The sequence below is a fragment of the Hippocampus bargibanti genome, linkage group LG17 (genome assembly GCF_051943395.1).
Source record: "Hippocampus bargibanti isolate YZ-2025 linkage group LG17, ASM5194339v1, whole genome shotgun sequence".
Taxonomy (NCBI): domain Eukaryota; kingdom Metazoa; phylum Chordata; class Actinopteri; order Syngnathiformes; family Syngnathidae; genus Hippocampus; species Hippocampus bargibanti.
In genome coordinates, this window is record NC_142750.1 from 15,731,530 (window position 1) to 15,803,618 (window position 72,089).

Here is a 72,089-nt window from a genome sequence, read left to right on the forward strand (position 1 = left end):
CGGCAAGTTACAAGTACCGTCACAATATCCCAGCTTCTCAAAGTATTACTCTCGGACTTATAACGGTACCTTTCACACATAATCGGAGCATTGTTCAGATTTCATGCTACAGTAATTCACTTTGGCCACACTCGCCATTGTTGCTTTTGCCTACCAGCGACAAATATCACGTGATTCGTGACGTCACCTCCGTAAACAACTGGCATCTCCATTTATATTCTTTTCCTTGTGGATTATCCCTTCAGGGGTCGCCGAAGCGAATCAGTGTCCTCCATATTCAGAGGTTTGATTCACATGTTTGTTTTGGCCAAGCTTTTCCGTCAGATGCCCTTCCTGTCACAACCCTCTGTATTTATCCGCCGGGCTTGGAACCGACACAATAAGACACAATTTGTCCCCTTGTGGCTACAGAACAAGCAACTCTGTGAGCCTAATAAAGATGAAAATGCTCGATAAAAAGGCAATGACAGCAAAGATAATAATCATCGGCAACATAAAGTAAAACTACTAGCCGTTGATGACCATGCTTTGGTGGCACAGGTGCGCACTGCGGCACAGGTGCGCACCGCAACTTTGATGTCTTTGAAGCCCTTTGATATCTTTGAAGTGCATCTCAGCCTAACGCATTCCCCACGCATGAAAATGAGAATAAAAGCAGCCGTCGCGGGACAGACATTCATTCTGACTCAGACCCAGACACACACGCAGACTCGCAGAGACCTGCACAGAGTCGACTCCACGCCACGATCTGGGATACATCTGCGTGTCACTTGCCTGGGAGATCTGACAACTACCATTCTACAAATAAAGATAAACATCCAACTCTTTATTGGCGAGTCAGCCAGGTGCATTGTTTTTCTTTTTCTCCTCCTCAGCCCAATCCACTCTCCAAATGGAAAGACCAGATTTCCGCCATCTCCCTCAAACTTCCTCCCCCCCCTGGCATGACGACATGGAGCTCTGGTTACAAGTGGTTCACTCCCAATTCGTCAACCGTGGCATCAGGCAGGAGACCACCAAATTCCAAAATGTAGTCGCTGCCCTCACTCCGCAGTTGGCTGATCGTGTGCACCGAGTCATCTTCGACCCTCCAGCTGAGAATCCTTATGCGGCCGTCAACCAGGAAATCCTGAGGCAGACCACCCTCACGGAACACCAGAGGTACACAGCCCTGAGGCATGACGTCGAGCTGGGTGACAGCCGGCCCTCCCAGCACATGCAACGCCTTGAGATGTGGCGGGCAACAGCATCAAGGACCAGGGTTTCCTTCGGCACGTCTTCGTAGAGAGGCTGCCCCCGATGGTCCAAGCAGTCCTGGCGACCACACCACGCGCCTCTACCTTGCAGGAATTGGCCGCCCTCACCGACAAAGTTGCGGAGGCATACGCGGTGCAGCACACCATTTCTGCCATGCAGCATCCTCCTACGCCAGGGGCCTCGACTCATGCTCTCCAAATGCTCATTGACGGGATGCGTGCCCTGCGAACCGAAATCCGGGAACGCAGCCGCAATCTGGAACACCGCCGTTATCACGGACGCAGCCCCATTCGAGAGCGCAGCCCAAGCCGCAACGGGAACCCATCTCCCGAGGACCCCTACCTGTGCTGGTACCACCAATATTGGGGCGACCGGGCCAAACGATGCTACGAGCCGTTCAAAAAGTCGGGAAACGGCCCAGCCACGGAGTGAACACGTCCTCTCTTCTCATTCGCCTGGCGATTCCACATCCGCCGGAACAGGTTGACTGATTAGACAATTGGCCTGTCCGTGCACGGTTGGACGGCCAACTCTGCCCTTCTTCATCTCTCGCACGTCCCATCTCCTTCATCTCCTTCATTTCTCACACTCCTTTGACGATTCCCCGACCTGACCAACCCCAGTCGGACGACCCTACCTGCGCCCGACATTGTTCACCACATTGTGACCATTGGTCCCGCGAAGTTTCAACGCTTTCGCAACAATGGATAGCCGAAGCTGAATTCAACCGCATGCTTCAGCTCGGTATCATCCGTCTATCGGATAGCAAATGGGCCTTCCCACTGCACATGGTCCCCAAGGCCAAGGCGGGCGACGAGAGTCTCTGCGGTGACTATCGAGTGCTGAATTTCGTCAATGTTGCCGACCGCTACCCTCTTCCCCATATCCACGACTGCGTGTCCTTCCTCCACGGAGAAGCAGTGTTCTCCACAACGATCTTGTAAGAGTCTCCCACCAGATCCCTGTCGCTAAAGAGGATGTTTCAAAGACGGCCATCACCACCTCATTTGGCTCGTTCGAGTTCCTCCTCTTTATATCTGCCGTCAGAATCAGAAAGCCTTTAATAGTCCCACAATGGGGACATTTGCAGTCCACAGTAGCCATTTGAGAGGGCAAAAACAAAAACTGTACATAGTGCAAGGGGGTGTCGGGGTGAAAAGATAATAATAAAAAAAAACTGTACATGGTGCAAGCGTAAGGAATGCACATTGATACATGTCGCTGTATTGAATCAACATAAGGTGGCTGTGCTATTTAGAGTACAAGATTCCAGTTTTTTTTCATTCACATGTGATATTAAACAAAAAAATACTGCAAATAAAAGTTTTATTTTATTTTTCCTGGTATAAAACCGAAGTGGTCCTCTTTGTTCCGGGCACAAGACCAGTGACGTGCAGTCAGGGGAGGCAGGTGAGGCAGTGCCTCACCTGTCATCATGGAAATATCAAATGAAAAAAATATGTTAAACAGTTATCGATGAGCAGGTTTCTTCAGCCGTCATCTGTTCAAATTTGAAGGTTTCGGACGTTTCGCCTCCTATCCAAGAGGCTTCGTCAGCGAACTAAAGTCTGACTGGTCGTATCGGCCCTATTTATATATCCCTAATGTCCAGGAATGGCGGCGCCGGACACAGCTATGATAGGTCCCTACTCTCAGGTTCGGGGGAGCAGAGGACTACTCCCTGTGGCCCCACTGATTGTTCCTACATTCCTGACTAACGACTGGCCTATTTGCCCCACTCCCACCGGTATCACCTCATCAGCATTATGAATGTTGCCTAACCTGTTTTGCCTAAGCAGGCTATTGTATGAACGATCCAAATTGAACCTCACCCCACCAGACCGGTTTAATGAAGGATTTTGTTGTTTTATAAGAATCACTTCTTTACCCCCCTTTCAAACCATCACTGTTCTTTCGCTAAGATTTTAACCTCATTGTCGTCAAATGAGTGGTTGCTAGCTTTTAGGTGCAAATGTACTGCAGATTGAGGCCCACTTGTATTATCCCTGCGATGTTGATAAAGTCTTTTTTTGAGAATTTGTTGAGTCTCCCCAATGTACTGCTCTTTACAATTTTCATTCTTACAATGTATTGAATAAACTACATTACTTTGTTTTTCATTTGGTAGCCTATCTTTTGGATGCACTAATTTTTGCCTTAACATGTTTATCGATTTGAAATAAGTAGGAATTTTGTGTTGCCAAAAGTCTGTAATTTTTCAGAAACTCCTGCAATGTAAGGTACTGCTACGCCTCTCCTTTTTGTATCTTGAGAATTTTTGGTTTCATTCCCTATTCTTTCTTTCTGACATTTGTTGAATGACTACTGAGGGTACCCACAGTTAGTGAGTGCTCTCCTGATATGTTTTGACTCCTTTTCCCTCCCTTCAATGCTAGTTGGTATTAGTTTTCAAATTTGTACAGATGACGGCTGAAGAAACCTGCTCATCGATGGACCACTCCTGTACGACTGACAGCTTACACAGACGTATTAAACAGTTATATTTATTTAGTGATTTGTACTTTAAAGTCCTTTTCCATTTAACTTCACCATGTTTGGATTTTGACCACTCCAAATTGTCCCTAGGTGTGAGTGTGAGAGTGACTGTTGTATGTCTTTGTGTGCCCTGCGATTGGCTGGTAACCAATTCAGGGTGTCCCCCGCCTCGTGCCCGAAGACAGCTGAGATAGGCTCCAGCAACCCCCGCGACCCTAATGAGGAATAAGCGGTACGGAAAATGAGAGAATGAGATGAGATGTTTGGATTTTTTTTCAAAATCTCTGAATTTTCACATTTACCGTTCAAATACTAAGTAGAAACGAGCAAGGAGGCAGCAGCCGGCTGAGCCTCACCACGGATTGCGCAATGACTATGCTAACTGTGCTGTGCTGGCTTGCTCTGCAGTGAGACCGCATTGCTGTCCCTCTGCATATCGCTGTTTAAGTGTTCAAACACTTTGAGTATATGAAATACATTTCTACAGTTTAGCTGGTGTATATAATGTAGAGTCACTTTACATTATAAACACAGCACCATAGTGTTTATTTTATTTTTTTTATCAAAACTGCATTGGTGAGGCACACAGTTCTCCTGCCTCATGACAGGGGGCGCTGGTGATTACAGATTCTTCTTTTATAAGTAAAGGTAACGATAATCACGTTTTTTATTTTTTTCTATGCTACAGTTTATATTAAGCATGCCAAATGACATTTTAAACAAACCACGTTAACTGTTGCCAATCAAATGGTGAATAAGGTACTCTGTAGAGTTCATGTTTTTAAATCTACTGATGACGTCAGTGCCTCACCAGCCATGAACCTGACCGCACGTCACTGCACAAGACGCAAAGTGGGCGTGACCCCGTCGGTGATGTAAACATAACATACGCATCATCCTCTTCCTGGATCCATCTGGCGAGATTAACACAAATCGTCCTTGTCTTGCCCGAGAAAACGCTCGTGGCTTTCAAACATATTATGTATTAATGCGGAAAGAGTGACACAATGGACTTCTGCATTAACGTGAAAGTAAATTTCAGAGGAAATTCCAGGAATTTCCTTCTGTCAGGATCCGAGACGAAGAGCTGGGACTCGATGGAGGCCATGGTAAGCTAACTGGACAATTGCCGGGCCGCATGTAGCAGTTATCAGCTCCTTCATTTATTTCTCCCATGCAAATGGTCGCAAACCCTACAAGACGACATTGTTACAACCCATCTTGGATTACGAGTTATTGTTTGAGGAAACAAAAACGGTGCACCTCCTGAACAATAATATGTATCAACCGACGAAAACGTTACGGCGAAGCTTTTGTTTTCGCGCTCCCAAAATAGTATTTAAACATGAAAGGCAAATGTTAAGCACAGTATTAGAATGTGACAAAAACATACTATTATCTACTTTGTAATTCTAAAAAGTACACGACCTGAACTAATGCCTACATTCATACAGACCTCAATTATATCAGATACAGTTGGCGTCACAATGCTGACACCGACATGGAAACAAGGACTCTGAACTGTCAATACATAATATCAAACAAGCTCTAAATATGAGTTTACTCAATGGCTCACAGAAATCTACTCCAGAGCGACACAAAGTATGCAGTATTCTCAATCTCTTACAGTGCAGTTCCCTACCATTTGTAAACCAGCATTTAACAGTGTCAGACTGTCATGGATGGCAAAGCCCTCTCTGCTCGCCTAAAAATATCAGAATTACAGACTTATGTTAATTATATTTTGTCCATGAATTCTTCAGCTCCTTCAGCTTCTTTCATAACTTTTCCCCTTTTGCGGTGCTTCCAGGCGTGTGTTTTCATACTAAGACAATCACGTTTCAGTCATCATTTGTTAGCAGGGTCAGAAATCTACCTGTACGCCTTCACAATCAGTTCTGCGGGCCCTGTCACATCAAATGTGACGATCAAACTGGTACTTTAACCTATCAGGTTTCAAGTTGGCAACCCAAAAGAGGTACCAGCGCTTACTTGCAGGTGATGCTCAACGTCAGAGTTTTTGGATTGGATTGGCTATGCCTTTATTAGTCTCACAGTGGAGAAATTTACATTTCACAGCAGCAAAGTGAAAGTTTTGCGAACTATGATTGGCTTGTCAATCAATACAGTAAAGTCTCGTTATATCGATATTCAAGGGAGTCCGAAAAAATATCGATATAACCGGGACTATCGATATATCCGACCCTGTTTTCATGTAATTTTCTCCGTATGCATCGAAATAGTATCGATATAACCGGGACTATCGATATATCCGATATCGATATAACGAGACTTTATGTATATATATATATATATATATATATCTGAAGAGGTCAGAGATTTTCATTGCCTGAAATAAAAAAAACATCTCACTGATGTACATGAAGGAACTTCATGGACCCAAAAAATGATTGTTGAGAAGGAAGGAATATATATATATATATATAAAAACGCGTATCAAACCTCTGAAGATGGAGGACACTGATTCGCTGTGGCGACCCCTTGAAGGTAAAGGCGAAAGCAAAAGAAGATGATGCACAGATTGAGAGAGAGAGAGAGAGAGAGATCATTTTCCCCGAAATTTTCAGCAATTTGTATCGTATTATTAAGCACTATTAAGAATGTCAAATATGGCTTCATACTGACTGAATTGTGTGTCTGCGTGTGTGTCTCTCACAGGTTAAGCGTTCCTTTAGCTTGTGCAGCCTTCAACTGACCTATTTCGATGAGGAGAACGAAGAGGTCAGAAATTTTCATTGACTGAAATAAAAAAAAAAACATCTCACTGATGTACATGAAGGAACTTCATGGACCCAAAAAACTGATTGTTGAGAAGGAAGGAAATGCAACCTGGCCTCTTCTTCTTTGTCGTAATGTTATCTAGTTAAAATATATTTATCTAATAGGAGGTTCCGTTGCCTCTCATTGAGCCTTTGTGAACTATTGTAATATATTGACTGTGAAACCCATTTCCATTTCTGGCAGGTTTCTATAAACAGCCAAGGTAAGAAATTATGCCACCCCTAATGGAAAAAAAAATACATATTTATACAGATGTGCACATCAGGTCATATCTCAAATGATCCTTTCTTATTCCTTTGCAGTTGAGTACGAAGAGGCACTCAAGGTATTTTTAACAGTTTCATCAAAGTAATTCAAAATGTGCAAAGCAAATGTAAACTGTACCCTTGATTACACTGCCTGTTTTTTTCGCGTGAGTCTGGCTGCAGCCTCCGTTCTCAGCCCCTCAATTCTCAAACAGACTTCAATTCTCCACCACTGTCAGCCCCAGAAATATCATCCTTTATTGAGATGCCCATTTGAACATGCCGGGAAGAACACCGTAAGTGACTACTCCTGCACTATCTATATTAATAGACTTAAATAAGTGACCGCCTAATTGGAGGTGACTTAATTTTCTGCAACGTGTTTACACATTTGTACATGTCTTCAAGACCAGACTCGTGTTACATGGACAGGATGAATTGAGCATCAAAAGCAAAACCTGCTAAAGCTATTTTTCACGCCTACATTTATTAAATATTACCGATGCTCCTTACAGAACATAATTGTTTGACTGAGAAGAAGTGGCTTTTTTGGAGGAAGGGGGCGGGGTAGATAGAAATCCTTGTTTTTGTCGGAGGAAAAGCATGTCTCTTTACTTCGGTCGGTGTAAGCTCTCAGTCGTACAGGAGTGGTCCATCGATGAGAAGGTTTCTTCAGCCGTCATCTGTACTTTTTGAAGGTGTCGGACGTTTCTTACAATGTATTGAATAAACTACATTACTTTGTTTTTCATTTGGTAGCCTATCTTTTGGATGCACTAATTTTTGCCTTAACGTGTTTATCGGTTTGAAATAAGTAGGAATTTTGTTTTGCCAAAGGACTCTTTGTAATTTTTCAGAAACTCCTGCAATGTAAGGTACTGCTACTCCTCTCCTTTTTGTATCTTGAGAATTTTTGGTTTCATTCCCTATTCTTCCTTTCTGACATTTGTTGAATGACCACTGAGGGTACCCACAGTTTGTGAGTGCTCTCCTGATATGTTTTGACTCCTTTTCTCTACCTTCAATGCTAGTTGGTATTAGTTTAGCCCTATGCTGGAGGGTTCTGATAACTCCTAGTTAAAGTCTTTACTTAGGGTATTCGTCGTAATTTCTCATGAGTACGAGATGCTGTAAAAGTCAGCACAGAGAAGTGTCAGAGCGGTTGTGATTATATTGTTGAACCTAAAATTCATTATTTGGACATGATCGTCACTTTTTTTTCCATTCATAGATGCATCGAAGAGGATGAGCTATGAGGAACAGTGTTTTGTCAAGGATCTGAAAAGAAACACTTCCTGAAGTTTCAAAATGTTCTTTCATGATTGGGAAGACGTGGAGTCTTCGTTCAATAAAATATACAAATAAAACTATACCAACATAAAAAATGTAAATGAAATGTCTGTTGCTGTACTGATTGTGCACTATTGCAGTTTGAAATAAAGGACTTTTTCATTCACTTTGACTGGACAGCATTGAATTTGAACACTACAGTTGTAGTTTGTTCGTCCGTATTTCACTGAGCGCCGAAGCTTCAAGTGCGTGCGCAGCCCGCCACTTTTTTTTTCATCAGGGTTCCTTAAAGGTCGTTGACGTTTACAAAGATGTTCCGTTTTGATAGTCTCTTAACAGTTTTTTCTTTTCTCAAACAACTTTATAACAAAATCAAGAAAAACAGTTTGCAACCATTTCACCTGGGAATACCTCGCAAACGTCTTTGCTGCTGTTTGCAACATTAAATGAACCTGAACAAAAAAAAAAACATTTACTATGAGTGCACATTCTGGCAAACCTTTGGTGCTCAGTGCGATCCAGGCTTTTGGTGATTGAAATATAAGACTGCACATTCAGAATTTTAACTTGCACATTTCAATCATATTTTTATATCCAAATCATTAACAAATTTAAATACAAAAGGGAGAGTCTATTTGGTTTTTGAAATAACTTAAAAATCTGTGTTATTATATTTAAAGTTAATTTTAGTTTTTCGGATTTGGGAGAAATGTGGAACACGTAAGAATTGACAGGCACGTTTGCTGCATGAGTGACTGAGAATGGGGTCCTGCTCGCCAGACATACCTTTTTTCCTGTTTTGAAGTATAGTGCCAACGGGACATACATTTATGTTTATGCTTCACAGAGTGCAGCAAGGCAGGGAAATCGCCTGCACATGAATGTTTATGAGACCCGTGGTCAACCAGCAAGGATCAGCACTGGCAAGGCTGGCACAGAGCCAAAGCGGGGCTTCAGACCCCCTCAACACTGTCCTGCTCTTGCCCAGGTGGTCAGTCGCAAGGTTCAGGTGGCAGTGCCAGAGCAGGGCATGGTAGGCACCCACTTCCAAATCATTTTTTTTACATTTTTACTCATTTTAAACATTTCTAATGTTTTGTACAGTTTAGGCCAGTCTTTATTTTGAAAACAGCCACTACCTTCACATCTCAGAAAAATTATGTTCTTATTCAACTTTGCAAGGGTCATGTAAATATTGTTTTCGTATCCTGGGCAATTGTATGATTTTGTTTTTGTAATTGGTTATTTTGAGTAGCGGTACATTATAATTTGCAATGTCATTAACAGATATTCACATCAGAAAAATGTGATGCTGAAATGTAATTAGTTCAAACAGAAGGTGGGTGTAGGGTGTTTCTAACACTGCTTGTGTTACGCATATGAACTGTTTTTTTATTTTTTAAACAAAAAGCAACATCACCTTCTCCATTGTCATTTGGCAAGACAAGTCCGAATTCATTCTGATTTAATTAATTAATTATTTTTGTGGGGTTCTCTGGTTCCATTTTGCTGGTCAGACTTGACTTGGGTGGCTCCCGCCTCCGTGTGTGGAGTTTGCATGTTCTCCCCAGGCCTGCGTGGATTTTCTCCTGATCCTCCATGGAAGGCTGATTGAACACTTCAAATTGTTCCTAGATGTGAGTGTAAGAGCGAGTGTTTGTTTTGTCTGTGTGTGCCATGCCATTGGCTAGCAACCAGTTCAGGGTGTCCCCCGCCGAGTGCCTCAAGACGGCTGGGATAGGCTCCAGGATCCCCCGCGACCCGAGTGAGGCTTCGATTGGATTAGATTAGCCTTTATAAATCTTCCAGTGGAGAAATGTACCTTTTACAGCAGCAGTTATGGAGGGAAGGAGAAAGGAAAGGAAGAAGTAGAAAAACAAAATACAGGAGCTGCTGGAAAGGCAGCCACTCTCGCTGGGCCATCTTGAAGTCAAAAGTACAGAAAAAAAGGATAAAGCGGTCTGCTTGTGTCAAGTGAAATTCCATTTATTTTTTATTCCCTTTTATGAATTAACAGGTGATTATGAAAGAAATGAAGATGACAAAAGAAGAAGATAAGACTCCCCCAGCTTGGTTCACCTCTTACATGGAGAAAGTAAGCATTACTCTCTTGTTTCTATTTATAATTGTATTTTATTTATTGCATTCTATTTGTGATTGTATTTTATTTATTTATTATTTATTTATTATACTACCTATGCTTGTCTGTAACTGTAAAATGTCCTTGAGAGCTTTGAAAGGCGCTTAAAATGTAATTTATTATAATTATTATTATTACTGGGAACAAACACAAGTTTAGCTCCCAATTTGAACTCTTTTTTTTGTGTGTGTTTTTATTCCATTTCCTTCTATACCACTAGTTCAAGGATCAGGTGGTCCGTGAGGCTGTGGAAAAAATTTGCCGGGAGTTCTCTGGACAGTGCTGCATCCACAAGCCGCTGAGTGGAGTAGGGGGAAGTAGAGGCGATACAATTGCCGGAGCTAATGTGGTTCCTGAGATTTCTTCTTCTACCCTGCCCGGAGCTCCGTCCTCTTCCACTCTTCCATGCTCTTCGTGCAGGGGACAGACCACAGGTGGAGGCTACCAATGCAGGTACTGCGGGTGTTGTCAGCTGAGATTACTTTACTTTTCTCCAAAGTAAGAGTCGATTTCCCACGCTATGCGTGTCGACTACACGTAGTGCTACCGTGCTGGTCTCCTTTTTTTGACGGTGTGGTTCACCGGAATGTTGAGAGTGAGCGGCACCTCGCCGATGTTCATTATATGATCGGGCTGACTATTGTCGGCAATATTTTTGAAGTAGCAGCAGTAGAAGGTGACCACCTTCTCCTTCTAGTCCGCCGGGAGTTAGTGCCCACAAGTAGTCATTCGTCGGATTGATAATTGCCGCTGTTTCGTAAAACTAAAGCACTAACCTCCTTGAAAAATTTCAATTCTATTGCCCCCAATCGGATGCTGACCGTAGAGAGACATGTCTTTGATCTGTTTTTTGACTGTGAATCCATTGCTCGAGTTCTGCCAACACGAGTTCACCATCCCTTATTTTTGCAGAAACTCAGCTTTGTCTTCTTGACTTCGTAATCCTGCTTTCTCCATTTGAGAACCATGGATGAATTCATTTTAAATTATCTCACGGCTACTTAACTGCCATGCTCCTCCATGTAATCGGATTCTTTGAATCTTGATATCAACTTCATAGGTGTGTCTTTTCATTTTCTGATAGGTGTGTCTTTTCATTTTCTGGTGGCCAAAATGTGTTTGCCTAATGCACGGACCAGCATTATATCCACCCACCTACCTTTAATGTAGTTTAGATGTAGCATAGATTAGGTGCGCTCGCGTGATTAGGCGCTCTGATCACTTTGGAGAAAATTAAAGACTTTTATGTGCGCCGTGTCTTTGTAAAGATTTGGTATTCATTGAAAATGAATTATTGCTAGTTTTGTAGTTCTTTTCGTCATATCAGGTCATCATTAAGAGCATCTTGATAGAGGCACTGGTGAATTTGACCGATTTTCAGAAGAAAACTTACTCTACTGTTTGAAACAACAATGCATAACATTTTTCCTGCTACCAAATATCCACTGCACCAGCACAGGTCCACTGCCAAGTCATTGAAGACCACAGGAAACATTTACAACCAAAATACCGGTACATCAACCAACCACACTGGAATACACATTTGGAATACAATAATAGAAAAATACCTTTTAGACGAAGATTAAATATTAAATGGCATTTTGACATCACAACTTCAATTAATTCACAAACAATAATCATAATGAACATACAGTATGGTATATTTTTTTAAAACCCCGTTCAAGATCCATTTAATTTATTCAGCCTAAATTATGCAGCATATATTTTTTTAAAATTGAACATCATTACATTAATGAATCCAGCGGCCCTAAATATTACCCTGATGTCTTTTTTCACACCAAAGTCAATTCCTTGCCACTCATAAAAAACTCAACATAAATTGGGAGGATAAGGCTTTCAATCAGAGTAGACCTGTGTTGCAAAGTTTTGCAGTGATGAAAAATAAAACTAATTCTCCAACTGAAAACAAGCTCTGAACTGATTATTTGTTTTAGTCCCACAAGTCAGTCCTTCATTCGGACACTCAGACAGACAGACCCAACTCAAACAAACTTTCAATTTTGTTTTTACTTTTACTAATTTGGGTTTTGCATCACGTGATCACGAGAACTGGTTCATCCTCATATGTTGTAATGTACTTTTTAAATATGATGTATATGATACATTTTTCCCCCAACAGTGTGTGTACATCCTGTACTCTGTGTGAGCCTTGCAGTTTCTCTCATGATCCTAGTCACAATTTGGTGAGGGCCAGAACTCCACTCTCAATACCCGAACATGGATCGCCTGCCCCTGACCACAGCAGGTACAAAAAAAGATCCCAGCATGATCAGTGTTATAGGAATATAGCTTAGCCATTCATACTTGGGAAATACTGTCCCACTTGAGTTGAAAGTTTAGTGCGTTATTCTTTTGCCCCATTATCAAGCTGTGGCAGGCACGTCTTTGATCTCAGCAAGATTAACGGAGTTTTGTGTAACATCTCAACTTTAGATGAATGGTCCACATCTGCTTACCATCACTGATGATGCTACTGCATTCAGGTTCTACAGGCGAGGGGATCGGAGCTTACGGAAGGCTGAGAAACAGCGTCTGAAAGCAGAAAAGCGCCTTTTGAAGGCTGAAGTGAAAGAGATCCGGAAACAGTTAAGGATGGAGAGGCGTGGCATACAATGGAGCTCCTCACAGAGAGTTGAAAGTTCTTCTCCTGTACTTCTTCAGCCTCGAGCCACTCAGCACAACAGCCCTGAGTAGGTTTCTGTACATATATACCAAATCACCATTTATTTGAAAAAGTTGCTGTTTATTCATGTGGAGAAAGTCTCTTACAATTCAATACCATTTCTTAAACGAATATTCCATTGTATGATAATATGATAATGAATGTAGCCACAAGGGGGCACAAGCCAGTGTCTTATTGTGCCGGTCCCAAGCCCGGATAAATACAGAGGGTTGTGTCAGGAATGGCATCCGACGTAAAAAAAATTGCCAAAACAAACCTCTGAATCCCATACCGGATCGGTCGAGGCCCGGGTTAACAATGGCCGCCATTGGTACTGTTGACCTTCAGGGTGCCAGTGGAAAATTGACTACTGTTGGTTGAAGAAGGAGAGGAGGGAGGTGTGCCCGGAGGAAAAGAGAGAAATGGAACACCAAGAGTATAACTCCTAGTTTGTGTTGTAAATGGTGGTTAGAGTCAAAAAGTAAGTATTGGTCAGTGTGCGTAGCCTTCCTAAAGACTTCTGTTTTTAGCGCTCTGTCCTCTTTTATAATTACTTTACAATCCAAGAAGGCTAGTTGGTTCTCTTTAATGTCCTCACGAGTAAATTTAATGTTGATGTCTACAGAGTTGAGGTGATCTGTGAAGGATTGAATTTCTTGTTTTTTAATTACAAAAGTAACAAAAGTATCGTCCATATAGCTAAACCAGTGTCTAGGTTTTGTCCCCGGGAAGGATGTGAGGGCCTGTTTCTCCATCTCTTCCATGTACAGATTAGCCACTATGGGTGAAACTGGTGAGCCCATAGCACAACCATGAATTGCCGGTGTGCAAACCACTCGACTACCGGGCCGCCCGGACTTCTTGCAACATGGGAAGAAATGGTTCCACTCATATTATTCTTTGTAGGAATTAACCTCACTTGTCACTTGTGGAAAAATAGTCCCAAGAGGTGTCAGAAAAAGTCACTTGCTGGCAACATTGACTGCTTTTGCGAACTTGTTCCTCTCGGTTCTCACGCATGCCTTTTGTGGAAAAAGATTACTTCATTGGGCAATTGATTTGAACTATGAAAGAAGCAAAAATCTTTTTTTTTTCTTCCAAAAATTGTTGTGCCAAATGAATTTGACTTAATGATTTAGCACTAACTATGAGTGGAATTACACATTTATACGTCCATATGTTTAATCAAGCATTAACAGGGTACTTTCTGCAACTTAATGCAAATTGTGGATGCCACTTACTCTATTTATTGATTGAGTAATGTAAATCTAAGAGAGGAGGATAAGAGAGAGAGAGAGATCCAGAGAGATGCAAACTGATTAAGATACCTGTTTGCCTGACAAGGAGACGTACAGATGCTAAGTATTTTTTTCCATATGTACTTAGGCGACCAAAGCGCCCCTGCCCTCTTATGGTTCCTACCATGACGGCAACATTTCTAGATGAGAACCTTCCTGATGGGACTCGTCTACGTCCTGGAACCAAGTTCATCAAGTACTGGAAGATGAGGAACACAGGAACAAGGAGTTGGAGCTCTGATACTAAGGTAACATTGATTTTTTTCTTTGGATTATCTGTAGAACTGGCAGTTATAGTACATCAAGTATATTCTCATGGGTACATTTTATTCTCCAATGCCCTGCCTAGCCATAAGAGCTGGTCCCGGTCCTTGATTAAAGAGAGGGTTGTGTCAAGAAAAGGCATCTGGTGTGAAAACTTGCCCAAATAGTTAAAGGACAACCGACGTCTCCGGACAAGTTGTGTCCATAATTTGTAAAATTGCTTCAAATGACTTCTACTGAGCGTATTTTACAAAGTTTCCACCGCATATAGCTATATTTTACGTTTCAAGACTTGCGCTGAATATTCCGGAAGTCTTGTTTTTGAGTTGGTGACGAGTCCTCACCCTAGGTCACTGAAGGAACGCCCCTGAGCGAGAAAGGACATACCTTGCATCACCTCAATGCATTTTGCGGTACTTTGTTTGGTCTGAAAACTTCGTGTTAATCTGTGTTGATGGGGAAATTAGAAGGAAAACACATAAATAACGCGATGGTGAATACTTGTGTGTTGCCCCGAGCATCTATTAGCTATTCGCTGACAAAAAATTGTCAAAAAGGAATTAATCAGCCCGTTTTCACCGACTTTGTCTTCTGCCTCTTTTTGGTGCTACACCCCCCCAGATACCTCAAAATGACGGAATAAATTCTTTAATCGATTGCAAACATGTATGCTTTCCTCTTCAGAACTATTTGAATCATATTCATAACTGGATGTGTAACAAGAAAGCATATTCTCAGAATCTGAAGCCATTGTTTTGATTCTCCAGCAATGCAAGACGTCTTGGCGTGACGTCACGAACTGTTCTTCATTTAATAATTGACAAGTTGGGGCGGGACTTTCTGAAAATGCCCAATTCGCAGCTTAATTTTTTGCAGATTTTGGACACTTTAAGTCATTTTTATTGGTGTTTTGCATTTGACTAAAAATATCATACTGTGTGTTTTGGGTATTTTAGATGCTATAAAACGTTTTTCTGATGTCAGTTAGGAAACAAAAAAGTGATGCCGGTTGTCTTTTAAATGTTATTTCGGTGTGCAACAGAAGTGCAACGTGCATCCACCGTGCAGCGGTGGGTGCACGTAATATTTGGTGAGTTTTCCGTCTTCTGAGACCACGAAAAATATCCAATATGCTAAGTTAAAACAAATAATATAATAAAGAAATGAATAAAGAAATAAAGAAAGTGTAGAACCGTGTGTGCGGCTGCTAAATAGAAGTCACGGTGCTAATAGAGCAACCACAGCAGTGTGACAGACATGTCAAATAAAATCATTGTGGGGACTTGGATTAACAAATCGGAGGTGTTTACATGCAGGCATTCCTGAATGGTGACATCAAATAACATATCCTGTGGTCAAATGATTTGAAAGTGGAAACGCTCTGCTAAGTTGGGATGTTTGTCTAGTTTCATGAATGAACATGAAGACAGATGAATGTTTATTGCTCATCATTTTTGAGATATCGTAATATTTTTTCCCTGAAATAATTATTGTGTACTTCAGAAAATGGAACATGATTTATATAGATCGGATATCATTTCTTCCATGTGAAAAATGATTCTTTTGAGAGATCAAGCACATGCAACATTGTTTCATTGAGTCGTATTTGCATATTTTTGCAGCTAAAGTTCATGTGGGGAAACCTGGCAGTGGGATCCGGGGATCGGTGGAGAGAAGTATCTGTTCCTTTTCTCCAGCCTGGACATGTAAGAACTTTCTTTCTTCCAGGTTTCTTTCTTCCATATATTCTTAAATTCTCATAATCAATAAGAAGTCAATCTGGAGAATTCTGAATGGGGCACCAAACCCGTATTAATGAATTATCCTTGAGGCAATGAACTCCCTTATTCTGTGCGTCTTTGAACACAATTTCCCCCCAACTTTGCTTTACATCTCTAAGTTTTAAAGTTATTCAATACAGACGCTCACCACCTGACGAACGAGATATGTTTCGAGTGGTCGTTTGTGCGGTCGTGAATTTTATCGTAAGTTGCTTCAATGCTATATTTTGTATGGAATGTATGTTTAAGTGAAACACTGTACGGGTAAGTATAAAACACAGATGCTCTAACGGTCGTAAAATAAATTCACACCTTCTGTAGCGTCAACAGGGAAGAGGGATTTCCTCCCTGCCCAGATACTCTACACAGCCAATCGTGAGCGAGCTCAGCAGATCAGTGCCTGATCTCGTTGGCAACGCTTCAGCGCTGATTGATTAGCCTTGATGTCCATTGTGTAACCATCCGAATGTGTCTGTGGGCTTGCGTGTGCGTGAAGCACCGTACGCAATCAATTGCAAGCGAGCTCGTCCGGAAAATGGCTCGCAATATAAAATCAAACTTGCAGCATCTCCGTCCGAACATTTTTCGACATAGTGTACCCGCAAAAATGTTCGTATGTACTGTTAGTCGTAACTCCACTATTCGTAAGTTGGGGAGCGTCTGTACTCTATTAATAATGCCAGGAGCTACTGTTCTCCTTGTAATATGTACAGCTAAACATCCATCCATTATCTGTACCTCTTATTCCTCACTAGGGTTGCGGGGGTGCTGGAGCCTATCCCAGCCGTCTTCAGGCTTTGGGCGGGGACACCCTGAATTGGTTGCCAGCCAATTCAAGGGCACATAGAAACAAACAACCATTCGCTCCCACTCACACTTGGGGACAATTTAGAGTGGTCAATCAGGGAGGAAACAAGAGGACCCGGAGAAAACCCATGCGGGTCCGGGGAGAATATGCAAACTCCACATAGGGGGAAGACAAAGCGGGAAATGAACTCACGATCTATGCACTGTGAAGCGAGCATGCTAACCACTCGACTACCGGGCTGCCATAAAATGGATATGATATGTGCTATTATCGAGCTGAAGCTAATTTTGCCCCTAATACCTTTGGTCCATTAGTCCTGAATGCCAACCAAAAACCAAAGATGATGAGTCTCATCATCTTTGGTCTTTTTTTTCTTTTCCCTCCCTCTTGGAACATAAAATAGGGTATAAAAACGAGTGGGGGAGCTGTACAAAGTAAGAAAAAGAAAAGTAAAAAAGTATCCCTTTCATAAGGAATGGGAGAAGTACTTTTTTTCACTATGATATTTTCAAAGTGGGTTTGTCTCGTCTGCCAGTTATCAGAGTGAACTCAAGTAAGGGCAAATAATTTACGTAATTATATTGTGTTGTGCGACATGCGGTTATACATCAACATTGGTTTGAAGGATCCTCAATATTTTTGTCAATAAATATAATGGGTAGATCATTTTGACTTGGTCATTTCAAAAGTAGCTCCCATGCTGAAAAAGTGCGAGCACCCCTGGCCTAAGGATTAGCTTTGAGCTAATGATAGAGCGGGCCGATTCAAAGTGCCGTTTACCTGTTTCCATAGCACCGGCCAACGTAGGCCAGAATCATCCAATCAAAATTGCTCCTGGAGCTAACTGCAGCCCAAACAGGAAATGAGCAGTGATTGTTGGATTAAACAAACGAGAATATTTTTTTTTGTCCGCAAGCCATATGTAATCATCAAAAGAGCGATATGCTCCCGACATCTGTACCCCTTGTTCTTTTTATGTCCAGGTTGGCATTGTGAGTGTAGCATTATGTGCTCCGTCTGTGGAGGGTTCTTACACTTCCCACTGGCGTCTTGCTCATGCTGGAGAGCAATTCGGACCGAGGGTTTGGTGCAGCATTGTGGTTGACAATCTGGCACCTGCCCCTATGATGGTTGACGGAATACTTGTTTCTCCGTGTGTCACGCCACAGGTACAAAATTGTAAATAATCAACTGGTGTCAATGATATAAATCCTTCATGATGTGTTCATATTAAAGTAATCCGACTCCAATGCCCAGCAGGGTAAAAACCCAGTGCCAAAGGATGGAAAAGCATGTGCAGCCTCTCAAAAGCAGCCTCCTCTTTTAGTAGACAGCGGGGAAGAATACTACATCCCCTCTGTGGACCTACTCACTGCGCAGGTAATCATCACCAGTGATTAAGAATAACATTCCACACAATAAGAAAGCCTTTACAAGTCCCAATATGGGGAAGTTTGCAATTTGAGAAAACTACCTTTATCAGTTGTGTCGTCAGAGCGCTTTGGCTAAACAAGCCTAACATAATGGCAGCCTATTAATGTCCGCTTCAAACTGTAACTGACAGTTGTTTCCCTCCCCTCAACAACTCCAACACAAGAAGCTAACATATAAAAGGGGCTATTAAAAAAGGCAACCCAACTATTGTGGACCAAGACGTAGCAAACATTAGCAAGGATGAAGTGAGGAGGGCGCTGAAGAGGATGAAGGGGGGAAAGGCACTCGGGCCTGATGATTTACCAATCAAGGTATGGAAGTGTCTTGGAGAGGTGACGGTGGTGTTCCTGACTGGGTTATTCAACAAGATCTTAAAGGACCACCGACGTCACTTTTTGTTTATTTAACTGACACCAGAAAAACGTTTTATAGCATCTAAAATACCCAAAACATGCGGTATGATATTTTTAGTCAAATGCAAAACACCAATAAAAATGACTTGAAGTGTCCAAAATCTTCAAAAAATTGAGCTGCGAATTGGGCATTTTCAGAAAGTCCCGCCCCCATTTCATGACATCACGCCAAGACATCTTGCATTGCTTGTGAATCAAAACAATGGCTTCAGATTCGGAGAATATGCTTTCTTGTTACACATCCAGGTATGAATATGATTCAAATAGTCCTGATGAGCAAAGCATACATGTTTGCAATCAATTAAAGAATTTATTTGGGCCATTTTGAGGCAACATTGGGGGACAATCTCTCACAAAAAAAGAGGCACAAAATGGCGACCAGCTCCGGTGAAGAATGAATCAGCCCGTTTCCACAGGCTGATATATTCCTTCCATGGAGTTTGCCTCCCTCTGCTGGCGGCTTTTGGGTGTAAGACATCGTTTTCAAAAAAAAAAAAAAACAGTACAGCAAAATACATTGACGTGATGGAAAGACGCTACAATGCGTCTTTTTTACGGGGAGGAGGCCGTCCTTTTCTGACGTCACGTACGGACTCGTCACCAACTCAAAAACAAGACTTCCTGAATGTTCAGCGCGAGTCTTAAAACGTAAAATATAGCTATATGCTGTGGAATCTTATTAAAATACGCCCAGTAGAAGTCATTTGAAGCCATTTTACAAATTATGGACATAACTTGTCCGAAGACGTCGGTTCTCCTTTAAATGGTGAACAGATGACTGAAGAATGGAGACGAAGTGTACTCGTGTCCATTTTTAAGAACAAAGGAGATGTGCAGAGTTGTACTAACTACAGAGGAATAAAGTTGATGAGCCATACAATGAAACTCTGGGAAAGAGTAGTTGAAGCTAGACTAAGAGCAGAAGTGAACATTTGTGAGCAGCAGTATGGCTTCATGCCAAAAAAAGAGTACGACAGATGCAGTGTTTGCTTTAAGAATGCTGATAGAGAAGTACAGAGAAGGTAAGAAGGAATTGCATTGTGTCTTTGTAGATCTGGAGAAAGCGTATGACAGGGTGCCCAGAGAAGAGCTGTGGCATTGCATGAGGAAGTCTGGAGTGACGGAAAAGTATGTCAGAACGGTGCAAGACATGTATCATGACTGTAAGACATTTGTGAGGTGTGCTGTCGGTATGACTGAGGAATTCAAGGTGGAGGTGGGACTCCACCAGGGGTTAGCTCTGAGCCCCTTCTTGTTTGCTATGGTGATGGACAGGCTAACAGACGATATTAGACAAGAATCTCCTTGGACCATGATGTTTGCAGATGACATTGTGATCTGTAGCGAGAACAGGGAACAGGTGGCGGAGAAACTAGAGCTGTGGAGATATGCCCTGGAAAGGAGAGGAATGAAGATCAGTCGCAGCAAGACGAAATATATGTGTGTGAATGAGAGGGATCCAAGTGCAAGAGTGATGCTACAGGGTGAAGAGATAAAGAAGGTGGAGGATTTTAAGTACTTGGGGTCAACGGTCCAGAGCAATGGACAGTGTGGAAAAGAGGTGAAGAAGCGTGTCCAGGCAGGCTGGAGCGGCTGGAGAAAAATGTCAGGTGTGATGTGTGATTGAAGGCTTTCAGCTAGGATGAAAGGAAAAGTGTATAAAACAGTGGTGAGACCAGCCATGATGTTTGGGCTGGAGACAGTGCCACTGAAGAAAAGACAGGAAGCAGAGCTGGAGGTAGCAGAGCTGAAGATGTTGAGGTTTTCTTTGGGAGTGACCAGGTTGGATAGGATCAGGAATGACTACATTAGAGGGACAACTCATATTAGAGGCTTTGGAGAGAAAGTCAGAGAGGCGAGACTGAGATGGTTTGGACATGTCCAGAGGAGAGAGAGTGACTATATCGGGAGAAGGATGCTGAGTCTTGAACTGCCAGGCAGGAGACCGAGAGGAAAACCGAAGAGGAGGTTTATGGATGTGGTCAAAGAGGACATGAAGGTAGCTGGTGTGAGAGAAGAGGATGCATAAAACCGGGATAGATGGAGGACATTGATTCGCTGTGGCGACCCCTGAGGGGAAAAGCCGAAAGGAAAAGAAGAAGACTGAGCATCTTCATCTTCTTGCGTCGGTCCCAAGCCCGGATAAATACAGAGGGTTGTGTCAGGAAGGGCATCTGACATAAAAGCTTGGCCAAAACAAACATGCGAATCAAACCTCTGATGGAGGACATTGATTCGCTGTGGCAACCCCTCGACAGGAAAAGCCGAAGGGAAAAGAAGAACACAATAATTTTCATCATTTACATACAAAATAGGTTCATCTCTAAATGTAGAAAAATAGTAAAACTTTGTTTACCTTAGTGAGAAACCTGACACCGAGTTGTTGATGCAGAGACATACTTTTTTAGTACAGAAATCCAGTTTTGCAGGAAAATATCCTGCTGTGTTGGCTCTCTGCGGACCTTGGCATTCACTACATGAGACCACAAACGAGTCAGAGAATGCAATAGTGACAGCTGTGTGTGTAGTCCCATGAAACAAGAGTTTGATTGTGGTTGATGAATCCGGCAGGCAGCTACATACAAATCTAAGTTGATAATGTGGAAAATCTGGCATTTAAACAGTGGTGCATAGATTTGTTCGATCCATTATCCCCTCCTCACATTTCAACAACCATTTTATTTGGTATTCTGAAGGGAAAATCCATTACAACTTTAGACTATGACTATAGACGGTCGTATTTCGAACTTTCACAAGAACTGCATCACAGTTTTAAACCATACTGATGACACCAAACATTGGCAGGGTGAGGAAATTGAAAGTAATCCATGCTTCCGGACCTCAACCCAATTGAGTATCTTTGGCGAACCTCAAAGTGCAGAAAAACACACAGTAATTAACATACAGCCACATGTAATCAGAGGAATAGGAAAGCATTTCAACCATAACACAAGCTGCTTTGATGAATTCCGTGTCAAAGAGGATTCATGTAGCGATAGATAGCATTTATTTTTGCTTGTAAAATCTAATTACATAATAAATCTATATTTTTATCATCTATTCATTAATTTTCCGAACCGCTTTATACTCGCAGTTTGACAGTCAATTGTCAATGAATACTACAGTTTCGTGCTTGCTTTCAATTTAGCTTGTTGTCAACGTGCACGTTCCACCATGATGTCCGTGATCCACTGGTGGAAAGACTCTTTGAGCGTCTCCTCTTTCATCTAGAACTGCGTCATGTCATCACAAAGAGGGTACAGCAAGTCCTGAAGAATGAATGACTCTCTGTGTCTTTGTTATGTCATATTATTTGTTATTTAGTTGTTATTTGTTAGTTTTTTTTTTTTTTTGTTCTTTGACTTCAAGACGGCGCCGCGAGAGTGGCTGCCTTTCCAGCAGCTTATGTATTTCTTTTTTCTACTTTCATTCCTTTCATCACTTTGCTGCTGTGAAATGTAAATTTCTCCACTGTGAGACTAATAAAGGCAAATCCAATCCAATCCAATCCAATTACAGAGCTCAACCACCTATGTTCACACTCACACCTGAGGTAAATTTGGAGTGTTCAATTAGCCTGTCATGAATGAGCTGCGGACAGACAGCCACTCTCGCGGCGCCATCTTGAAGACAAAAGAACAAGAAAAAACTAAATAACAAATAATATGACAACAAAAAGTCAGTCATTCATTCTTAAGCACTTTCTGTACCTTCATGCGGATCAAACCTCTAAAGATGATTTGCTGTGGCGACCCCTTGAAGGGAAAAGCCGAAAGGAAAAGAAGATTTGTTATATGAAGCAGTTCTAGATGAAAGAGGAGTGGATACAAGCATCCTCTTCACCAGTGGATCACGGGCGTCATGGTGAATTGTGCATGTCTCCTCCAAGCTAAATTTAAAGCAAACACGAAACTGTAGTATTCATTGACGAAAAGAGATTGTCACATTTGCTGTCCCACGTAAATCCGCTTCAATTCCAACCTGCGACAGTTCCACATACGCATCGTCCCTCTGCACTGACACTCCTTTCTTCTCATCACGCCACGCACCCATCCAGCCAGAGACTGTCCAACAGCACCAACCTTTCCGCTGAACAAAGTGGGGCTGTTAAGATGCTGCCCATTACAGGCGCAAGAAAGCACAATGGCCCCAGAGCTGTCCAGCGATGAAAGTCAAATGGCACCGACATTCCTCCCATTCAAAAACAGTACTGGCACAGTCTACTCGATGAATGTCATGGCCAAAAATGCTGAAAAACAATCCATATCTGTTCCAACGACGCACAACAACACAAAGTGACAAAAGAAAACACAAAAACAAAAAAAGCAAGGCTCGTGAGAGCACTTGCTGATGGCTGCCTTCTCCTGCACCATCTTGGACTTCTTTGTGGGATGTGGGAGGAAACCGGAGGTTCTGGAGAAAACCCACGCAGGCCCATGGAGAACATCCAAACTCCACACAGGGAGGTCGGAGCTTGAAATACACCCAGTGTGCACTGTCATGTCGACGTGCGAACCACTCTACTACCGAACCACCTATATATTGTAATAATAATAATACATTTAATTTCTAAGCGCCTTGAGTTTTCCACATGAAAAGCCTCACTAGATTGAGGTGCACCTTCAATGAATTGCCTATTTTGTAATTTTTTTTAATATCTTGGACACACACCCCCACGTGAGCAGTCACCTTATCGTGGTGGAGGGGTTTGTCTGTCCCAATTATCCAGGATCACCACTGGCAAACAGCTCCAAGGTGAGGAACCAGACAAAGCATGGCTGAAGAACCCCTTATGACAGGAGTGGGCAAACTTTTTGAATCACGGGCCACAATGGGTTCTAAAATTGACCCGCGAAAGCTAATCAAACTTAAATTCCACGATGATTGCTAAAATCTGAGCCAAAATGTCATATTTTTGGATGTCAACCACAATAAAAGTCATTATTCTTGACTTCAGGTTTGAAAACGAGTTATTCATTAATTTGCTGTGTGCTCAATATGTAATATTTGAAGGGATTTAAACATTCTAATGGCTTCCCCAAATTCATAATGGCCCTCGAGAGGAAACCATAACTACAATGTGGCCCACGGCAAAAAATGACTTTGACACCCCTGTACTAAAGCATTAAATGTAGTGTGTGCAAACCTCATAGCACACTAAGAACAGTACAACCCAATTTATTAAATGTCTTTCAAATGTGAGAAATAGCCCTTATCAGTTAATAAATTTGCCTCAAGGAATATGCAAGATTTACATACTATTTCGCAGATACTGGGATGAGGAAATGTAAATAGATTAAATATCATACGCACTGTGATTTATCAAGATTGCGTCTCTTTTTAATTTCAATCGAAGTTGCAAAGTTAAAGAAATCAACATTTATTGAAAAATGGAATCACTTTCAACATTCAAAACATATTATTACACAACAAAATACTCAAGCTCGATAATATCTACTTGTGTTAAATTCTGCCAAATCATAGATGGATTGTCCTGACTGGCCGCTCTACAAACTCGCCACGGACGCCCAATATACGCGCAAACAGTACACGTGTATATTGTTGCCAAGCACACAGACATAGGCGACCTGCAGTTGAAATTTGCATACTCGGCACGGCAGCCAATCAGAAGCCTGCTTCGTGTTTCGGACTTTCCCGAGCGTTATAAGGTCATGCATTTGCATATCATTTTCCAAAGTGGATGCACAGAACCTCAGCCCCAGAAGAGCGAGAAGCTAACAAAATTTATGACGGTACAAAACGTAAATGTACATTATCCCGTGACTGTAAAGTGTACTTGAGAGTTTTTAAAGGCGCTTAGAAATTAAATGTATTTTCAAAAGCAGTGTGAAAAGAGGATATTTACCATAAATTAAGCAAGGGAGCATTTGTGGTAGGTACATCCTTAATTAAAAAAATCATTTCTACTTTGCAACAATGTTTTTTTGTTGCAATTAGTCGTCTTATTGTGCTTGAAGTTGTGAAAAATGGGGCAGGCACTTTATGGCCAGGCAGGCAACTTTTCAGAGTTGTCTGCCCTGGTGTCCGCTAACCTTTTGTCATGAGTTTCAGACACCGTTTTTACTATAATTTAGACAAATTCGGCGGACTGTATTAAAAATCCGAACCGGCCACATACGGCCCGCGGGCCGCAGTTTGCCCATGTCTTATGAGAAGCCAAATACATGGATTCAAATTTCCCTTGCCCTTGAAACCCGTCTCAGTCAGAAAATGGTGGAGTTGAATTGAGTGTGTATCTTTTTTTTTTGTCATGACATTTCTGTCGATCATCATGCGATTTTATGAACATGTCTTTGGTTCACACAATCGAAAGCAACATGTGTTTTACTTTATTACAAAAGAAAAGAGTTGGACAACTTTTGCATTCTTTAACATAAATATTCTTCTTTTGAACCTAATTGCTTTCCATCCCTCAGGATCTTCTGTCTTTTGAGTTGCTGGACATCAACATTGTTCAAGAATTGGAGAGTGTCCCGAATAACACCCCAGCTGGTAACAAGAGTTGGAATTTATTTGTGTTTTTGGATCTTTAAGATGACTTGTTACTTTAGGAAAATAAGATCATGATTTTTTTAGCTTCTCAGCGATGGATTTGATTGGATGTACCTTTATTTGTCTCGCAGTGGAGAAATTTCACATTCACTTTTCACATTTCACAGCAACAAAGTTATGAAAGGAAGAGGAAAGGAAAGAAAAAAAGTAGAAAAACAATACAGGGAAAGGCGGCCACTCCCACGGCCACTCCCGCGATCGACAAAAAAAACTAAATAACAATGTGACAACACAAAGACACAGTCATTCATTCTTCAGCACTTGCTGTACCCTCTTTGTGACATGAAGCAGTTCTAGATAAAAGAGGAGATGATCAAAGCGTCCTTTTCAGCAGTGGATCAGGGACGTCATGGAGGAATCTGCCCGTCTACTACAATCTAAATGTTGAAAGCAAATGCGCAGCTGTAGCATCCATTGACGAAAAAAGAATGTCTCACATCTCCTGTCCCACATAAATCCGCTTCAATTCCAAGCCGCGACAGTTCCACATACGCATCGGCGCTCTACGCTGACGCCCTTTCTTCTTATCACGGGCTCCTCAAGCCATGCATTCATCCAGCCGCAGACCATCCAACAGCACCGACGTTTCAGCTGAACAAAACGGGGCTGTGAAGATGCTGCCCATTACAGGCGCAAAAACCACAATCGGCCAAAGTTGTCCAGCGATGACAGTCAAATGGCACTGACATTACTCCCATTCAAAAACAGTACTGGCATATTCATGCTGCCGAAAAGGCGCAACCACCCAGCACAGTCGCCTCCTTGATGAATGTCGTGGCCAAAAATGCTGAAAAACAATCCGTATCCGTTCCACATGACGCACAACAACGCATAGTGAAAACACCAAAACAAGACAAAAACAAAAACAAAAAGCAAGCCTAATGAGCGCACTTGCCTTCTTGTGGTATTTCAGCAAAAAAATCTCTTAACCTGACCTGATTGATCTGATAATCAGATGATCAACCTCTCTCCTTTTCTCTTCTATACAGACATGACTCCCTGCATCTCCCCTCTTCCTCAAGATGGCCAGCTATATGACAAAAGTAGCCCTTCTTTGGGGCTGATTCAAGAAGAGAATGAAATCATCAACAGCATAATGGGTAACTCGAATTAATCTAGTGTTATAATTTATGTAGATGCAGAACGTGGCATGGCATTGTCTTGCTGATATATACAGGAGCATCCCTGAAAAGGACATTGCTTGGATGGTAGCATTTCTCCAGATTCTCTGAATGTTTAGATCAGTGTTTTTCAACCTTTTTTTGAACCAGGGCACGTTGTTTCACATTGGAATTTTTTTGCGGCACACCACGAACCATCTCGCAGGAAAGAGGCAATCATTGACGTGTTGCCTCATGGACGAATATTATATTACCCTTCAGTCTTTTCAGCACGGACACAGGACAATGACATAATATTTAAAAACAGGACAATGACATAAAACTTTAAATTTGAAAAAGGGGCATTGGATAGTTTCTCACGTCACACCTGACGATCTCTCACGGCACACTAGTGTGCCGCGACACAGTGGTTGAAAATCACTGGTTTAGATGATAATAGAATCCTTTTCTGATATGTGGATGATGAAATCCCTAAATCCCTTCGAATTGCACATTTTGTTTGTCTTAAACTGTTGGAATTAAGCATTTCACAAAGCGGTGAACCTTGCCCCATCCTTTTGGGGCATGCTTGTGAACAACTGACCCTTGTGGGGCTGCTCCCCAGTCATGTCACCTCCCTTTTTCTCATTAACCAGATCACCTGGAGAATGTTCCAAACATGTTTTTTTTTTTCAAAATTACTTCTTTTGTAGTGTATTTTGTTGTTTGTTGTTACATCAATGTTAGTATGACATAATATTTTAAAACAGTATTTTACATTTATTTTTACTTACATTATTTACATTACATTACAAACATTTATTTTTGACAATAATTCTCAAATCATTATTTTATTTTTATTTGCATTTTAGACAAAGCTCAAATTAATTAGAATTGGGCTTTGTTTTTGAAAAATTGTTATACCGGCATATACGCTCACACAAGTCCGCGGGGAGGCTGGACTTGTGTGATCAACGATACATGCACTCTGTCGGAGTAGTCTCAAGAAAATGATAAACACACGTTCGACCATGGGTGGATTTGCATGACTCGCTCGACCAACATAAACCATGTGAATGTACGGATTTGAATTCAGCTCAATGCTGTGGATGCTCCGAGCTGATCATGGCTAGTGCTTGAAAATATGACGATAAAAATATCCCCAAAAATGTTTACAAGGACATTTGAACTTTAGGTTTCAAGAATCTCAACACAAACACAGCTTCATATCCCAGACCTCAGATGTGTAATATTGCACGTACCCTCAGATGTATCTCAAGGGGTGAGTTCTGGTGCTGAGGATAATGGCGTACCAGCACAAGAAGAGGGGGAGGAGGACATCAGTGGCACTCAGTTTGTCTGTGAAACTGTGATTCGCTCATTGACCTTGGAGGAGGCCCCTGACAACACGCCAATGAGAGCATCCTGCTCCGGAGCAGGTAAACAAACTTGACAGAATTTATCCGGATGGAAATTGGCTATTTGAATTGGATTTGATTGGATTTACCTTTATTAGTCTCGCAGTGGAGAAATTTACATTTCACAACCGCAAAGTTATGAAAGGAAGAGGAAAGGAAAGAAAGAAGTCAAAAAACAAAATACAGGAGCTGGTGAAAAGGCAGCCACTCTCGCGGTGCCATCTTGAAGTCAAGAAACAAAATAAAACTGAATAATCAATAATATGGCAACACAAAGATAGACGGTCAAGCACTTTCTGTACACTTTGTTACATGAATCAGTTCTAGATCAAAGAGGAAGATCAAAGCATCCTTTTCACCAGTGGATCAGAGACGTCATGGTGGAATGTGCACGTCTACTACGAGCTAAATGTTGAAAGCAAACACAAAGCTGTAGCATCAATTGACGAAAAAGATTGTTTCACATCTCCTGTCCCACGTAAATCCGCTTCAATTCCAAGCCGCCACAGTTCCACATACGCATCAGAGCCCTGCGCTGACGCTCCTTACACCTTTCCGGTGAACAAAGCGGGCTGTGAAGATGCTGCCCATTACAGTTGCGAAAAGCACACAATCGCCCCAGAGCTGTCCAGCAATGACAGTCAAATGGAACCGACATTCCTACCATTCAAAAACAGTGCTGGTATATTCGTGTTGCCGAAAAGGCGCAACCGCTCAGTACATTCTCCTCAATGAATATCGTGGCCAAAAATGCTGAAAAACAATACGTATCCGTTCCACACGACACACAACATAAAGTGAAAAAAGAAAACACAAAAACAAGACAAAAAAACCAAGGCTCATAAGAGCACTTGCTAACGGCTGCCTACTCAGGACCCATCTTGGACAGTGTTAACAATGTAAATTTCTCCACTGCGAGACTAATAAAGGAAAATCCATCCATCCATCCATTCTGTCACTTTTCTGTCAAAAAAATCTCTCTATACTCTATAATATATATAAAGATATTGTTATATTACAAATGAACTGCACATGTGCTGATCTGTCTGGGTGACGTTTTGCTTACTCACAGTGGTGCGTCCGACACTTCAGATTGGTTCCTGTGTGAAAACTAAAACTCTTAAACCTGATGAAATCTTTGATGGCTCTCACAAGCCCTTGAAACCTCCGGCTATTCTGAAGTCTTCCTTACCATCACCTGTGAAAGCCTCCATATCAGCTTCTCTTTCTATGGCCCCAGCCCAGGTGACTGGCCCCAGCTCAGTACCAATAACAATAGCCTTGATGCCCTCCACACGACAGGAGTCCACCACCATAGGTGAGTGGTTGAGTAGAACTTGGATTGCGTTTATACTGACGGCTAAAAATGATAAAGATTAATTTCAGAGTAACTCTTTTTCTAGTAACAGATATTCCAGATTGTTTCTAGATACATGTTTTGCACTCACCCGATTATGCACCGTGTAAGCTCATAGCATGATAAGCTGTCCACTATAGTACCCACTGTCCTGCACTTGTCAGGGTTAAACCAACAAAGTTGTTAAAACTATGTCCGTTCACACAGATCTACTGAAACGAACGCTATGCTGTAATGTAATGTAATGTTTAATGTAATGCATTAAGTAGCAGCCATTTTGTCTTCGAAAGTGTATTTTCAATAGCCATTGGCATTTTCAATTAATTTGGTCATTTCAATGTGGCGATTAAGGTAAATCCTGTTGAGGCAGCAACAGCGCTCTGCCATTTTTGCTTTTTATGGGACCCTTGGTTAAACTTATCTTCATTGTATATATTTAATTTCATTCTTAGCTGTGTGAGGGCTTACAGCAATCTTTGTGGAATTAAAAAACACTGAACATCCTCCATACCAAATATATTAACATAAAAAAATACATAAATCAGTTGACTGCAAAAGTACGTAACGTACTCTTCCCACCAATGATCTTCGAATATATGGATATACTGTATGTTTTAGATGGAATTTACCAAACAAGTGGAGAATGGAATTTCCTGATTAGAAATGGTTGAATAAAACATTGAGAAATAATAGTTTTAGCATTTTACTCTCACTTGAAAATTATTTTTGACAAGATTTTGGAAAGGTGAAACCATACAAAAATATTCCTCAAAATGGCCATATTTTCCAACACTAAATTTTGACTTCTCTGGATCCCATGTCAGATTTTCTAATACTTTGTTGCATTGTACTACGGTTGAAGTCGACGTTTTAAACAAGCTCAGTAATTTGACAAACTTGTTTTGGGAAAACTGAGTTCCTAACTAATCATAATAATAATAATACATTTAATATCTAAGCACCTTTCAAAACTCTCAAGGACACTTTACAGTCACGGGATAAGAACTTTTTTTTTGTACGGGTGAGCAGCGGCAGCCGTTTGCGCCAGTGTTGACTCTACCCAGAAGTAACACAGCAGCAAAGTTATGAAAGGAAGAGGAAAGGAAAGAAAGAAGTAGAAAAAGAAAATACAGGAGCTCCTGGAAAAGAAACGACTCTTGTGGCGCCGTCACACTGTTTGAACAGATTTCTGTAGTTATTCAAGGTTTTTGGTTTTTGGTGTTCCATCGTTACTCTCATCTCACTTAACTCATTCACTGCCATTCTTTAATGTATTCAGGAATTGCCGAAAAAAGCACTGGCCATGCCCTCTGGCAATTTCTTTTCCACAAGGAGGCAGCATTTCCCTTTTTCCCATGTTAATTCATTGATCCAGCTTCAGCTGTTGTTAAACCGCTATATAAACCGATATATCTGTATTGCATTGTATTTTGTACAGCCCCCTCATTTCAAGCTCATATAACTCTAGACCAGGGGTCAGGAACCTTTTCTCTAAGGGAGCCATAAAAGTAAAATATTTTGAAATGTTTTTCAGTGAGAGCCACACGCGCGCGCGCGCACACACACACACACACGGGCGTGCGCGCACATACAAGCGCGCGCACACACACACACGCACGCACGCGCGGCCACTTTTCAACAAAATATCAGAATGTATTATTTAAAATAACTTTGTGATAGTACTCACCGTTAACATGAATGGTTTTCTGTTCCTCGTCATTGGTAAAAATCCAGGCAAACGATCGGAATGAAATTCAACTTGCCGGTCCAGAGGCGAAGTTACTGCTAGCTAGCCTGCACACGGCTCATAAGCTTCCACACTTACTATCTGCAATATACTTCTCACAGAAGTATGCTGATGCCAGTGACGTGCGGTGAGGTTCATGGCTGGTGAGGCACTGACGTCATCATAGTCAGATTTACAAATATATGAGCTCTACAGAGTAGTCTATTTATTCACCATTTGATTGGCAACAGTTAACGTATTTTGTTTAAAATTTCATGTCAGCATTCTTTATATATACAAACTGTAGCATAGAAAAAAATAATTTAAAAAAAAACGTTTTTACTTGCTTTACTTGCTAACTGTTTACTGTAGCTTTCTGTCTCTAAATCTATTATTCTGCAGACGTGGAGTAAGAAGTATCTCTGGAATCACAAGCGCCCCCTGCCTGTCATGAGGCGGGAGAACTGTTTGCCTCACCTACGCACAGCGTTTTGATAAAAATAAAACAAAATAAACATTGTAGTACAGTGTTTATAATGTACAATGACTCTACATTATATACACCAGCTAAACTGTAGAAATTTAGTTCATATACTAAACGTGTGTTTGAACGCTTTAATAGCGATATGCAGAAGGACAGCAATGCGGTCTCACTGCAGAAAGCCAGCACAGTAAGCATAGTGATTGCGCAATCCATGTTGAGGCTCAGCTGGCTGCTGCCTCACCGCTCGTCTCTACTTAGTATTTGAACTGTAAATGTGAAAATTCAGCGATTTTGAAAAAAATCCTAAAACGGTGAAGTTAAATGGACAAGAACTTTAAAGTACAAATCACTAAATACATATAACTGCTTAATTTATTTTTTCATTTGATATTTCCATGCCAGCTTTCCATGATGACAGGTGAGGCACTGCCTCACCTGCCTCCCCTGACTGCACATCACTGGTTGATGCTAACGTTAACATAGGGCTTGTCATGGGGCTTGTCACTGACATTCGACTGTTTCATCGATGGTATTGTTTCATTGCAAATTAGAATCAGAACCTTTTCTCTCCTCAAAGGCGAATGCTCCGGTGCATTCAAGCTGAAGTGCACTCGTTGGGCTCATTTAAAGGGGCGTTTACCTGTTTCAACATGACGGCCAGTATCATCCAATCAAAATGGGCTTTCGGCCAACCTAGGTCAGTGACATCCAATCAAAATTGCGCTTTCCGCCAACTGTAGCCCCAACAGGAAATGAACGGCGAAAAAACAAAAATATGTATTTAGTTTTATCGGCGAGCCATATGCAATCATCAAAAGAGCCATATATGACTCGCGAGCCATAGGTTCCCGACCCCTGCTCTAGACCCATATAATTTAGGAATTAACTCTTTTTTTTCGAATGAAAGAAGACAGTCTAAGGTTTCTTACACTGCATTGGATGTTTATGTAGTGCTAAAAGTCAATAGTCTGTGGTAGCTGGAATTTGAGTGATGATGACAAAAACCCTGGCACTGAAGTTTTTGCACGTCTGGCAATGAATGACTTGACATGCTTTTCCAAATTCCTCAAACAGTTGAAGCCCAGCGTCCGCACAATGACTGCACGGATGGGCAGTCTCAAGGAAGGGAAAGTGAGAAAGAACCAGAGGTACAACTAGGGTTGAAGAAGAGAGAAGGGATAAGGAGGCGCTCTTCTTCAACCTCCTCAGAGGAATATATCATCATCCTTCCTGACTGTTTTGACACCAGTCGGCCACTGGGGGATTCCATGTACAGGTGTGTAGGCCTATTTAAAAAAGGAAATTGCAATTTTCGAAAGTGTTATTTTGTGTCTATTTGTTCAAACTGGCAGTCTGACCTGGCAGTACATTAGAAAAGTAATCTCTAAAAAAAACTGGTTGGACGAATTCCCATGAACTTTCGAGGACCCTGCTAAGGGTGTCGAGCTGGTCCACTGTTCCACGGCCGGGACGAAAACCGCAGATTAGAGAAGGGGGACCCACATTGCCTCTTCAGGCTGAGCCCATCCGGGCCCCAGTGGTGTAGCCTCGGCCACCATGCTTCTCACCAACGAGCCCCATCTCCAATCCTGGCTCCATAGAGGGGTCCCGGTGACCTCCTTCTGGGAAAGGAAAACTCTGTTCCATTTATGTTAGTTGTCATAAGGAGCTGTTTAAGCCGTGCTTTGTCTGGTCCCTCACCTAGGACCTGTTTGCCATGGGCATGGCAGAAAGCCCTGACAACTTAGCCCCTAGGATCATCGGGACTCACAAACTTCTCCATCAGGACAAAGTGACTGCTCATGGAGGGGAAAGAATAAGTAGAACATGCGTATTCCCTATTTTTACCTACTTTTACCAATTTCAAATACAGGTAACATCTGACTTACGACCGGCGTGACGAACGACCACCCGTAGTTACGACTACAACCGCAAGACCCTTTTTAAGAAAAATATTAATTCCACGGCTGGCACCGCTACGCTATAGGAGCCCAGCATCGCTGTTGAGATGTATGCCGTGTTTGTGATGCATTTGGGAGAATAAAGACTCAAGATGGTCCTTCTTGTTTAGATCAAACAAGTACGATGTTTATTTGCCAGAGCACAGAGAGCAACCGCTTCTCTCACATTGTACAAGAACTATTTTTATTTTTTATCGTCAAAGGACCAGATGTAGCGTTGTGGCTGGGTTGCCAAATCCGCTCAACATTCAGCTTTATGCCTCATTTATCTTAACACAGAATATTACAGCATTGCACAAAATGAGGATACGAAATAACTGTTTCTTAACAAACGCCATGACAATTTTGGCCAGTCAGCCAGCATCTCAGCGCACAGCAATTGACCGTGTGATGGCACTGAAGGGGGGATTGTCCACCGGCCAGGGCTAGAGCTGAGGCGGGTGGGCGTTGGTGCTTGGGCGTGTAGGACCGCCACGCCAAAAACGGGGGGAGGGTCCCCTGACGCCGAGGCGGGTTGGGTGTCGGCGACATCGCGTCGGCGGCATCGCGACGGCGGGCCCATGACGGTGGCGCCGCCTTCCTGAGACAGTTCGTTCTGTTTTGGGGCGAGATTGTGAGTCGAGCGCATCAGCGCCACAGATGCCCGCAAGGTCGGGCCGCACGTCGGCTCGGAGAGCAGGGTAAGGCCAGGCAGAAGGCAACCAGTCGAACACCGGCGACCCAGACCCACACCAGCCCACCCCGTGGCGTCCGAATCAGATCATTTGCAAGTCATTCATCACCGAGTGTCTATTCAAAATTTGAATGGATTTCGACTTATGACCATTTTGATTTTCGACCGTTTGGTCTGAACGGAACCCGGTCGTAATTCCAATGTTACCTGTACATGCAAATAGCATCTTTAAAACGAGCTGCATAGTGACTGATATTTCAATTGGTGATCCCATCTGCATGTACTTTGTGCATTAAATAATATCCTTTCCATATTTATCGGTTAGCACCACGCAAAAGACGTGCAATCTTATTTCAAAATCATCAATCAGGTGGAACTCAATTGGCAAAACGGACCAGGTTCGTTCTTCCATTTTAGAGGGTCGACATTTAATCCCACACAGCCCCCTGTTGTCGACTTAACATTGGACTCACCTGTTATCTGGGTTTGTTCATACAGCGTTGCCAATTTGGGCCTGAAGGAAATTTCATTCAACAGCATGGTGCAGCACTGGATAAAAAATGAGCACCCTAACATGGATGATAACAAGTAGATGTATATATTTACCGTATTTTTTTAGACCACCATTCATAGATGCAGTATCTTTGTGAAGTTTGTGTATCAAATATTATTTCATTCAATCATTTTCCAGTTCTCACAAGGTTTGATAAGGGTGCTGGAGCCTATCTCAGCTGTCTTTGGGGTGTAGGCGGGGGACACCCTGTACTCATTGCCAGCCAACCACCGGGTACACAGAGACGAACAACCATCCTTGCTCACACTCAGACCAATGGAGTGGTCAATCATTCTGCCATGCATGTTCTTGGAATATGGGAGTACCTAGGGAAAACCGCAGGCCTGGGAGAATATACCAACTCCACACAGGGAGGCAGGAACGTGGATTGATACCATAACTTCTGCACTGTGAGGTCGACACACCACCTGAGCCACCGGTCTTCCTGTATATTAAATATTTATCCATCCATCCATTTTCCGTACCGCTTATGCCTCATTAGGGTCGCAGGGGGTGTCGGAGCCTATCCCAGCTGTCTTCGGGCACGAGGCGGGGGGCACCCTGAATTGGTTGCCAGCCAATCGCAGGGCACACAAAGACAAACAACAGTCACTCTCACACTCACACCAATGGAAAATTTGGAGTGTTCAATCTGCCTGCCATGCATGTTTTTGGAATGTGGGAGGAAACGGGAGTACCCGGAGAAAACCTACACATGCCTGGGGAGAACATAGAAACTCCACACACAATGTGAGGTCGACTCGCTAACTCCTTGATCACCGGGGCGCCTGTACTGTATATTAAATAGTTAATTTTAATTATACCATATTTTTATATGATAAATTTAGTGTTTTTTATGCTACTTTCAGACCAGACATGAAATGTAAATATTGCCATGTATGGTAATTCTTCTTCCACACATGCAATATTAATCAAAATAGCATGTTTTGATCAGTGGAAGGCACATAGACATGTTTGAGTGCAGAGAAAATATTTAACCTGTGTCCCCCGCTTCATCAAAAAGAGTGTCCATATGTTCCAGTACAGAACACCTTATAGTAATAACTATGTATGCATTCTCTATTCCTCAATCTTTTGCAGCTCTGCACTATCTCAACCCGGTGACATCCCAGGTAGTACCTCCGCAGACCCAGAAATCTTGAATTCCGAGCAAGATGGCAAGGCACATGACATCACAGCCACTCTGGGGACAGCATCATTGGGCAACAGCAGTGCTAACGACATGCTTTGCACATCTCAGACACTAGATGATGAGCCATTAACACCTGAGGTGGTGGCACCTCCTACAGCCATTGCTACAGCAAGGTTAGTTTTGAGGCGGTATTGTTGTTCCTTTTGAGTTGAAGGAAAATATTACTTGGACTTTCGATTATTTTTGTGAGGTAAACAATTAACAATGAACATTAAGTTCATTGGTTGGCTGCAAGAGTATCTCGTGCTGTGTGAGAAAATTGAATTGATTGGATGCATATGATATATAGCTTTTGCAGCTCTGCACATCCCAATGGGACTCACAACTCATGCCAGCGTGGACTTTTTATTCATATTCACAGTCCAGAGAGCATTGTAGAAGCAGCAGAAGAAAACGTTGGAGCTGGAGATGAAACAGAACTCCCTGACCTGTACAAAACGGAGGATGGTAATATTTTTATCAGACTAATTCACAGCATTGAAAGATGAAACTGTTGTATGGTGATAGAGATGTACTGTAGGTTTAAGTTCGTCTTTCACCCTTAGGCGTTGTTAAGAATCAGACAGAAGGATCAGAAGCCACTGCAGACACTGAGGTAGACTGCCCTGAGAATCCCAGGTGAGAAATGTATGCAATTTTCTTGGGGGGAGTGTTTTGATGGTTTGCTTTCTTCAAAATACTACAAATAACAGGAATTCCGGCACAGTTATTTGTTTATTTGTTTGTTTATTTGTTTGTTTGTTTGTTTTTATTTTAATGCATCGTGAACCTTGCTGAACATGGGGTGGAGGCGCCTTGAAAATGATCCACAGATTTCGTGCATGAGCATGCATGAGCTAAGGTACCATGAGCTGAGCTAAGGTACCTGAGCTAAGGTACCATGAGCTAAGGTACCTGAGCTAAGGTACCATGGCAACCAGGAGTTGAACTAAAGGAGTATGAGAGTGGAAGAAAATAGTCTAGACCAGTGGTTCTTAATCTTATTAGAGGCACCGAACTGTGGTTCTTAATCTTGTTGGAGGTACCGAACCCCACCAGTTTCATATGCTCATTCATCGAACCCTTCTTTCAACGACTGTGTCCATGAATTGCAGACGAGACTAAGGGATGGACCTGTGCGGCGGAGGATCCACCGAACCCCTGAGAGCGACTCCCTGAACCCCTAGGGTTCAATCGAACCCAGTTTAAGAACCACTGGTCTAGACTACTGTTTCTTAACCTGGGTTTGATTGAACCCCTGATCTCTGGGTTTCGACTGAGCCTCTGCCATGGAGGGTGATAGAGAATAAGAAGTTATCATATTTAAGTTTCATGCTGGGCGACCCGGTAGTCGAGTGGTTAGCACACCGGCTTCACAGTGCAGAGGTCGCCGGTTCGCGTCCCGGTCCGGCCTGCCTGTGTGGAGTTTGCATATTCTCCCCGGACCCGCGTGGGTTTTCTCCGGGTCCTCCGGTTTCCTCCCACACTCCAAAAACATGCATGGCAGGCAGATTGACCACTCCAAATTGTCCCTAGGTGTGAGTGTGAGAGTGACTGTTGTACGTCTTTGTGTGCCCTGCGATTGGCTGGCAACCAATTCAGGGTGTCCCCCGCCTCGTGCCCGAAGACAGCTGAGATAGGCTCCAGCAACCCCCGCGACCCTAATGAGGAATAAGCGGTACGGAAAATGAAATGAGATGAGAAGTTTCATGCTGTTATATGCTTAGTCAACATGTGTGACTCAATACACAATTGAAGAACAGACAACCTGGGGTCAATCAGGTCAACAGTCACAGCAAGGTAAACTGTCAGCTTCATCTAGGAGATCTGGCCTTGCACAGAATTTAGGACTTGGGATACTCCTTTAACACCAAAGGTATTTATCACTTGAACATCCTGCACAGGAAGAGCTCATTAGCCAGGTTACAAATTTATCATCTCATGGAAAAGACAATGTTTTATTGCTTACAGCTGTTGGGGCTGAGAACATCCAGAGGCATGGTATTGTAATCAAGAAAACGATGTTTTATTAATGTATCACTTTAATTTGCATGTACTCTCAATACATAGCTTGGCAGAGGGGTGCAGAATTCAGACGTCTGTCATGAATGACTACGTTTCCTGCCGGCATAAAAGCAATCTTTCTGGTTCCGAGTCTTTGTCCACAGTGTCTGACTGTCACAATGTGACAGTGTCACATCTTTGACAGAGGGTAACACATACGCGACTTAACATGTCAATTAGTTACGACATGGTTTTTGGCCATCACTGGCTGCATACGATTGCATGACATAGCATGTTCATGTGCTGTGAAAAATTTCATTCTCGTAGTTGTCAACATGTATAGTTTTGCTTTGTTTGAGTGCCGCTGTGCCGTTGACCATTTTGTGTTTGTTTCCTGAGCATCGTCATCTTTATTAAGTTCATAGAGTTGCTTGTTCTGTAGGGGACAAAAGCCAGTGTCTTATTGTCCCAAGCCTGGATGAATACAGAGGGTTGTGTCAGGAGGGCATCCGACGTAAAAGCTTGGCCAAAACAAACATGCGAATCAAACCTCTGAAGACGGAAGACACTGATTCACTGTGGCGAGAAGATCATACTGTACCATTTTCATCTCACAGAGGTAAAAAAAAAGCCACCGACAATACGCTTGAGACATAACAGTTGCATCACGTGCGCTTGTGATGTCACAGGATCAACATAACTCGACGAACTGGGAATTTTTGAACATCTGAACTATAACAGATTATTGCAGGAGGAATTCACCTCGCAAACAAAATAAAACTAACACACGAGAATGCGCACCTGGACTTCGGGGTGGGTTGTGTGGTGTGCTTGCAGAAGCACACCACAGAAGCTCGACGGCAGCCACTCATTGGAGGAATCAAGATCCAGCTCCGAGTCACCCAATAGATCACCCTCACTTAGAGTTGCAGCTATCCTGCCAGCCCAGTATTGTGTCAGCATAGACTGATAGTAATTGTGACTAAATGCTTTGCCATGATCGCCGCTCCCTACATGAAAACCCGGAAAGAAAGGCGAGCCTCCTCCATGCTCTTTACGGGGCGATTGTACGCTGCATTTTTTTTTTAGCTATGCGCAACTGTTGCCCCCTCGCGGGAGGGAAAAACATTACCCACAGTTCTGAAATGCACACACAAGATGCAATGGGACTTGATCTTCACTTTCCCGAAAAAAAAAAAGCGAAAACCGAAAAAACTCGGGAATGGCGTTCTACGGCATCTTTTCAATTCCTGAGTAAATTTGTGAATGGAAGCAAATGAGTTAACTGGTTGGATCCCAACCTCTCAAAAGGTTAGAAAGCCCTGCCTGGCTGGGCAAAAAAAAACTGTGTATCGGGCATTTGTATGTAATTACCACTACTTCTTTTCCTTTCGGCTTTTCCCTTCAGGAGTCGCCACAGCGAATCAGTGTCCACCATCTAACCTGGTTTTGTGCATCCTCATCTCTCACACCAGCTACCTTCATGTTCTCTTTGACAGCATCCATAAACCTCTTACTTGGTCTTCCTCTCGGTCTCCTGCCTGGCAGTTGAAGGTTCAGCATCCTTCTTCCGAAATAGTCACTCTCTCTGGACATGTCCAAACCAACTGAGTCTGGCTTCTCTAACTTTCTCGCCAAAGCCTCTAATATGACTTGTCCCTCTAATGTACTCATTCCTGATCCAATCCAACCTGGTCACTTCCAAAGACCACCTCAACATCTTCAGCTCTGCTACCTCCAGCTCTGCTTCCTGTCTCCTGTCTTTTCTTCAGTGGCACTGATTCCAGTCCAAACATCATGGCTGGTCTCACCACCATTCTATACACCTTTCCTGTCATCCTAGCGGAAACCCTTCGATCACACCTGACATTTTTCTCCAGCCGTTCCAGCCTGCCTGGAAACGCTTCTTCCCCTCTTTTCCATATTTCCACATTCTCCATTGCTCTGGACAGTTGAACCCAAGTACAGTGGGACCTCGGTTTACGAACCTCTTGGCTTACAAAGTTTTCGGTTTACGAACGTTACATTTATGAAAATTTTACCTTGGCATACAAACTATTTTTCGGCATACACACGGAGCTGCCACAATGAGTGATGTGTCATTCGTGAATGAGCCCGTTCTCCAAACAAGGAAATGCCAGCGCCTTTTTTTTGTCCTTTATTCCCGCCCCCAGTCATCGGGTAAAGCCACGTGATTGGTCAAGAATGCAGCAGTGGGGGATCGGGTTACAGACAGAGCGAGAGTAACGCCGATCTCCAAAACACAAAATGGCGTCTTCGGTTATAGCCACGTGATTGGTCAAGAACCCAGCAGTGTGGGTGTGTGGGGTTAAACATTAAAGAGACAGGCAGACAGAGAGAGAGAAAACACACACACACGACAGGGAGAGGACAGAGCTTGAAAAAAAACAAGTAAAATGCGGTGAAAATGGATAGAAAACAGTGAAATTTAGAGCCATTTCAACTTTGATAGTTCAAAAGCAGAGTGTAGACTGGAAGGTTAAATATCCCATCAATCAGGCTCCACAAATAGCCCACAGAAGTCATCTGTACACTTGATGCAAAAAGCTATTAACCCAGCTAAACAGATCACAATTGATGAACTAGATACAATTATCACAGAGAAAGCACCTACAAGGGATCATTCCTCAAGATGGTGAAAGAAGCCTATGTTCCTCGTCAAGTGTTTAATGCTGAGGAAACCAGACACTCCATTCCATCAAGCCATTAACGACCATCACAAAGGTAAATAAAATGACTTTATTGTACAGTACAATTTATTTCTTTAATCATAATACTAAAGCAAATTTATTATACATAAAATAAGGTATATTTTGTGTAGTTTTAAGGCTTAGAAAATTAGACAGGAGAAAATTGTTTTATGGGGACCTGGGAACGGATTATTCTCATTTTAATGGTTTCCTATGGGAAATTAATTTTTGAGACACACTTTTCGCCTTACACACTCTGTCTGGGAAACAATTAAGTTCGTAAGCCAAGGTCTCACTGTATTTCTTTCATTACAATACAATAGCACATTTATTATACATAGAATAAGGTACGTTGTGTGTAGTTTTAAAGGACAACCGACATCACTTTTGTGTTTCTTAACTGACATCAGAAAAACGTTTTATAGCATCTAAAATACCCAAAACACGCAGTATGATATTTTTAGTCAAATGCAAAACACCAATAAAAATGACTTAAAGTGTCCAAAATCTACAAAAAAATTGGGTATTTTCAGAAAGTCCCGCCCCCAGTTCGTGACCTCATGCCAAGATGTCTTGCATTGCTGGAGAATCAAAACAATGGCTTCAGATTCGGAGAATATGCTTTCTTGTGACACATCCAGTTATGGAAAGCATACATGTTTGCAATCGATTAAAGACTTTATTCCGTGCCATTTTGAGGCAACATTGAGGGGAAATGTCTCACCTCCTGTGGCCACCTCCGTTTCCACAGGCTGATAAATTCCTTATATGGAGCTTGGACGCCCTCTTCTGGCTGGCAGCTTTTGGGTGCAACACGAGGTCCCCAGACCAAACAAGTACAGCAAAATATATTGACCTGATGAAAGGACTGCTACAATGCGTCATTTTTTCGGTCAGGGGCGTTCCTTTGGTGATTTCATGTACGGACTCGTCACCAACTCAAAAACAAGACTTCCTGAATATTCACCGCGAGTCTTAAAACATAAAATATAGCTATATGCGGTGGAATCTTATTAAAATCCGCTCAGTAGAAGTCATTTGAAGCCATTTTACAAATTATGGACACAACTTGTCCGGAGACGTCGGTTGTCCTTTAAGGCTTATTTAGTTGAAAATTATACAGTAAAGTCTCGTTATATCGATATCGGATATATCGATAGTCCCGGTTATATCGATACTATTTCTATGCACGCACGGAGAAAATTACATGCAAACAGGGTCGGATATATCGATAGTCCCGGTTATATCGATATTTTTTCGGACTCCCTTGAATATCGATATAACGAGACTTTACTGTATTTTATGGAGACCTGGGAACGTATTATTCTCATTTTAATGGTTTCCTATGGGAAATTAATTTTTGGGATACACACTTTTCACCTTACACACTCTGTCTGGTAACCAATTTAGTTCGTAAGCCAAGGCCCCACTGTACATATATACCCAAGTCAAGAATAATGATGTGATTAATGTGATATAATGTGATTAACATATAATGTGACTTACACATGAGAAATTTTGGCTCAGGCTTTAGCTAACATCTTGGAACTTGACATGCTTGATTTGCTTTCGCAGCCCACATAAAATGATCATCTGGCCCCTGGGACTTGACTTTGACAACTGTGGTGTAGACAATCAGATAGCTGAAGCATAAAAATATCAGTCATCAAATAATACATTGTATTGTCATAATTGAGCCGATACAATAAATGTAAATTTTGGATGATTCCAAGCATTGTAATGTTCATGTTTTTTTACTCTCATCAGGTATCAAGGTGTCACCACTGACCTGGTTAAAGGGGCACTGTCAGTTGCTGCTTCTGCTTACAAAGCTTTGTTTACAGGACAAGGCCCAACACAGGTACTCCACTTTTTGCATGATTTTTCAAACTATTCAAAGGTTGATGTATAAAACATGAAGGTTGAAGTAAAAACATGAAAAAAATATCAGCATTTAAGACTAGAGGTGTCAAATTATTGCGTTAATGGCAACTAATTATGCCCATTTTAGTGCACTAAAATGTTTCAATCGAGACTTAAAAAAAATCTCTGCCTTTATTGTTTCTCTCGGTCGATTGCCTTTTTCTAATCTTTTATGTGTTGTCTTTCTGTGTTGAGGGTAGGGAACCAAAGGTCAGTAACTTCCTGAAGCGGACATGGATTGGCTGCCATTATATAGGCTTTGTTTAGCCAAAGCTGATAGTCTTCAATTGGAGTTGGGCGGGCTTAGTTTTAAGCAGTGAGCATGAAAGAGTTCTCAGCAAAATGAATGGAAAATTTACATTCCAAAAATGCCCTGATGACACAATTGACACCAGTTGAGTGTTGTGCCTAATTTGTAAGGAGTTTGCTTCCCACCGAAGCAGCTCAAATTTGGCCTCCCACATCTACGTAAAGCACCCAGTCCCATGTGCATCCACAACTAATGTTATCACTGAAAGCATGAACAATTTAGCCATAGCAAAGCTCTTGGGCAAACTAAACTCTAGAACACCTCACAAATGAGTCATAGTGGCTTGAAAAAGTATTCACACCCCTTGAACTTTTCAGAATCAGAATCAGAATACCTTTATTCGTCCCGCAATGGGGAAATTTGCAGTCCACAGCAGCAATTGAAGAGGGATGGGGTTGGGGTGGGAGTGAAAGGATAGAAAACAAGATATTCTAAGCATAACAAAATAAAAATGTCAACTGTATACTGTGCAAATGTAGATGTGCAAAAACCGTTCTATAAACAAGACTGTACATAGTGCAGAATCAAGAAATGCATTTAGATATATTGCAACAACCCATATTTACAAGTGTCCAGTTGTGGTTTTTTTTTTTTTTTTTTTTTTTTTTTTTTTTTTCACATGTGATCATTGGGAATTGTGAAGCCTGACAGCAGTCGGTAGGAACGAGCGGCGGTACCTCTCCTTCTTGCAGCGCGGGTGTAATAGTCTCTGGCTAAAGGAGCTACCCAGAGCTGTCAGGATGGGCAGGAGGGGGTGGGAGGGGCTGTCCGTCATAGCTTTTAGTTTAGCTAGCGTCCGTCTGTTGCCCACCTCCTCTAGAGAGTCCAGCGAGCAGCCCACGACAGAACTGGCCCGCTTGACAAAGCGCTCCAGTCTTTTTCTGTCCCGGGTGGTGATGCTGCCTGACCAGCAGACAATGCCATAGTGGATGGCTGATGCCACCACAGAGTCATAGAAAGTCTTTAGGAGTGACCCCTGAACTCCAAAAGACCTCAGTTTCCTGAGGAGGAAGAGGCGACTCTGTCCCTTTTTGATTAGGGCATCCGTGTTTGTTGTCCAGTCCAGTTTATTGTTGAGAGTAACACCCAGGTACTTGTAGGAGGTCACCCTCTCAATGTCCGAACCCTGGATGTTCAATGGTGCAGGTGACGATTGTTTCCTGCAGAAGTCCACCACCAGCTCCTTGGTTTTGCCGGTGTTGATCTGGAGGTGATTCTGCTGGCACCAGTCCACAAAGTCCTTTGTCAGTCCCCTGTACTCCCTATCGTCTCCCTCTGTAATGAGGCCGACAATAGCTGAATCGTCAGAGAACTTCTGAAGGTGGCAGGTTGGGGTGTTGTAATTGAAGTCCGAGGTGTAGAGGGTGAAGAGGAATGGAGCCAGGACTGTTCCCTGCGGCGCTCCGGTGCTGCAGAGAAGCCTGCCCGACTCACAGTTCTTTACTCTCACGTACTGTGGCCTGTTTGTGAGGTAATCTTTAATCCAGGATGTGAGGTGATGGTCGACTCCGGCATGCCGCAGCTTGTCCCCCAGTAGACTTGGCTGGATGGTGTTGAAGGCACTGGAGAAATCGAAGAATGTGATCCTCACCATGCTCCCAGCATTCTCCAGGTGCAGCAACGCCGTATGGAGGAGGTAGATGATGGCATCCTCCACACCGATGCTGGGCTGGTAGGCAAACTGTAGCGGGTCCAGCGATGAGCTTGCCAGCGGTCGCAGGTGGGCGAGGACGAGTCTCTCCAGCGTCTTCATCAGGTGAGACGTCAGCGCCACCGGTCTGTAGCTGTTGAGCTCTTTGGGGTTGGCAATCTTGGGCACTGGGACCAGGCATGACGTTTTCCACAGCTGTGGAACTCTGCCCAGCTTCAGGCTCAGGTTGAACAAGTGCTGGACAATGACACACAGCTGGTCGGAGCAGGTCTTGAGGAGTCGGGAACTGATATCATCCGGACCTGCTGCCTTCCTCACCTGCATCCTCCTCAGTTGGTTCCTCACCTGCGCAGTTGTGACAGACAGGCAGGAACCAGGAGGCAGAGTGGCGGCTGAGGGTGTGGCAACGGTTGGGAGGGCAGATGTTGGTTGTGGAAAGCTGGTCGTGAGAGGGGGCAGGGAGGGTAAGGCCACAGTGAGAGTTGGTGCAGGTGCAGCTACAGGTGAAGTTGACGGTGGGCCCGGGGCGGCTGGCGTCTTGTCAAACCGATTGAAAAAGCGGTTGAGTTCATCTGCCCAGTCCTTGTCTTTTTCGTTCAATGTCACTGGGCTTTTGTGGCCTGAGATATTTTTCAGGCCCTTCCAGGCACCAGCGACATTGCTGGCTTGCAGCTGCTCCTCCATTTTCATCTGTAGGCATTCTTCCCCTCTCTGATCTTCCTCCTCAGTTGCACGGGCTTCATTTCCTCTCTGTTGCCCGAAAAAAAATAATAAATAACTTTTCCTTCAGGAGGACTTTTATGTCGGGATTAATCCATGGTTTGTTGTTGGCAAAACACCGCACAGTCCTGGTGGGTACGGTGTTTTGTTCACAAAAGTTAATGTAGTCTGTGATGGTGTTGGTGAGTGAGTCAATGTCTTCCCCATGAATCTCAGTAAAGAGCTCCCACCTGGTTGAATCAAAACAGTCCCGCAGAGCTTCTTCAGCTTCCGTGGACCATCTTTTGATCGTGCGGGTCACAGCTGGTTGCCTCTGGACAAGGGGTTTGTACACAGGCTGGAGATAAACCATATTGTGGTCTGCTCTTCCGAGAGGGGGGAGGGGGGAGGGTTTGTATGCATCCTTGGCGTTTGAATAAAATAGGTCCAATATGTTATTGTCTCTGGTGGCACAAGTTACATACTGTGTGAATGTTGGGAGGGAGAATTTCAGGGAAATGTGATTGAAGTCCCCTGAGATGATAAACAATGCGTTGGGGGACTGGGTTTGCAGCTTGTTTACAACAGATATGAGGGCATCGGAGGCAGCGGCGCCATTTGCCGTAGGGGGAATGTACGTCGTCACGGCTATGACGTGTGAGAATTCCCGTGGCAGGTAATGCGGCCGGAGGCTAACGGCTAGCAGCTCGATGTCCCGAGTGCAAAGTTTTTCCTTCACCGTGATGTGCCCAGGATTGCACCATTTGTCATTCACAAATACAGCAATCCCCCCTCCTTTCTGCTTACCGCTGCCTTCATTTCTGTCCGCTCGTACGAGTTGGAAGCCCTCCAACTCTGCGTGGGCGTCCGTAGTGATTGCCGAAAGCCATGTCTCCGTGACGAGTAGCAAGCTGGCTTCCCGGTACTGCCTCTGGTGCCGCGTTAGCGCCGCCAGCTCGTCCATTTTATTCGGGAGCGATCTCGCGTTCCCCATGATGACGGACGGGAGAACGTGTCGGTATTTCCTCGTTCTTTTGCGGCGATCTTTCCCGGCCCGACATCCTCGTTTCCTCCTCTTCAGTTCATCGGGGATGTCTGGTGCGGCGGCCGCTAGTCCGCTATTAGCCCGCCACGCTAGTAGCTGGTCTCGACTGTAAACAATGGGATTCCGCGTGCGCGTGGATTCCCCGTTCACAGGAGCGATGAAAAAGTAAAAAATAACGGCGATGAGCAAAAGAAAAGATGCCCATCTCCTCTCCGTAGGTTTATGGAACGAGATTAGGCAAAGCAAAAACGGAAAAGTAAAGAAGTGAAAAAGTAGACAAGAAAGGGAAAGAGCTGCTGTGGAGGCAGCCACACAGGGGGGCGCCATCTTGAAGTGAACTTTTGCATATTTTGTCACATTCTGACCAAAAACATGAATATATTTTTGTCGTGCGGCGATACAGCACGCAGGTGGAAAGTTGATAAAAGTTAACTCAGCCAGATGCAGGAAGGGTATTGTGAGTTTTCTTTATTTGAAGTTGATATCAGTTTTCGGCAGACCTCAGGTAACACTGCTCTCCAGGTTGTCCTTTGTCCCTCTTCTTCCTCCTCGAAGTGACTGGCTCAGGCTGGCTTTAAAGGTGCTTCACCTGAGCTTCTGGCCAATCAGGTCCCAGCGGCAATTGGCCATTCCCAGGTGGTTGCAATCACCTTCTCAGAGTCAATTAGTGGTCGCCCAACTCAACTATTTTGGATGGGGAGAAATGCGCACCTTTCTCCGATCCAAAATCCATGAAACACAAAATTATTTAACATTTCTTTTAGCATCATGACATCATCCACCCCCTCTCCTCAGAGTTCAGACATTCTTGTCAAATAATCAGCAATAACATTTGTTGTCAGGGCAGAGAATGTCATATGTGACAGGTCCTATTCTCCTAGTCACAGCGTATGGGCCCTGCCACTTTGCCAGTAGCTTACTTGATCCCATATGCAACAATATTAACACCTTCTGTCCAGGGTGCCAATCTCTCCCTGATAAATTCTTGCCGTTATTCTCGCTGGAGATCCTCTTCCAGCTCCTGACGTTCTGCATCTTCCATTTCTTTCTGGAATTCTGGGTTCAGAAAGCATTGGAATTGCAGCTTGTCTTAGATGATGAAACTGTGGAGGGTGGGCATGTTAGGTAACCCAACTTGGGAGTTTCTTGTGCGGGAGGAAGGTTCGTTGGCCTGGATGTTCGAGAGTCAGCGCCCTGGGGGTGCGGTCCCAGAGGAGTACAATGTTGACTAGATCGACTGTCAAATGTCCATTCTTACTTGTTGGGTGCATCTGATCTCTAGATCTGTTCAATCAACATCACCTCTTGTCTGAGTCTTAGGCTTCACCACTGGTTCTATCTCACTCTGCTCAGTTCCATCCTTGGCTTGGCAACTGTCAGACGCCTCATGGAAAAGAAGAACGGCATCCTCTTGGGGCAACTCAAGCTTCTGGTTTCCTTGATCCCCTTCAGAACTCTTCAGTCCAGTTTGGTTGGCCCGTGCTACACAACTTCTTACTCGTCCCACCTTCTTCCTCTCGGCTTCCTCTTATCTTTTCCACTTCAGCAAGGCGTAACGATCCCACCTTCTTCATGCAGGGTGAAACGATCTCACCACTGCCACCAATTGTCATGCGGCGAGACAGCAAGCAGGTGGAAAGAGGATAAAAGTTCACTCAGCCAGATGCAGGAAGGGTATTGTGAGTTTTCTTTATTTGATGTTGATATCAGCTTTCAACAGACCACAGGTAACACCGCTCTCCAGCTTGTCCTTTGTCCCTCTTCTTCCTCCTCGAAGTGACTGGCTCAGGCTGGCTTTAAAGGTGCTTCACCTGAGCTTCTGGCCAATCAGGTCCCAGCGGCAATTGGCCATTCCCAGGTGGTTGCAATCACCTTCTCAGAGTCAATTAGTGGTCGCCCAACTCAACTATTTTGGATGGGGAGAAATGCGCACCTTTCTCCCATCCAAAATCCATGAAACACAAAATTATTTAACATTTCTTTTAGCATCATGACATTGGCATTTTTTTGTGAAAGACCAACACAAAGCGGTTCATAATTGTGAAGTAGAAGGAAAATTACACATAACTTTCAATTTAAAAAAATAATTAAAACACTGGAAGATGTGGCATGCAAAAGTATTCACACCCTCTTCTCTGAGTGCAACCAGTTGCCTTCAGAGGTTGCCAAGTGATTTCTGAATGATCAGATGTTGATCTAATGATGAAATGAAGTCCATCAGCGAACAGAGAACATCAATCTTGCTGAGCTTGAGCTGTTCTGCAAAGAAGAACGGGCAAAAAAATCCAATCTCTAGATGTGCAAAGCTGGTAGAGACATACACCAAAAGACAACTTGCAGCTGTAATTGTAGCGAGTGGAACTTCCACAAAGTATTGACACAAGGGGGGCTGAATACTTTTGCACACCACATTTTTCCGTTTTTCATTTAAAAAAATGTAAACGTGTATACATTTCCTTCTAATTCACAATTGTGAACCGCTTTGTGTTGGTTTTACACATAAAATGGCGATAAAATATGTTTATGTTCGTGGTCAGAATGTGACAAAATGTGGGAAAGTTCAAGGAGTATGAATAGTTTTTCAAGCCACTGTAGTTGATGTGTCCGCTGTAAATTACTCGAAGAGATTGATGATTATTTCACCACTTTTAGTTTTTCATAATGAACCGTGTTTTGTCTGAAGTACTAATTTACAGCACTGTTTTTTAATGGTTTGTTTTAGTTGTTGTTTATCTGACACAAATTCAATGTTGAGTATTTGAATTGCTCAGAAAAAGTTAACTTTCTAAGGACCTGGTGTTCTACAGTAAAGTCTCGTTATATCGATATCTGATGTATCGATAGTCCCGGTTATATCGATACTATTTCTATGCACGCACAGAGAAAATTACATGCAAACGGGGTCGGATATATCGATAGTTCCGGTTATATCGATATTTTTTCGGACTCCCTTGAATATCGATATATCGAGACTTTACTGTATTTTGTTTTTATTTTGTAATTCTTACAAAAACAAACATTCATTCATTCATTGTCCAGACCGCTTTATCCTCACGAAGCTGGTGGGAAGGGGGTGCTGGAGCATATCCCAGCTGTCTTCTGCCAGTAGCCGAGGGACACCCTGAACTGGTTGCTGGCACTCAAAAACAAACAAAACAGTGGCATTCTCCCTTGTGATTTGAAACTAAAGGTTGTAATTGGGACTATGGCTAGTCTCAAATACAGCAGAAAGTACAGGTAACATCCGATTTACAACCGGAGCGAGTTATGACCACCCGTACTTATGACAACAACCGCCAGATTATTATTATTATTTTTTTAATTCTACAGCTGCCACCGCTACAGCCCGGCAACACTGTTGAACTCCACAGCGTGTTTGCGAGGCATTTGGTGGAATGAAAGACTCGTGATAGTCCTTATTTAGATATGTCACATTCCGAACGAGGCAGAAAGCAGCCGACTCGTCGGAGCGAAATTGAATGTCTGGATCCCCAAGTAAGCGACAGAGACAGAGGTCCGTTCAGGATGATTTATTAAGAGACAACACAAAGCGCTGGTGTCCACCGAGGTGTCGGTGGACACCGGCGCTCAAGCGGGTGGAATCGCCGCGACGCAAACGCCGCGTCTGGCTCACGGTCGGCACCGCCGACTCTTTGAGACAGATGACCTCTTCTGGCTTCTCCGTTAGCAGGGAGAGAGATTTTTGGACAGCTCGCATGTGTGGGAGCCGTGCGTATTTGGGTCAGCAGAAAGCATGTGCGCCGACACAGTAATAAAGATCGATAATACGAAATATAAAATGATTAAAATGACACTAAAAGTTATAAGATTTATAAATGAACTGTCAACATTTTGGTATATAATAGTATTCAATACAAAACGTTTCTTAAAAACAACATATTGACATTTTATACTATCCTGTCGTATAAACCTCGCGTCAGCAATTTTGAATGCATTTTGATTTACGACCGTTTGACTTACGACCGTTTTGTCGGAACGGAACCCGGTCGTAACTCGGATATTACCTGTATATCGCTGGGACTGCATCTGTCCAAGTCAACTGGAAAAACAGCAAAATACATTAGAGTCTTTTACCTTTTCATTTGCCTCAATAATTTAATACAATGAAACTACGAGTTTTCTCAGCCATTTTTAGATGAGACCAAAAATAGATTATTAGAAAATTAATTGATCGCACACATTTTTTGATCGCCCTACAACACTATTTAAGACATGCTTAACTTTTAATTTGCCAGTACAACATGACACAGAGAATGTTTTTCTCCAATGATGTAATGAATGGGCCTTATCTCTGTGGCCGGTGGTTTGAGTGCTGCACTGCTTTCTTTCTGTTCCATGACAGAGCTCATTTCTTTTGTTTTTCTTTTCATAGTGAGTCGCATTTAGTTATGATTGATCTTCATCTATTCTTTTGCAGCCTCCAGTAGACGCGTCCACACAAGAGACCATGATGGCCGTGCTTGTTGAGATGGGATTTGGGGACAGACCACTTAACCACCGTCTGCTAAAGAAACATAACTACAACCTGCTAGATGTCGTCAATGAGCTTGTTCAGTTGACCGACAATGACTGGTATTCTACACGTTACTGACCAGCCAGAGCATTTTGGAACAGTGACAAACATGAGGGAGGGGAATAGATTACGAAGCAGAAATAGAAGATAAAATATCATATCTTTGTATCCTTTAAAAATACTTCAATCACAGAACAGTGGACTCTTTGTTACCTTGTTCCGCCACAGAATGGGTTCCCCTAAGTCTCATGCACAATAAAGCATAAAACTTAAAACTTATGTATACCCAAAACCATGATGCTGAATACAAATCACCTTTGCATCAAATCATTGGTAGCTCTCAGTTTATTGTCCAGTGTTTGTAACTATTTGAAGACCTGCTGGCGTCACTGAGAGCTGACGTCCAGACCTGGAATATAGGTCAGCGGCTGTCTTTTGGCCCGTCGTCTTCTCTCTCACTTCAGTCTTTCATTTTTTTCTTTTCATACTTATAGTTGGTTTTGGACTTTATCAGGTAACAGAACTTTATGTGAAAAACTAGTATAGATATACGAAAGGTTTATTAATTTTTTCGCGAAACAATCCTCTTCACCCAAAATGAGAATTAATAAGGACTGTTCATTATCGGTACTGCCTATCAAGCCTGTTCCATGTAGGTTTTCTTATCGCTTCTCTTCAGTGAGTGAATAAAATACTGCAGATGACATATGATATCATGGATGTCATCATTGTTGTTTAGAAATATCATTATATGATAGTCCAAAAGATGTTATGGGATAGTGCTGTGCAAAATGGACAAAATGGTCTATCTTAATATACTGTAGCAAAATTAATATCGCTATAAAGATGTTTATTCCATTATAGTAGTTTTACTTTGAGGACAACCAACACCATTTTTTGTTTCCTGACTGACATTAGAAAAACGTTTTATAGCATCTAGAATACCCAAAACACGCAGTATGATATTTTTAGTCAAATGTAAAACACCAATAAAAATGACTTAAAGTGTCCAAAAACTACTTCAAATTGAACCCGGAAGGGGCCAGTTTCAGAAAGTCCCGCCCCCTTGTTCGTGGTGTGACCCCAAGACGTCTTGCCTTGCTGGAGAATCAAAACAATGGCCTCAGATTCGGAAAAGATGCTTTCTTGTTACTCATCCAGTTATGAATATGATTCAAATAGTTCTGAAGAGGAAAGCACACATGTTTTCAATCGATTCAAGAATTTATTCCGGTCATTTTGATGCATCTGGAGAGAAATGTAGTGACAAACTCTTTAGTACTCACAGTACCCAAAAAAAGGCAGAAGAGGATGACAAAACTCCGTTTAAATTGTCTCCTGGGACGTTTTGTAAGCAAACATCAAATACACTGTAGAAGTCTTGGCGCAACACACAACGATTCACCATCGCGTTATTTATGTTTTCCTTCTAATTTCGCCATCAACATGGATCAACACGAAGTTTTCAGACCAAACAAAGTACCGCAAAATGCATTGAGGTGATGCAAGGTATGTCCTTTCTCGGTGAGGGGCGTTCCTTCAGTGATGTAGGGTGCGGACTCCTCACCAACTCAAAAACAAGACTTCCGGAATATTCACCGCGAGTCTTAAAACGTAAAATATAGCTATGCGGTGGAATTTTGGTAAAATACGCTCAGTAGAAGTCATTTGATTTTACAAATTATGGACACAACTTGTCCGGAGATGTCGGTTGTCCTTTAAATTGTCCCAAAACGACTTCAAAATGACCTCAGAAAGTTTCAGAAGGTCCCGGCCCCTTGTTCGTGACATCACGCCAAGACGTCTTGCCTTGCTCAAGAATCATAACATTGGCTTCAGATTCGGAGAAGATGCTTTCTTGTTACGCATCCAGTTTTGAATATGATTCAAATAGTTCTGAAGAGGAAAGAATAAATGTTTGCAATCGATTAAAGAAGTCCTTCCATGTCATTTTGAGGCGTCTGGACTGCAATGTAGCGTTCCAGAAAATGCACAAGATGACGCCAAAGCTCCGTTGGAAATGGGCTGATTTGTCTGCTGGGAATTTGTGTCAGCTAGTATCAAATAGTAGTCTTGGTGCAACACACAACTATACACCATTGCGTTATTTATGTGTTTTCCTTCTAATTTCGACATCAACGCGGATCAACACGAAATTTTCATACCAAACAAAGTACCCAAAATGCATTGCGTGTCACTTTCTCGGTCAGTGACGATACCTACTGTGACATCACGGTAGGTATCGTCACCAACTCAAAAATATATGCGGTGGAATTTTTATAAAATAAACTCAGTAGAAGTGATTTTACTAATTATGGACACAACTTGTCCGGCGGCGTCGGTTGTCCTTTAAAATGCCAATAATTTCTGATCATTTCTCAATTTATAAACACATTTTATATAGGAAAAAATGAAATGAATTAGAAATACCACAAAGCACAAATATCCACATTTCTAATCAAAATAGCTGGTGATACAACCAGTTTTCGAGCAATGCACACAATGGAGTGCTTCTCAATTATATTCTGTCATGCACCCCTTAAAGGACAACCGACGTCTTTTATGGACAAGTTGTGTCCATAATTTGTAAAATGGCTTCAAATGACTTCTACTGAGCGTATTTTACAAAGATTCCACCGCATATAGCTATATTTTACGTTTTAAGATTCGAGCTGAATATTCCGGAAGTCTCTGAGTTGGTGACAAGTCCTCACCCTACGTCACTGAAGGAACGCCCCTCAGCAAGAAAGGACATACCTTGCATTACCTCAATGCATTTTGCAATACTTTGTTTGGTCTCAAAACTTCGTGTTGATCCGTGTTGATGGCACAGAGCATCAATTTGATTTTCACTGACAAAAATTGAAATCAGCCCGTTTTTTGAAATCAGCCCAATTAATCAGCCCGTTTCCACTGAGCTTTCCACGTAGCTTTGTCCCCCTCTTCTGCCTCTTTTTGGTGCCCCCCCCCCCCCCCAGGTGACACATTCGGTGCTACATTTCCCCCCTCAAAATGACACAGAATAAATTATTTAATTGATTGCAAACATGTATGCTTTCTTCTTCAGAACTATTCGAATCATATTCATAACTGGATGAGTAACAAGATAGCATATTCTCCGAATCTGAAGCCGTTGTTTTGATTCTCGAGCAAGGCAAGACGTCTTGCCATGACACCACGAACAAATTGAAGTACTTTTTACACACTTTTAGTCATTTTTATTCACATTTTTAAGTCATTTTGCATTTGACTAAAAATATCATACTGCGTGTTCTGGGTATTTTAGATGCTATAAAACGTTTTTCTGATGTCAGTTAGGAAACAAAAAAGTGAAGTCGGTTGTCCTTTAAGAAGGAGAAAACGGATCGCAGCATCATTTATGTATAAAACTGTTATATATATATATATATATATATATATATATATATATATATATATATATATATATATATATATATATATATATATATATATATATATATATAACAGTTGCACACAAAGACGTACAACAGCCACTCTCACACTAACACCTAGGGACAATTTGGAGTGGTCAATCTGCCTGCCATGCATGTTTTTGGAGTGTGGGAGGAAACCGGAGGACCCGGAGAAAACCCACGCGGGTCCGAGGAGAACATGCAAACTATATATATATATACAGTGAGACCTCAACTTACAAACTTAATTCGTTCCCAGAGTGTGTAAGGCTAAAAGTGTGTATCTCAAAAAATTTACCATAGAAAACCATTAAAATGGGAATAATCTGTTCCCGGGTTTCCATAAAATATACTTATCAACTAAATAAGCCTTAAAACTACACACAACATACCTTGTTCTATGTATAATAAATGTGCTATTGTACTGTAATGAAAGAAATACACTGCATTGTATCATAAAGTCACTTTACTTGCATTTGTGATGGTCATTGATGGCTTGATGGAATGGCGTTGGAGGTCGAAGGTCAAACGGAATTGCTGTTTGGAAAGAGAGGCGCATTACATGAGGACTGTAATTAAAGAAATAAACTGTGCAGTAAAATAAAGTTTTATTGACCTTTTTGATGGTCATTGATGGCTTATGGAAGGAGAGTCACCTTCCATAAGGACTATTGGTAACTTAACCTCTGGTGCTGTTCGGTCGTGTGCTTCCGCCGAAGATCACTCTGCCAGCCACGGTGGGTGTGTATTATGAAAATAGTGCTTATTATAAGGTTTAATTTTCTGAAATTTGAAGTTTGTAAGACGAAAAGTTTGTAAGATAAGGTGTTTGTAAGTTGAGGTCTCACTGTATATATATTCAAAGATTAAGCCCCGTTCTGTCAACGCATTGATGCACTCTTGCATTTCTGTTGCATTTGACAAAGACGACCCGACGGTGCCAAGCTCAGTTCTATATGAACATCTCCGCTCAAGGTAGCCTGTCGAGCCGTTAGCCGCTCTACGCGGTGCACTTTCTGCTTTGTGTCCGAGGATTTTCCCCTGAGCAAACGGTGGAGAAACGTGTTCCATGTATGTAGCTCAGAGTGCAAGCCTAGGATAGCTCAGCTGATAAGGCAGCATTTTGGCATACGGGAGACGGCAGGAAAAAAATGAGCACAAAACATCTAGTGTGGCTCCTTGGGCAAGACCCTTCATGATGAGAGGCAATAAATCAAATGACATGCCGGCTCAGACGCCCGGCCAAACAACATCTGCGTCAGGTCCTGGGGAACCAGAGCACCTTGATGAAAAATGGGCTACTGGAACAAAGCGGATATGGACGAGATGCGATAACATGGCTCTGTTGGAATGCTACTACTCAAGCAACCCTAGTCAGAGGGGTTACATGCGGAGAATGGGGGCTGAATGGTTACTTCAAAACCCACAGTCACGGTTGACCACGAAACAAGTAGTAGTTCAGTGTTCCAATATCCACAAACGGCAATTACTATCACAACTTGAGATTGATGAGGTGCAACACAAATTCCAAGGTGAAGGGCCCCAGGCTGCCACATCACAGGAAGAGGTTAGACCAGAGATTGGGAGGCAAGCCCCAATTAATGATGAGATTAGGAAACCAGCCCCAATGAATGAAATGCTGAGCGAAGCAGCAACTGACCTGAGAAATAAGATCATGGCAAGAATGAAAACTGGGCAACCAAGAAACCGATTACAACGGCTATGTGAAGTACCACCTGAAAGTCTCATGGAAACTGTGAATCAGAATCAGAATCAGAATACCTTTATTCGTCCCACAATGGGGAAATTTGCAGTCCACAGCAGCAATTGAGCACTGAGAGCGACCCCGACCGGAACGATCACGGAAACCAATGAACTGATATACGCTTCAGCATAAGTGATCCTAGAGATGCTTGGCTAAAAGAGCAATCGTGAGAGTCGTTACCCACCATGGAAAAGACGGTTGGAGGCTAAGATCAAGGCAGCTCGGAAAGATGTGAGTCAGTTGACGGAGACCCAGAGAGGTGTGAATAAAAGGCCAATACCCAAGAGGTACATGCAGATAACCACGCCTTGTCCAGTCGCCAAAAGAGTTACACGAAAGAGAATGAAGCCAGAAGAATAAACAGGCAGTTCGCAACACAACCTGCGAAAGTATACGCTCAGTGGCAGGGTTCTAACAGCAGAGCAGTCGCTCCAAGGCTGGAAAATGAAAAATACTGGAAAGGCATATGGGAGAAGGAGGACCCTGTTTTATATATATATATATATATATATATATATATATTATATATATATATATATATATATATATATATATATATATATATAATATATCAGTGACGTGCGGTGAGGTTCATGGCTGGTGAGGCACTGACATTATCACAGTCAGATCACAGAACGTGTTTTGCTTAAAATGTAATTTCAGTATTCTTTATATATTATATACAAACTGTAGCATCAAAAAATAATTTAAAAAACGTTATTATCGTGTTACCTTTACTTATAAATGAAGTCTAAGTCTCTCTGTCTCAATGGAGATCACGGCCAGTGAAGAAAGTCGTCTTTGATCAGTCCTGTTGCGACTGTATGTTTTCAGTCTTTTGTGCTGATAATGACCGCTCCACTGATGCTGTAGTAGCAGGAACAGTGAGCACGAGCTGGAGCAACTTTGAGCTATACAGTTGTCTTCCTTTTTGTTGGTCTTCCTTTAATTAATATCTCCTGCTTCAATTGAAAGTTCAGTTTAGAAAATTCTTTCAATTTAGATATGTAATCCGCCATTCTGAAAATAAGGCCAAGCCACACGAAAAAAATGACTGGATGGTTGCACTTAACTTGCTAACTGTTTACTGTAGCTTGCTGTCACTAATTCTATTATTCTGCAGCCGAGGAGTCGCAAGAAGAATCTCTAATCACCAGCGCCCCCTGTCATGAGGCAGGACAACTGTGTGCCTCACTTATGCACACAGTTTTGATAAAAATAGAATAAAATAAACACTGTAGTACAGTGATGAAAAGGTTTCTTCAGCCATCATCTGTACTTCTTTGAAGGTGTCCAAGAAGTACACCTTCCAAGAAACTTCGTCAGCAAACTAAAGTCTTACTAGTAGTTTAGGCCCTATATATCCCTACTGTCCAGGCATGGCGGTGCCGGACTCTGCTATGATAGGTCCCTGCTCTCGGGTTGGGGGGAGCAGAGGACTACTCCCTGCAGCTACTCCACTGATAGTTCCTATCATTCTGACTAACGTCTGGCCTGATTGCCCCACTTCGACCGGTATCACCTCATCAGTATTACTAATGTGCCTAAGCAGGCTATCGTATGAACGATCCAAATTGATCCTCACCCCACCAAACCGCTTTAATGAAGGATTTAGTTGTTTTATGAAAATCGCTTCTTTTACTCCCCTTTCAAACCATCTATGTTCTTTCGCTAAGATTTTAACCTCATTGTCGTCAAATGAGTGGTGGCTAGCTTTTAGGTGCATATGTACTGCCAATTGAGGCCCACTCGTATTATCCCTGCGATGTTGATAAAGTCTTTTTTTGAGAATTTGTTTAGTCTACCCAATGTACTGCTCTTTACAATTTTCATTCTTACAATGTATTGAATAAACTACATTACTTTGTTTTTCATTTGGCAGCTTATCTTTTGGATGCACTAATTTTTGCCTGAAAGTGTTAAACGGTTTGAAATAAGTAGGAATTTGTACTACTCTTTGTAGTTTTTTTAGAGACTTCTGCAATGTAAGATACTGCTACTCCTCTCCTTTTTGTATCTTTAGAACTTTTGGTTTCATTCCCTATTCTTTCTTTCTGACGTTTGTTAAATGACCACTGAGGGTACCCACAGTAAATTAGCTGACTTAAAGAACCACCTCAGATTCAATCTTAGATTTAGACAGAGACGGTTAATTCTTAAATGCTTGAAGCAAGCACCCCTGGAACCCGGATACTTAGCTGATAAAATGCAACAAAATTATACTGGGAAAATACTAAATTTGCGAATTAGGAGACTTAACATCGAGATAAAAAAACAAACAGTCAGAAATAGGTTCTTATCAATGATTACAAACTGAATTTACCCACAAAATCTATCAGGAAGTTGGCGAATTTACCAAATCTGGATACATGAGGCACCACAGCAAAACCAAAGAGAGACGAAAGGGTAAATTTCAAAAATTACTTTTACAGAAACAATCACCGCTACAGTAGGGATATATAGGGCCTAAACTACCAGTAAGACTTTAGTTTGCTGACAAAGTTCCTTGGATAAGAAGCGAAACGTCCGACACCTTCAAAGAAGTACAGATGACGGCTGAAGAAACCTTTTCATCGATGGACCACTCCTGTACGACTGAGCTTACACAGACGTACTGTAGTACAGTGTTTATAATGTACAGTCCATTATATACACCAGCTAAACTGAAGAAATTTAGTTCATATACTAAAAGCTTTTGAACACTTTAATAGCGATATGCAGAGGGACAGCAATGTGGTCTCACTGCAGAGCAAGCCAGCACAGTAAGCATAGTGATTGCACAATCCATGGTGAGGCACAGCCGGCTGCTGCCTCACCGCTCGTCTCCACTTAGTATTTGAACGGTAAATGTGAAAATTCAGCGAATTAAAAAAAAAAAAAAATTGTGAAGTTAAATGGAAAAGAATGTTAAAGTACAAATCACTAAATAAATATAACTTTAATTTATTTTGTCATTTGATATTTCCATGATGAAAGGTGAGGCATAGCCTCACCTGCCTCCCCTGACTGCACGTCACACACACATGTGTATATATATATATATATATATATATATATATATATAGTAAAGTCTCGTTATATCGATATCGGTTACATCGATTGTACTGCTTATTACGATACTATTTCTATGAACGCAAGGATAAAATTTACATGCCGCAGGATCGGATATATCGATAGTCTGGTAATATCGATACAACGAGACTTTACTAGTTTGGATCGAGGGATGACTTTCAATAGATCGCAGCGATCGAGCTGCTCTGCTACTTACGACACCCTGACCCAGAATCAGGTCGTTTGCAGGCCATTTAGCACAGAGTCTTTGATACGCATGCGGTGTAGGTAACTGGAGAGGGTGCCCTCATCATCCGGGCGCACCCCGGCCCAGTGTCGAGCGGCGCACACACGCACCGAAAGTCTGCACCTGCTGTCGTACTGAGCGGATTCTGACTTAGAGGCGTTCGGTCATACTCCCGTCAGTGATTCTGGGTTGGGTCATCGCGTCCTCTGGTGTCATCCCCCTTCTAGGATCCTTTGTGAACCATTTCGGGGTTGGGTTCCCCTGGCTGATAACGAACCTGTCCCCCGGGTACTGCGACCCTCCCCCGTGCGGGGTTGGGCCTGTATTACCATCCCGGGGGCCCCACTGTCTAGTAATGTATTCGCCCCTTTCCCCCCCACCCCACCCCTTTGGCGGTTACCTTCGTCGTTCTCGACGCTTCGTATCTGTTCGGGCTCGGCGGGGTCTTCCCTCTCTTTGCCCCGTCGGAGGGTGGGTAGGTACGTTGGGAACTACGACCGACTGTTCATGCGCTTCACTGGGCGGAGGACTGCGCGTCTGGCTTTCTGCTAGGCGGCTCTCCGGGCGAGGCATTTGGTCGTACCGACTCGGGGTGTCGGTATTTATTTGGCGGGGCTTCCCTCGCAATATTTCCACGGAGGCGGCTTTATGGCAAGTTTATCCTCAGCCATCGAGTAAGTGTCATCTGTCGTGTGCGCATGAACGTCTGTGCCCGGTTCGCCCGGCGAAGAGGCTCCCCTGTCTGGCATCCGTCCTTCTCACGTAGACCCACTGTGAACCATTTTGGAGTTGGCCTCCCCGGGCTGATAACAGACCCGTTGCCCTCGGGTACCGAGCCCCGCCACCCGCCCCTGTGCAGGGTTGGGCCGCGGGACCTTTCCCAGAGGGCATTTCCGATATCGACCTTGCCCTCGCTCATTTACCCTACCCACCCCCATGGCTTCATACGTTCCGCTGACCACCACTAGGTCGTCAGCGAATGCCAAGGCGGCCAGCTTGTGCCCATCCCAGTCTAGGCCGGACCCCCCGCCCCTCTCAAGGGAAGCTATGAGTGGGTCCAAGGCCAGGTTGAACAGCAGTGGCGACATGGGGTCCCCCTGTTTGACGCCACTCTCCATCTCGATCGGACTCGACTCAGTGCTCCTAGTAATGATCCTCGTGGTGCAGTCCCGGTATGCATCCTTAACCAGGGCCCGGACGTGTTTGTTGAGCCCTATGCGGCTGAGCGCCTTCAGGTTGTGGCGGTGGCTGACCGAATCGAAGGCTTTGGCAAAGTCCACGAAGACAATCCCGAAGTCCGTTTACCCCCGGACAGTCCGGTTTATGATGTAATCCAACGTCGTGAGGTTCTCCCCGCATCCGTTGGCGCTCCTCAGGAAGCCCTTCTGCCGGGGATGGACGGGGCAAGCCTGGCCCAGCCTCATCGCCACTATCCTTGTGAAGAGCCTCATGAGGACAGAGCCGAGGGTGATGGGCCTCCAGTTGGTTGCTTTGTTCTTTTCTGCGGGGTCCGAGGACTTAGGTAGCAGCGTGGTGCTGCATTCCTTGACCGATGCTGGGATGGTCCCTCGCACCAGCCATGTGTTGAGCAATGCGGCTGTCGCCAATCCCCCTTTGTCGTGGCTCAGGAGCTTCCCTATCGTGATGCCGTCCGGCCCCGGGGCCGAGTTCCGTTTCATCTCCTTGAGGTTCCTTAGCACCTCAGGAGGGTGGATGGGCTTGTATAGGACCCCGTTGTCGGTGATCGTGTCGGCTCGGAATCGGCCGAGTTTCCTGAACTTCCGGAGGTCCCTCCACCGCTCCCGGAAGTGGTCTTCTATCTCCCTCATCGGGATGGGGCATCTGGAGCAACTCCGTCCATCTAGGATGGTGGTGGTGAGGCGGCGTAGGTCCTTGACGTATAGGGACTGGTGATACCGGTATCCGTCGACCCTCCTCCTCTTTGGCTCAGGTAGGACCCCGACACTCCGGATGGTTCTCCTCCGCCTTCTGGAACTCTGGGAGGTGGGGGGGAGCCGCCCCATCCTCACGACCAGCCCCGCTACCGCCAGTTCGATCTCCTCCGTAGAAGAGCGAGCAGCCGCCCTCAGTTCGTCGATCTCTCCGGCCCGAGGTTCCTCTTCTTCTTCGATCACTTCGATCATCCTCTGTAGAAATTCCTCCTTGGCCTGCGTAACTGGGAGCCGGGGGGCCCAGAGCTCATTTCTGGCGTGGTCTTCAATCTCTCCCACAGGAGCTTGCTGTAATCTTGAATGGTCGATCCCATGGTGGCCCATTCTCCGCGCTCCTGGACTGTGACATGTTTACTCAGTTCCCCGGCCACCCTCTCGAAGGCTCTGCTATCCACTCCAAGGTTCCGGATTCTCTCCCTGACGTACTCCCTGGAAGCGGGGGACCATGACCAGCCTTGGGGCACGGGCCTTCCTGAGGTGGGATCACTCGGTCGGGTGAGCGTGCCTCATGTGCTGAGAGGCACCGATCTTGGTGGGAAATGCTCGTGGACACCACGAGCACGGGAATATTTCGGACTCTGTGGGCTCCCGGCCTTTGCATTTGGGTACGTGGCACGTGATGGGGTGACACCTGGGGGATGTCTTGCCACACTTCCGACACTCGAATCGTACCTCCGCCCTAGCGTGCTTGATCCTGAAGTGCCTGGCCAATGTTAGTATACGCTCTAGGAGCTGACCACACAGTGGGCATGCCTTCTTGAGTCTGGGTATACCGATCCTTACAGGGACGGGGTCCCACACTCCCGGTGCCCCCCTTACGCTCCTACCAACGACCCGGCACCCCGAGGTGGGGGAGGTCCCCCCGTCGCGCGAAACGCCGCTAGACACTGGGCCGGGGTGCGCCCGGATGATGGGGGTACCCTCTCCAGTTACCTACACCGCATGCGTATCAAAGACTCGGTGCTAAATGACCTGCAAACGACCTGATCAGGGTCAGGGTGTCGTAAGTAGCAGAGCAGCTCGATCGCTGCGATCTATTGAAAGTCATCCTTCGATCCAAACTTTTATTTATATATATAAAATAACTTGGGGCGGCCCGGTAGCCGAGTGGTTAGCACACCGGCTCCACAGTGCAGAGGTCGCCGGTTCGCGTCCCGGTCCGGCCCCCCTGTGTGGAGTTTGCATGTTGTCCCCGGACCCGCGTGGGTTTTCTCCGGGTCCTCCGGTTTCCTCCCACACTCCAAAAATATGCATGGCAGGTAGATTGACCACTCCAAATTGGCCCTAGGTGTGAGTGACTGTTGTATGTCTTTGTGTGCCCTGCGATTGGCTGGCAACCAATTGAGGGTGTCCCCCGCCTCATGCCCGAAGACAGCTGAGATCGGCTCCAGCAACCCCCGCGACCCCAATGAGGAATAAGCGGTATGGAAAATGAGATGAGAGATAAAATAACTTTGTTAGTGCTGCACCCTTTGTGACAGTGCCATATATGTAAATAAAGCCGGATTGTATTGTATTACTTTGACCATTGCCCCATCTAAAGGATGCATAACGCAACTTTAGCTGCTTTTAGAGCTGATATTTTATGCACTTTATAATCCAAAGCTAGCAAAAATAGCAAATAATATCATAATTTTATGAGTTTATCATGAATTCACATGTTCATAGTAAAAATTAAAACTGTTTAATGACAGCATTCCTTTTACTGAGCGAGTTGCTTTTTCTGCAGCCACAAGGGGACATAACTCTTCTTGTGCCGGTCCCAAGCCCGGATAAATACAGAGGGTCGTGTCAGGAAGGGCATCCGACGTAAAATCTTGGCCAAAACAAACATGCGAATCAAACCTCTGAAGATGGAGGACACTGATTCGCTGTGGCGATCCCTTGAAGGGAAAAGCCGAAAGTAAAAGAAGAAGATATACGGTGCGCCTAGAATATGAAAACAGTTTTAAAATTGGCCACTCATTGAAAGTAGGCCTTGTAGTGCGGAAAATACGGGACTCAACTTCTCAAAGTTATCTCAGTGATAGGCGGCCTGGTAGTCAAGTCGTTAGCACGTCGACTTGACAGTACAGAGGTCATGGATACTCTGGCCTTCCTGTTTGGAGTGTGTATGTTCTCCCTGGGCCTTCGTGGGTTGTCCCTGGTGTCCTCCCATTTTCCAAAATCATGAACGGCAGGGTAATTGAACACTCCAAATATACCCAAGTGTGGGTGCAAATGGTCATTTCTTTCTGTGTGTCCTGCAATTGGCTGGCTACTGGTTCAGGGTGTGCCCCGCCTACTGCCCGAAGACAGCTGAGATAGGCTCCAGCACTCTCAGTGAACCCTAGTGAGCAATGAGTGGTTTGGAAGAATGAATGAATCAATGAATTAATAATATTATCATGTTTTGAGAGTGCAACATTGTCCCATTAAAGTCAACCAGTCAACATCATGTACTTTAACTCATGCCATTGACTACATACATACTGAGTCAATGGCAAATTCAGATTACATTCATAAGCAGCAGAAATATTTGATGGTGACAGAATGACACATGCACGCACACACAGACACACACAAAACATCATGTATATTACTACTTTTATTGTCTGAAGTACTCTTATCACTTTTCACTTTTTGACAAGTCTCACTAAACGACCCACACGAAAATTTTAGTGATAGAGCTCGGCAACCGCACCACCCCACACACCTTATGTTACGTCGATGTACTTAAATATTCACAATCTGCCTTTTTTATTACTGTCCCAGTGTTTGTGATGCTAGCCAAACTGTGATGTTAGCGTCCCTGTCTGGAGGTTTTGCTATGACAAACAAAGTTAGATGTTGGTATTCTGTATTCACTGTGTCAATTGCAAACCATCCTAGCCATCCTTTTGTTTGCTAACACCATGGCCAAAATAATCCTTAAATTCAAATGAATGGACAACAAAGTTACTTCCATTGCTTTTGGTGTTGACGTTGCGACTTCACACCAACAACTGACGCTGTCTGTGTTCCTTCTGAAAAAGGCTAACTTTGTTCAAGTGCACATTTCAAACTATAAACATGACACAATGATGCAGGCGCCGCATCAATTGAATTGTGAGGAATATGATTTTGTCTGATTTCGGTTTCATTCATAAAATGAGACGCCACAACATTATACCACATACACGCGTTTATCTTCTTAACCTGTGACAACTGACAACAATGCAGGGAGTTTCCATCTTCAAAGCCTTTGAGCAGAGAATGACTGTCACCAGTGAGTAGAGGACAGGTTGGTGTCCCTAGACGTGGCAAACGTAAGAAGAGACAAAAAACTCGAAACGCAACGAAAATTCAGCGCACTTAACTGCTCGGGAACTTCTCACTTCCGAACAAGCATCAAATCACAGCCTTCACGATTAGCAAAACGTATTTTGCTAATTGTAAAGGCTAGTTTAGATTGCAATTAAATAGCCCTAGTATCCAGTCTTAAGTCAAATTCAAAATTACACAGCCCACATTACTTTTTTATTTATTATTTACTTCCTGTACTGTACATTTTTTCATTAAATGAGGACTGAAACACAATGTTCACTTGTAATATTTAGGTCTTTGTATTTTGATGTTGTTTTGCTGGTTCATTGCAAACTACTGTAAGTTTGTTGAATTTGTAAATAAAAATGAAGTTGCAACAGGGGTTAAAAATGGGAGTGAACTTACTTTTAACTGCATTGAATGTGGACATTATACTCTACACATGTTAAAAATTCAAAACTTTTTTTTTGCTCTCAACTTTATTCAGGAAAAACTTGAATGTTTTTTCTCATTTATTTTTTCCTATGTACAGTGAGACCTCAGCTTACGAACCTTACCTTATGAACCTTTCGGTTTACGAACGTCAAATTTATGAAAATTAAGCCTTGAAATACGCACTACTTTTCGCGATACACACACACCGCGGCTGGCTGAGTGATCTTCGGATCTTTGGCAGAACCACACGACTGAACGGAACTCCAGCCGGCGAACCTTTCCACACCCCCTCTCGCTGAATTCACACGTCGATCGCCTCCGAGGAGCTTTTTGCAGATAATTTTACTATTAGGAAATGAATGCAAGATGATCCCCAAATAATCACCGTCGAGGAGATGGAGATCATTGAGAAACACGAACGAGGTGTGCGTTTGTGGCGTCACGTGCACACCGCGGCTGTCATGTGAAGTTCAGCCTGTCACATCTCTCACACACGCTGTGTGTCACTTCCCTGAAAGTAACTTTCTATGACCATTCTACAAATAAAGAGCCCTGTACCGTTCACCATTGCTACCATCCTTCGCCTAAAAGCTTTACACAAAGGCGTTATTTAGTCGATGCTTTCACGTGACTAATGACACCGAAATTGTCACGTGCGAGTTGACAGCTGGGGCGGGGCCGCTGCTCGCGACCTCCGCCAGCCGAAGAAAACACTTCAATTTCATTTCATTTCAACGAGTCACTATCACCTCACCAGTGACATGATTACGATGCATCGCTCCTCGCTGTGTCTTGTGCTGGCAAGTCCAACAGTTTGCTTTGCCGGAGGTGATTGTTAGCCGCGATCGCGTAAGTTTGGTGCTTTGCGGGATCGCGAAAGTGCGTGATGTCCGTGTTGATCCCCTCATCACCAATACTGGGACATTTCGATGAGGCGCTGTCACCTCACTAGTGACATGATTACGACCCTCGCTGTGTCTTGGGCTGGCAAGTTCGAGAGTTTGCTTTGCCGAGGTGATTGTTAGCAGCGATGGCGTAAGTTTGGTGCTTTCCGGGATCGCGAATGTGCTGGACCTATCGCCCCGCCCGCCTTCTTTTGTCGCGTTTTATTCCGCGTCCGTGGCGGACTCTTTTGTTGTAATAAAATCTCTGCCAGCACCTACGGGACTCGAAGTGGATGCAGATGACATCGAGGAGCTTGTTGCTGACCATAATGAGGTCCTCAACACAGAGGATTTGATTAGCTTTCAAGAGGACAAGCAGAAGCAGGCCATCCAGGAGTTGATGTGCAGGCTTTTCTTGAACAGTTCCATCCAGAAAAGGCTATGAGAATCATCAACATGATGAATGATAATGTGATGCCTCAGTTTTGTAAGATCTTACCCAAGTCAGAAAGCAACAGGTGTCAATAAAGAGCCATCAACGACCATCACAAATGTAAATAAAGGGACTTTATTATAAAGTGCAGTGTATTTCTTCCATTACAATACAATAGCACATTTATTATACAGTGAGACCTCAACTTACAAACACCTCAACTTACAAATTTTTTGTCTTACAAACGTCAAATTTATGAAAATTAAACCTTATAATAAGCACTATTTTCATAATACACACCCACCACGGCTGGCGGAGTGATCTTCGGCGGAGGCACATGACCGAACAGCACCAGAGGTTAAGTTACCAACAGTCCTTATAGAAGGTGACTCTCCTTCCATAAGCCATCAACGACCATCAAAAATGTAAATAAAACTTTATTTTACACCACAGTTTATTTCTTTAATTACATTCGTCATGTAATGCGCCTCTTTCCAAACAGCAATTCCCTTTGTCCTTCGACCTCCAACGCCATTCCATCAAGCCATAAATGACCATCACAAATGTAAATAAAGTGACCTTATGATACAATGCAGTGTATTTCTTTCATTACAATACAATAGCACATTTATTATACATAGAATAAGGTAGGTTGTGTGTAGTTTTAAGGCTTATTTAGTTGAAAACTATATTTTATGGAAACCCGGGAACGGATTATTCCCATTTTAATGGTTTCCTAGGGGATTTTTTTTTGAGATACACACTTTTCGCCTTACACACTCTGTCTGGGAACCAATTAAGTTCGTAAGCCAAGTTCTCACTGTATTCATTTATTTTTGAGTGAAGAAGGGACAGTGGAAACAAGCCCATTCAATTCTGTGTCCTAACATTGAAATGAAATACAAAGTATCATCCTCTGGAGAACATCATCAAAGCACATTTCAATGAAGGTCTTGTGTTCCGCAATTTGCTGGCTTTTGAAAAAATATTTAAGATAAGAAAATCGTTATTCGTCTCACAGTGGATAAATTCCCGATTTACAGTATCAAATTTATGAAAGGAACAAAATAGAATAACAAAAAGTACAGAATCTGGTGTAAAGGCTGTCACTCTCGCGGCACCATCGTAAATTTATAATAGCACAACAACAACAAAAACACAACACATAAAGCCCATTTCCACTACTGCTTATAGCAAGTAAAGGTTAAGGTTTTTCTAAGTACAGTAAAGTCTCGTTATATCGATATTCAAGGGAGTCCGAAAAAATATCGATATAACCGGGACTATCGATATATTCGACCCTGTTTGCATGTAATTTTCTCCGTGCGTGCATAGAAATAGTATCGATATAACCGGGACTATCGATATATCCGATATCGATATAACGAGACTTTACTGTAAATGGCTTCTATCATCAATTCTGTGATTACCAGTTGGGCATAGCATGTATGCCTATGTAATGTGAATTTGGGTCTAAATAGTTTTTCATCTCGATGTGTGGCCTGCAAATGATTGACGACTATTTTGGGTTCTAATCTGCCTTCTGACCAAAATCAGCTCGGACAGGCTTCAGCAACCGTGACCCTGTCGACGATAAGCAGTATTAAAAATAGATGCGATGGATGGATGGATAGATAGATAGATAGATAGATAGATAGATAGATAGATAGATAGATAGATAGATAGATAGATAGATAGATAGATAGATAGATAGATAGATAGATAGATAGATAGATAGATAAAAGTCTCAAATAAGTCTAGAGATTTTATTTATAAAAAGAATTTTGTCATCATATAAGGCAGCGTTTTTCAAACTCTGTGCCGCAGCACACCGAGAGGTTTTACTTTCGGCAGCTGCCTAAGATAAAAGAAGCTGGGTTTAACAAAGACATCGATTAGCCCGTCAAATTTTCAATCACTGTCCAGTTTAAGACCCAAGTGTGAGACTGTTGAGTTTTTGAGATTGTTTATTGTTGGATGTACACGGGCCACTAGGAACAAACTTCTTTTCATTGAAGTTTAAGAAATTTTGTGCATGAATCTCAAAATTAACCTGCCCGACTCCTGGAATTGCTGGTCAGGTATACATAATGGAACATTTTGGAATAGGTATAATTGTTTCAAAAGAATGACTACAAGCCACCCACAATCAAGACTTTCTCAGTGCTTTGGTGTGTCATTGCTCCTTTGGGTTGTTAAGTAAAATTTACAAATCCAATGTTACTCCAACCCCCTTGTCCATTTGTGGCAAATAAACACACAACAATACAATTTACAATGTGTCTGTGAGCCTGGGGTACCCTTCGTGGTTCGTGGACTGAAAATGGCGGACACTTTCCCTGGTTCATTGATGAAAAGGTTTCGTCAGCTGTCATCTGTACTTCTTTGAAGGTGTCGGACGTTTCGCTTCTTATCCAAGAAACTTTGTCAGCAAACTAAAGTCTAACTGGTAGTTTAGGCCCTACATATATATCCCACTGTCCAGACATGACGGTGCCGGACTCTGCTATGATAGGTCCCTGCTCTCAGGTTGGGGGGAGCAAAGGACTACTCCCTTCAGCTCTACTGATTGTTCCTACGTACTTTCCCTGGTTGTGACAGGCTTACTGGCTTCGGAATTGTCCTCGTTTTTTTTTTGTAAAAGTCTGTCTGTCTTGAAAATGGCAGTAAAACTGGAACCAAATAATATTCTCATCTTAAAGCCATTGTGGCTTCACTAACCCGTTATTAAATCAACACAATACATTTGCTTATGATGCTCTCTTTAGGTACAGTGTGCTGGCTCTGGCCAGTATGCTATTATCATTAGCCAATCATAGTTTGTGAAAACTAACGTTTCCCTGCGCCAGTGGGAAGGCGTTTGCTTCTCCAACTCGAAATCTGATTGTTTAAAGCAACAGTTTCATTGACACGTTGATGTGACAGGGCGCGCAGAACTGATTGTGAAGGCGTACAGGTAGATTTCTGACCTGTAACAAATGATGGCTGAAAAGTGATTGGTTAAAAAAATATGAAAACACAACTGGAAGCAGCACAACAGGGGAAAAGCAATGAAAGGAAGCTGAAAGACAATTTGGAATTTGTTAATACGAATTAATGGACATAATTATAAAATATATCTAAATCACAGACTGAGGCTGTGATTCAGATATTTTTCGGGAAGCAGAGAAAAGATAAAAACAAAGTATTCTAAGCATAACAGGGGACTGAAATATGTAACTGTGCAAACATGTTTCATAGAGAACTGTACATAGAGCAAGTAAAAAAAGCATATTTAATGCATAAAACTGTATTGTATTAAGGTTTAATTTAGACCGTGCTTACAACAGACTTCTAAGGTCATTACCGCGTGGGCTTAGTCATGATAATGAGGTGATACCAGCGCTGATGACACAATCGGAGGGATAGAACATTAGAGGTAATCAGATAGACAGGGCTAATCAGATAGGCTTAACGGAGTGGTCTTCTACTCCTCCAATCTCCTACAAGAGCAGAGGTCTGGCATTGCCACCCCTGTCCATTAGGGATATATATATAGGGCCAAAGTTACCAACACAACTTTAGTTCGCTGACAAAGCTCTTCGAATGAGTAGCAAAACATCTGATACCTTTAAAGAAGTACAGATGGCGGCCTTTTCATCGATGGGCCACTCCTGTACGACTGAGAGCTTACACAGACGTATCTAGATAATATTAATCAAGAAAATGCGCTTTACTTTTTGAAGTTGAAGTAATTAGTGTAGCCTCAGGAAATAGTCCTTTGCTCCCCCAACCTGAGAGCAGGGAACTATCATAGCAGAGGTCTGCCGCCACCGCTGGACAGTCGAGCTTTATATGTATAGGGCCTGAGCTACCAGCTAATTTTAGTTCGCTGACAAAGCCTCTTGGATAAGAAGCGAAACGTCCGACACCTTCAAAGACGTTCAGATGACGGCTGAAGAAACTTTTTTCCTCGATGGACCACTTCTGTACGACGGAGAGCCTACACAGACATATTTCATGTTAAGATCTAAAATAACATAAGGCCTGGTTTAAAAAAAAAAAAAAAACTTAGGCTAAGTTAAGCTAATGTGATTTCCATTTTGGTGGAAAAGAATGTGGTGATCAACCACATCAAATAATGCAGAGAATTCAAGCAGGATGAAGAAGAAGTAGTGTTTTGAGTTTGTTGTTAATTTCTCATAAAGTTAGTCAGTGTATGAGTGTTTGATGTCTAAGAAGTCGAGACAGGAGAACCACTGCACTTTAAAAGTGGCCAAGCCAGTGTGAAACACAAGTAAATACGTACAATTTATACCAGTAACGCATTCTTAATGTGAATGCCATGTTTGGACTCGTGGAGTCGCATATACCGTATTAATGCAAAGACATTTTTAAAACTCAATTTCCGCTTTAACTTTTCTGGTATACATGTAACGGAGTTGTGCGCTTAGATTATTAAATTATGAAGGAAGTGACGCAACGGCGCACAGTGTGGCACTATGTCCCGCCCATAGTTTCCAGAACAATCTCGAGGAGATTCAGGGTGAGTCGCAATTTTCTGTTGGTCAGAATCAGAATCAGAATCATCTTTATTGCCAAGTATGGAGGACACACAAGGAATTTGTTTCCGGTAGAACACGCTGCACTAGTATCATTGTCAAAAAAAACTGCTAAGTGGCACTATACAGTTCCATTTTGGCTACTGTTGAAAGAGTTCAAAGAGTTAATGGCTTGGGGGAAGAAGCTGTTTAAATGTCTGCTGGATTTGGTGCGCATGGATCGGTAGCGCCTGCCTGAGGGGAGTAGCTGGAAAAGGTGGTGGGCAGGGTGCAGAGGGTCCAGTAGGATTTTCCGCGCCCTAGTTTGGATTCTTGCAGTGTGCAAGTCCTCGAGAGTGGGTAGGGCGGTGCCAATGATTTTTTCCGCCGTCCTAACTGTCCGTTGAAGTCGGATTTTGTCCATTTTTGTGGCGGCCCCGAACCAAACGGTGATGGAAGAACACAGAATGGATTCGATGACAGCCGTGTAGAAATGTTGCAGCACCTCCTGTGGCAGGCCATGCTTCTTTAGCAGCCTCAGGAAGTACATTCTCTGTTGGGCCTTTTTCAGGATAGAGTTGGTGTTGACCTCCCACTTCATGTCCTGGGAGACTGTGATTCCCAGGAACTTGAAGGTCTCAACGGTTGACACCAGGCAGTTGGATAGTGTGAGGGGTAGCTGTGGTGATGGATGTTTCCTGAAGTCCACCATCATCTCAACTGTCTTGAGCGTGTTCAGCTCCAGGTAGTGACGGCTGCACCAGAGCTCCAGCTGCTCCACTTGTTGTCGGTACGCAGACTCGTCGCCGTCTTTGATGAGACCGATGACCGTGGTGTCGTCTGCGAACTTTATGAATTTGACAGCTGGGTGCGTTGAGGTGCAGTCGTTCGTGTAGAGAGAGAAGAGCAATGGAGAGAGGACGCATCCCTGCGGGGCTCCAGTGCTCGTGGTTCGTGTTGTCGATGATATATTTCCCAGTCTGACCTGTTGTGTCCGTCCTGTCAGGAAGCTGAGGGTCCACTGGCAGATCGTGCGGGACACACCAAGCTGGAGAAGTTTGGGGATGAGGAGTTCTGGGATGATGGTATTGAACGCAGAGCTGTCGTCCACAAACAGGATCCTTGCGTAGGTTCCTGTGTTGTCAAGGTGGTCGAGGATGTGGTGCAGTCCGATGTTGACTGCATCCTCCACAGACCTGTTTGCCCGGTAGGCAAACTGAAGAGGATCTAGCAGAGGTACGGTGATGTTCTTTAGGTG

The 72,089-nt window shown here is 43.1% G+C and overlaps 1 protein-coding gene and 1 non-coding gene across 7 annotated transcripts; one reads left to right on the forward strand and one right to left on the reverse strand.

Moving 5' to 3' along the window:
• Positions 1-4,615: 4,615 nt before the first annotated feature.
• nbr1b (NBR1 autophagy cargo receptor b) lies at positions 4,616-51,745 on the forward strand. 6 transcript variants are annotated; one of them, XR_016118038.1, is made up of 24 exons: positions 4,616-4,862; positions 6,433-6,495; positions 6,739-6,757; positions 6,858-6,880; positions 8,938-9,123; positions 10,108-10,185; positions 10,451-10,683; positions 12,371-12,496; positions 12,735-12,941; positions 14,300-14,459; positions 16,098-16,181; positions 18,048-18,233; positions 18,322-18,444; positions 25,349-25,424; positions 26,474-26,584; positions 27,853-28,023; positions 29,075-29,320; positions 32,644-32,845; positions 35,858-36,082; positions 36,331-36,416; positions 36,515-36,587; positions 39,452-39,506; positions 42,431-42,524; positions 50,730-50,866. XR_016118038.1 is itself a non-coding variant. In XM_089018542.1 (23 exons), exons 1-23 carry the CDS (start codon positions 4,761-4,763, stop codon positions 50,901-50,903), a joined length of 3,048 nt encoding a protein of 1,015 aa, XP_088874668.1. In that variant the 5' UTR covers positions 4,616-4,760; the 3' UTR covers positions 50,904-51,745. The 6 variants fall into 6 exon arrangements, 5 of the variants coding, with proteins under 5 accessions (XP_088874668.1, XP_088874669.1, XP_088874670.1 ...); XM_089018542.1 differs by lacking the exon at positions 39,452-39,506 and having other exon boundaries at positions 50,730-51,745; XM_089018543.1 differs by lacking the exon at positions 39,452-39,506 and having other exon boundaries at positions 18,325-18,444; positions 50,730-51,745.
• A 3,367-nt stretch (positions 51,746-55,112) lies between these two features.
• LOC148885975 (RNase MRP) lies at positions 55,113-55,364 on the reverse strand. The gene has a single exon (XR_016118165.1).
• Positions 55,365-72,089: the final 16,725 nt, after the last annotated feature.

Bases quoted from the DNA above. Each gene is read 5' to 3' on its own strand.
- nbr1b (XM_089018542.1), top strand. From the start codon at position 4,761: ATGGACTTCTGCATTAACGTGAAAGTAAATTTCAGAGGAAATTCCAGG. The intron at 28,024-29,074 runs GTAAACAAACTT...GCTTACTCACAG, and splicing joins AGCATCCTGCTCCGGAGCAG to TGGTGCGTCCGACACTTCAG. The intron at 42,525-50,729 runs GTACTCCACTTT...ATTCTTTTGCAG, and splicing joins CAGGACAAGGCCCAACACAG to CCTCCAGTAGACGCGTCCAC.